Here is a 61,079-nt window from a genome sequence, read left to right on the forward strand (position 1 = left end):
GAAAAAAAAAGTAAAGGTATTTTAAAATAACTTTGAAATGTTGTACGCTTTCATATTACCAAATTCTTTGGGGGGATGGGGGTTATCGTTATCAAATGTCTTATACAATATGTCAGTACGTATAGAATATAGTAAAGAAGTGGGTCAGAGAGTAAAGGCACTGACTGAAACCAATGACAGTAGGGAGCCTGATCCATATCCCAGCATCTTTGGCACCAATGTGAAATGATGAACTCTATGAGGCTGGGACTCCTTATCATAATGACATTATTAAATTAAAAGTCCCAATAAGTTTTTTTTTATTTCAAGTTGGTAAAATAATAATGCCGTCATTAGTAAAAAAAATAAAGGGAAGAAAGAGATTAGAAGTGCACAGGGTAACGAAATTGTGGGTAGCCAGCGCATTAATAAAGGCAGTGTGCTCGGCTGGTTATCTCTATTTCGCATTGTGGATGAAGGGGTTAATTTTCCATGCACGGTACATGTATTATTTTTCCCTCTGTCCCTTGTTGTCCCCATTTTGCAGGATTATATGTGCCTGCAGTAGTGTATGCAATGGCAAACTGACATTCTTGGCTTTGGACACAAGATGCCGCTGTGAGCGCAAAACCACAAGTTAATTGGTTAAGCTTGGCGCGGTCGCTTTGATCCATTGCAAGGTATAGGTATCCATTACTGAGACTGGAATCCGTAACCGCAGAGTCAATTGAATCAAAGGGCTGCGGTTTCCAATCTCAAGTGGTACTCGGATACAATGTATTTCACTCCCGGTTAGTCTGCGTAACTTGAATGGCGACTGTTCAATTGGTGTGGTAACTCGGTCAATTGACGAGAGAACCCCGTAACCGCAAGTCAATTGACGTGAGAACCCCATAGCCTAGCATTGCCAGTTCAAGGAGAAGCTATAACTCGGGAAAGAAATGGGCCAGCAACCTTAAATGTGGTGTGCAGCTCCTGTGTAACATTCCAAGCACCCACATATCAAAATTATAAATGTGGGATAAGGGGAACACACATTTTTTTTTAATAAAGTGGATTTTTCTGGTAGATTTAAAAGGACAGGCAGGATGCCTTTTTTCTATCTGCCTTTGATAGTCAACTAGCCACCAAATGTTTTGACACTTATGAGCTGGGTCACTTTCCTATGCAAGCTTCATAGACCACCTGCTGGGTCAATGCCTGTGAGTCTAGGGAAGTGTTGCATATGAAATCCCTAGAGTCAGGATGTATGAAATAGCCAGGATGGTTGCTAAATAGGAAATCCTGTTAGCCATCTGGGCTAACTCACACCCTGAGTCCCCTCCCCAGCCAGGGAGACGCCAGGTAGAAAGGGGAGTACACATATGCTAAGCAGGCCAGGTAGCAATGTCACACAGGCTCTGTGTTTGCAGGAAATCCCTAGAGTGCCCACTCGGCAAATTGTGGGCAAGTTGGGGATTGGGGAATGAAAAAATTCCCACAAGGGGGATTGGGTGGGCATGTAGGAGATAGGCTCTCAAACCCCATATACATGCTGCCTATGCTATCCCCGTTGTCTTTCGTTTTCCATTTAACCATGTGAGCGGACTTCCATCACGCTTCTAATAGCGGATAAGAGCAGCACCAGCGAATTCAGAACGCAACGAAATCTTTCCATCGGAACCAAGTACAGAACTCTGCTTCAGGATTTCGTGAGTGCTGGGGGTTATCTAACGAACCCCAACGGACCAGAACGAATTTTGCCATTTTCACAGAGATATTGAATTTATAGCGTGCGCCCCTCACAACAGGACTGCATGTTAAAGAGACAATATTCTGGGGCTTTGTTTTATTTCTGGACATTCTATCCCGTTCTCTGTTCAGTAAGTGTTTTTATTACGTGTATTCTAAGGTTGTCGTATGTCTGTCTATCAAGGAAATAAATGACAATTTATTTTGCTCAACTTGTATGCTCAATCTAAACCCAAAATATAAATGTGTTGATAATAGTTGTGTCCATCGTGACACACAGGACCTGGAAAAAAAAAATATTTTTCGGTTGACTCAGCCACTTGTGCTGAAGCAGGGATATCCTTAAACCCGACTTGTTGGTGGCTCTTGAGGACTTTAGTTGGCCTCCCCTGGTATAGAGGCATGTTTCCACCCATAATTAAAATGTACTCTGTCCTATTGACATATAGATTGTACAATACAGAGGATCGTATCCCGTAGCAGGTACATCATTTAAATGCTAATTTTGTAGGAGCGGATCAGGATCCCCCACTGCATCGAAGCAGGACACTCCACTTCCGTTTGTCATCAAAGCAATCACATGGCCGCAAATCCCAGAAGCCCAGTGGCACTTGGGTGCTGCAGAGATAATACATAAATGGTAACGAGTATGTACTGAATCTAAGCAGGGATTCTGGGCTATGTTTACCAAGCAGTGCTATTCCATTCAACGTTTTGGCACTGAAAGACACCACCTGACCGATCTACTTAAATGGGCTGCAATGTGTCTTATGGAATAGGGTTGCTCTATGTGGTCTCATTGACCCAGCAGGATGGGTATTGCAAGGAGGGAGCTAGATGTTTTTAAGGGGGTTAATAGTAATAATATTTTACCTCCAAGGGCACAATACAATATGCACCAGCAAAAGGGAATTATTACATTGTCCATGTGTTGTTGCAGTTATTCGAAAACCATCAACTAATCAGTATAACACGGACCAGTTTTCATGTAAAGTTCAATGCTAGAAGGTTGCATTTCATAATTAATTTGGCTTGCCTTTAACACAGTGCTTAAAGAATGGTCTACTTATGCATCATTAAAAAGGACAAAAGAATCAAATTGTTATAACTGGCTGTTCTTAAAACATAAGTTATCTTCAGTTATTGAGGTTTTTAAAAAAATATCACATTAGTTTAAATTAAATTCCCTATCTTTATTTGCTACATTTTAAACGGAACCATGTGTCCAAGTTTGCAATGTCCTCAGAATATATGCGATTCCAATTCTCATTGGGTCATAAGTTAATGTGTTTTGTAACATGTCAATCTTTCAATTTCCTTTTTTTTTTTAAGAGATGGACATTAAAGCTTATTTTAATACACACAAAAAAATATTTAAACACAGAAGTCAGAATATATGAATATCTATTTAACAAACTTTCAAAGAGGCAATATGCTAAAAGTGAAAAATAAAAAGGAACAGCAAATCTGCTCTATTATAACTGGCAATTTATAATGATTATTTTTAAAAGTAACTATGCTTTTAGTGACATCTAGTGGTAAGTTAGTAGACAACTATCCAATAAGCTGCATAACGGTTTGTCCTGTGCTGGAGAATTTTTAGCCTTATTTGAAGAGCTGAACTTATTTTTAGTGCAGGGAAGCCGTTTCACAGCCTTGATAGGATTAAGTTAATATTGCACACCATTATTAAATTAAAATGGCAGAAATAAGAACTAGAAAAGTTGCTCTATAAATGGAAACCCATGTTTCAGCACCAGAGGCGTTTACAGGTGCTGTCCTTAAGGCAAGTCATTTAATCACTCTGCATCTCAGGCACCAAAATTAGATCGCAAAGATCTGCAGGACATGGATGAGTGGTCTTTAAACAATTCTGTGTACACACCGCTGTTCAGCGCCGACCAACGGTATATTGGCCATATTTACAAAGCGCTACAAACACCCATTCATTCATTATCAACCATACACTGTAGGAACACTTAACAATAGTTAAATGGAAATTTGTAATTCCTAATGATGCCCAGCGTGTCAAGCAGCCTACTGGCCATACAGGACAACCTGACCTGCAGGAACTAGCACCATGTAAAATAAAGGGGAAACCGTTCAAATCAAATTCCCGCTGCTCCCACAGTCCGCACCAGATGAAACTATTCCTTAACCATGTTTTACAGTGCAGGTGTTCAATGCCAAGTCACCTGAGCATCCTGGTATCCATCAATTCCAGGTCTTTCTGTTTTCACTTACCTTGTTGATTCTTGTACTGAGTTCGAAGAGTAACATCCCAAACACAATACAGGTACTGTACGGTATGGAGTTTTAGCACACATTTAAGGCGGAAGCTCCCTGAGTAATGTTGACTAAGAGAATAGCTACAAACAATCATATTTTGGGTTTAGTCTCTTGTTTAGGTTAAGTTCCTTATATTGCCATATATTATACATTTATAGTTCATGTGTTTCATTGGCCGCCTTTGGAAATCTGAACAATTATTGTATTTTCAATTAAATAACAAAATACGAGATGATGCTGTAGCAGATATATTTTAAGTAGACCTGTGTTGTACACTACACATGGAGGTAGTATTTGTTTACTCAATGCCATAACTCAATGTTTTCCAATAGGGGTTCCTAGCAACCCTTGGGTTCCCTGGACATCTCTAAAGCGTTCCATGAAATGTTCGGGTCATTTGAAAATCATACCAAATAAAGAAGAATATTTACAATGCATCTTATCTCAGACACGTCATGAGGGTTGGGGTTCCTTACAATGCATCTGATCTGAGACGCACTATTAGAGGGGGTTGGGGTTCCACAATTTATAGGGTACATTAACCAAAACAAATGTTGGAAACCACTACCATACCTTAATTCAAATCCTATTAGAGATGATATGCTGCAACTTTGATAGTTTAATAAACTATTATGGTAATAATATTATGGTAATAAACCTAACTGGCAGAATGTGTTTTCTTGTTATTGGTCAGATAAGTGAATGTTACCATAGCTGGTATGATGTTGGAAGTGACATACTATACTTTGCCTGCATTCTTGCCTGCAACTGAATCAGTTCAGAGTTGAGATTAGCAAGTGGCACACTAAGGAATACTATGCTTCATATGTTACTCACTATCAATTTTGAATCGACCATTCTTACTGCTAGTGTTTGTTGAATTCTTCTGAGACATTAAAAAGCAGCAATACCACATTTTCCTTTTTTTTGTTTTACTATATGCAGCAAGTAGCTTTAATGAGAAATAATTACCCAAGTTGCTGATCGATCAGCTAATATCTTGCTTTCAAAATGGTCACCTGACTCTGAAATGCTGCAGCAACAATGTAACATTATATTACCAAGTGTGTGTACATTGTTGCAGATTTCAGCTCAGCAATACAGTTTACTGCTAGAAAAACTGCAACAGGTTTGTTTGTGATACTTTGTTGCCAAAGAGCAGAGCTAAAAAAAAAAAAGTGTGTGAGCCAGTTTGAGAAGAGGATATTGGTCTAACTTTCTAAATAAGTGCTCTAGCAACCAAAAGAATATCAGTCAAATAAAAAAAAAAAAATCATTAAAAATGGCATTAGGAGTGGACATTTTTTTTTACCTAGTATCTAATATAATAGAACTGAGATATATTACAAATGTTGTAATGTACAGGTATGGAATGTGATAAAAGAATCACTAAAGGACTGACAAAGCTAAGAGTGCGAATTTGCCGATATAGTCTTCCTCCACCTATGCATCTATACACGGGATAGATCATGCAAAGTCAGAAATCACTGCCCCAAATCTTGGAAGCGAAACACATTCATAAGAAGGAGAAAACCAGACTGACAAGTAGTTGGTAGTTTAATAAACTGCATTTTCGGGAAAACAAAAGCAAAATAAAATATTAAAGTATAAGCTTAATGCTACAAATCTGTCGAACATATTGTTCCATGTTTAAGTTCTATTTGCACAAACTGTTATGGAGCAGTCTATATTATTTTGCAATATACTGAACAGCAGAGAAAGCATCTCTAGGAGTTGGAGGATAAGGGACACAGTTGAATTGTTTTGCTGAACTTCCATGTTAGTATTTTGAAATGGTGGAAATGGTCTTTTACATGTCAGAAAGGCAATAAGAAAAAAATAAACCAGTCGATTACATTGAATGCAGCATGTACCAGAAACGTGACTGCACAGGAACCAAATTATTATACAGTAGACCGACAACACTAACTTGCTAAAAGTTGTTTATTTACAAATAAGTGTAGCCAGATTAAAATAAAATCACTTATGAAGCTTGTGTAACAAAAAAATAATAGCAATGATTTATTGGTAATTTTACTGAATGAAACATTAACTTCCTAGATTAAAGCACTTGCCCAGCAGATTACAGGTCCAATCTATTTGCAATGAGCCCTTCCAGTGTCTTTTTGCACATTTTCAGTGGCTTTCTCCTTTTTTGCCTACAACCTAAAACAGAAAACAATATCAGTTTATAAACATCCATAGTAGCCAGTATCGGTTTTTATAACGGAGCCCATTGAAGTGGATGGGCTTAATAATTATAGTACCAATATTCCCATTAAATAACCCATTAAAAGGTACTGTATAGCTATTCTAAACAGCAAATACAAATATCACTTGTGAGCACATACACATATCTCAGACAGGTCGGCAACCCTGCTTTCCCCAGTTCTCTCTTAGCATACAGTACTTCCACTGCAGCCAGGGATTCTGGGAAATGACATGCAAATGAGCACACCGAGTCACCATTATCTATTCTGAACAAACTTCCATCTGATTCTCCCAAGGAAACGAATACCTATGGCCCGGACATTCTAATACTGTACTTACTCTTTTGAAGTCACTCATATTTGTGGCTTGTACTGGGGTTCCAATGAACGTAAAATATGTGATTTTTGTTGTCTCCTCATCACCCTGATTGGACTGGACAAATAGCTGAAAGAAAAGTGATTAAATGCTAGTTAAGAAGACACCGGGGAATAGATATGATAAATCTGGTGTGAACATGCTTTTGAGGGATCAGGTGGCCAAGCAATAAAAAACATAATTTAATTAATTCAAATATAAATTAGCCTAACAAATGTCACAGATTTCACAAATTGAAACTGTCCTACCAATGTCATTTCGGACCTGCCACCTGTGTGCTACTAACCAGTGTGGATTACTTAAAGATATTAAATAGCAGAAGAATAAATAAGAATTTAAAAACACATTTTTTTACATGCAAATTTGGGAAACTGAAGATGCTAATCAAAGCAGCAGCTCATCAGCAAAAAACAGAAGTGGGTTTAGAAAACAGATGCCAAGACTTCTTAATATGGAAGCTGCCGAATGGGGAAAAGTTAAGGCAAGGACCTATCTACAAAATAGCTTCTTCAAGTTGGCCAGCAAGACTTTTAAAAATGCTCTCTATGTTCTTTTAAAAACTGCATTTTGTGGAATTTTATAGCACAATACTTAAACCCCTCAAGGTTATTAATAATGAGCTTCAACCAGGTCGATTATTTTAGAATTGGTACTTACCGTGACACTATTGACATTCTGAAACTTGACGTAGCGTAGTTGAACAATGCTGTCTTCTTTAACATCGTCGGGTGATAATTCAAGCGCTTGAGTGGGTTCACTTCCCATTGCTTCATCAAAATCCATTGATCGGGGAAGGTTTATAAAAATTTTGACATACTTGGGACCCTGACCTGTATAAAGAAATTAAAAACATTTATATCTCCTGTAACCCTACCTTCCTCATCTACTGTAGATAACAAAACAACGTATGACCAAATTTTTAAAAAAAAAAACACATTAATTTATAAATAGCCAGTTACTATAAAAAGATTTTTAGGAAGTTTACATTAACAGATGCGGTCCTGTTTAAGGAGTGTCAACTAAATGGAACCTCTTCAAACACAACATTTGCACGGTAACCAAATGTTTTGAAAGTCTTTTTTACAATCCTTACCTAATCTGTTTCCAAACCTAGACATTTTTTCCTTTTGTAGTTCGTAAAACGGATACGCCATCATTCGTCAAATGGAAAAATGCAATTATGTGATGAGCACTAATTTCAGGGGACAATTAGGTGAGAAAATAAGTGATTGAAAAAGTCTAAAAGGGAGCCAATTTAAATAAGTATCAAGTATTTTGTGCATGCTAAGTAGGACTACATCTGAGAAGTACGTTTTCCTAGTATACTATTGTTTACATTAGTGACAGCATTGACCGGGCGTTTCAAGTTGCATACAAAATCATTGCAGCACTCGTGCCATGTCGGTTAACAGGTACCATAAAATGTGAACATAATAGAGATTCATATACCCATTCATCACCATCAAAGTCTGCCATCAAAAAAGATACAGGGCTTGGGTAAAACATGGTCATACATTTGTCACTATTTCTCACTCTGGAAGTGGCATTAATGAAAAATAAAGTCTCCTGACAGGTGTTAATTGAAAGTCAACAATCACTGAAGAAAATCCAGAAATATCCTGTCTTGCTGGGGCAGCAATGTAATGTGCTGAATGAGGTTATACCTTGTTAGGCTATGTCCCCAGTACGTTCTGCAGCGCATGGCTCGGCGTGCGCTGCACGAACAGGTACCGCCCCTCAAATCAGGCCGGGCCCACTACATAACTTGGCGCGCAAATTGCCCCTGCGGTGCACGACAGATTTTCAAGCAGACAAGGGAATTGTGTTTAGCCCTACCAATCATATTGCAGCTTTCCCTAGCCAATCAGACCGCAGGAACAAGCAGCTTTTTTTAACCACTCCCCCCCCGACACTTTCAGTCGCAAGTCTTCCTTCATAGGTGAGACCGCAGATCGCGGTTTCAACACGTGCATGCGCCCCCCCCCTGCAGGGCGCGCGTGCTACAGTGCAGACTGGGACCGCGGCCTTAGGCGGCAACTTGCAAATAGAATTATGCTGTAGAAAATGGTTGCACAGCAATAAGAGCAATCATAGAAATAAATGGCACATCACTGTTGATAAAGACATGCAGGTATAATTCTGCTTCTGGTGCTTTCCTCCCAATGGTCCCAGCGTCTCAAGGCTGGACCTGATAATGGCACAAAAATGAAGGAAAGGAGGAGCACACAGGAGACTTGATTTGAGCACTGGGTCTGAGGAAGGGACACATTAGTCCTGAAACATTATCTGTACTAAAGCTTTGATGCTGTGAACACCTTATTGAAGTTTTTCAAAACTCAAAATCAAGTCTCTCCTGTGTGCTCCTCCTTTCCTTCATTTTTGTTGCACAGCAATACACATCTGAATGTATTAGTGAATAGTGACTGATGCTATTGATAACTTGAGCGCACACACACACACACACACACACACACACACACACACACACACACACACGTGATTTTACCTGCAGAAATTAAATAGAAGTCAGACAATGAGTTCACCGCTCCTCCGTACTTTTTATTTCTCTGTCAGGGTGTTAAGAAAGTGGAATTTTAAAAATGTTTTAAACTTTTAACATTTGCAAGTACACATTGCTTACCATTATCAGGACCCTGAAGCTTCATGGAGTACAACTTAACTGGTTGATTAAAAGCTATAGTCATGAGGAGCTGTGGAGGAAAAAAAAACCATTCTTAATTCTACCATTTAAAGATATTTGCATGAATAAAAACATGATACATATATGCTGCATATCTGTTGCATTTGTTTTACACATGTAAAACTTTAATGAGGTCTACTAAAAACGAACAATTTAGATGTTAAGTAATTATAATTGCGCAGTCCAGATTGAGTCTCGAGTATTACAACCCTGATCTCAGCTTTGGGAGAACCCCCCATTTTGTCTGCATGAGACCAGAGGATAATAATATGTTTCTGATGATGCATTGAATGAGGAGAATGTTGCTACGATGTAGAACATTGTGCTTATTCACCGTTTCTGCCAGAATCCATGGAAGCAAACCATGTTATAGCAAGGAGAAAGGTGAGATGCTTGAATGAACAAACTATTCCTTCATATGTAAAAATGTTCATATTATACCGACCTGAATCATTCCTACTTTTTTCATGCAGATTGTGATGGCAGGGGCAGTCCCAAATAAAGGTTAAATCTGCTTGCTGCCTCTGCCGTTCAAGATGGCGACCCTCTGAAACGGTTAAGGGGCCATCTCAGGGTTGGGAAAGGGCCTCCAACCCAATATCTATATTGATATTATGCATCTCTGACTGTGTGTTTATACAGTTTTACATAGATCTGTGTGGCTCATTCTATGCCTGGGCCAGTAACAATGGCCAAGTGTCCAGCACACAAGGAGTAAGAAAGCTAGCCTTTGTGTGGGGCCTGGTGTAGTGTTAATAGACAACGGGAGGGTGGGAAAGGACGCGCTCACCTGCTGGGAGAGTACACACTCCAAGGCCGGAGCATTGTTCTCTCCCCAGCAGCGAGTCGTCCAATCCTGCGAGAGGTATACGACAGAATTCGGGGACTGGGGTCTAGATCCAGGCTGCGTGGCCCGGTTCCCACGCCCTGCACCTCGGGTCGTTCTAAGGCACTGGCTCCACCCCTTCTCCTGATTCCTCGGCACCCAGTTCTCCATGTTTCCAAATGGAAGCAGGGAAAGTATAGAAGCCAACACTGATAAGAGCTCCACAGTTGATCTTGGATGGTCTCAAGAAACCAACTGTATAGAGAACTGTGCGCCATGGGGCAGTCATCTCAAGTTACTGAGAACCAGGAATGAACTATTGAGGCCGTTTCCAGGTTAGCTAGCTTCAGCAGCACCTGTAATAGGAGCCCCCCGTATTCCCCATTCTGCTTATTGCTGCGTTTTGCTTGTGTTGCTCCCTGTTAGCTCCAACCAAAATAAACCTTTATTTAACCTCTGCGTTCTGCCTGGTGTTTGTGATTCCAAGTAAGGTGCGGTCGACCCCAATCGTGACAGATCTTGGAGGTAACCACAGAACTGGGGTTCGGAGTAATTTTTGCTCTCTAAATCCTTTTGAAGCTGCTTCCCTGTGGTGGAGAAGATTCTAGTCCCCTACCCATCCATTTGAACGGAACTGAACTCCAAGACTGAATCAGTGTCCCAGTATATTAAATAAGGCCCTAAGTCTGCATAGGAGTCCTTGAATGTTAGGCAATGTCAAGATTTTCCGACATGTTAATCAATAATCCTGGCATTTGCCATGGAACACTGCCCTGTCTCCTATTTAAATACACATTTTTAAGAGCAAATGTCTTTATACCTTACAGTATTTATGGCTACAAAAAGTAACAATTGTCACACATTCACGGTGTGCCGCTTACCTGTTCATCACAGTCGGATTCGAGGTATGTAGGGTCTTTCCGTAAACAATTTTCAAACCCATGGTCGTCGCTTTCATTAAGACATTCACAGCCAGATTTGTTTACAAATGGCATCAAATCCATCTATAAAAGCAAAAACATTGTAAAACAAGGAAATTCCACAAACCCATGGAAACCAGAACCAAAAAACAAAGGTGTCTCCATAAATTACTCATCTAAACAGGTATTTAGATTTAGAAACTTTGTTAAGACCGACAATTAAAACGGTTTATTGTGTCAACACAAGCAGCTTGGGTTCACAATCAGCTGAATGTCTGGGCCTACACAAGTGCACCCTTCTGTGTTAGGCACGCACAGCGCAGTGACGCGTTCGTGGCGACCCGTGATCACGTGGTCAGCGAGCAGCCAATGGAAGGGCACATAGGGCCCAGCACATCCCATCGCTCCCCTACAGACCGCGGCTTTTATCTGCGCGTGCGCCGCCAGGCACGCGTGAAGCAGTAAATACTGGGGCCGCAGCCTGACACTGCTGCAGAAGCTTCATCTGCAATAGTTTCAACTGGAAAACATTAGTGCAGGGGGCGCTCCACTCCAGTCCTCAAGCCCCTTCAACACGTCAGGTTTTCAGGATCTCAGCTTCTTGTGCTGAAGCAGGGACTGATTGAGCCACTTGTGTTGAAGCAGGGATATCCTGAAAACCTGACCTGTTGGGGGGGGGGGGGGGGGGGGGAGATGGGAGGCTTGACGGCTGGAGTGAAGCACCCCTGCATTAGAGGAAACAGCTCAGCTGACGGCACTTAAGGTAACCGCGTCTGAAATGTAGAGTTGTACAGTACAATGCTTTCAGGTACGTTTGGCAGCTTTTCAAATTACGGTGTCAATGACACCAATGAGAGTTGAGCCACATGTAAATAAATGAGTTACCGTAACATTCTCAATATCCTGTAAATATTACAGTATTTTTACAGTATCCTCACAAAGAAATGCGACCAGTGTTTGAAAACACTCTATTTTGAGTTTGTGACGGCAAATCTAATGCAGAGATCTTCTTAGTTACTGAAAATCATTGTATGTTTCTAACAGCAGCCTGTCTATTTACTAGTTTGTTTCAGTTTGGTAATAAATGTCACTACAGCCAAGATATATCACTTAAAGCTGCAGTTCAGGCAATATCCTGCATGTGTGTTTTTTTAAATAAATCAGTTCTCTAGTAAGAAAAAATACTTTTAGCATTTTCTGTTTTAAAAACAACAACTTTGAAAGACCAATTTTCTTGTATTCTATTTTAACAAGCATGCTTGTTCCTATAGCAACGATTTACATTCCCCATATTTAAAGATGTCACCAAACTTTGCCGATCAATAGACGGAGAACAAATTGACCGGCAGCTATGCAGTTCTTTAGGTAATTAGAGATTGCCCACATGAAACTATTGAAGTAAAAAAAAAAAAAAAAAAAAAAAAGGACTGAACTGCAGCTTTAAGAACAATTCTTACCAACTTCTTAAGCAGCATTACTCGCTGCAGCAACTGATTACCTAAGCTACTGATCAATCAGCGAATATCCTGCTATTGGGGCTACATAAATGGCTGCCATTGAACCAATCCTGTCAGTGAAATGCTACAGCTACAATGTAACCTTATATTACTATGGGTAACATTGTCTATTGTTACAGCTTTCAACTCAGATATACAGTCTCCTGCAGGGAACACTGCAACACTTTCCTGTTTGTGATAATTGGTTGGAAATGCTATTTCACCGGGGAGAGGGCAGAGGCTACTTATAGCAAACCACAGGATTCTCAGCACATTAGAAAATAAGAGTTGGAAAACAACAACACGCAGTACTATCTCATACTACAGAACTGATTAAAAATAACATAGGATTTTGAATGTTTTGCGACACAGCAATTGTGTTAGTTCGCCCAGCCTCTGACTCACTTACCTATATGGAAGGCATTAGTCTTTCAGACAACCAAGGCTGCGTCCTCTGTGCCGCTGACCGTGCTCATGCTTGAGAGCAGTGACGTCACCAACTCTCCAAGCATGAGCGCTCGGCTGTCCGGCATATTTTTTTTTTACACGCGAGTGGGGGGGCCTTGGTTGGAAGTGTGGCCGAGCAGTGACTGGCGCTGATTGGTTGAGGTCATGTGACCCTTCAGCGCACCTGAAACACAAATTAATCTGTTTCGGCACGCGCCCGGCGCCCACGAGCATACGGGCAGCGTGCACCGCGTGAGCGTGGCCGAACATTTAATTTATTGTTTTGACCACACTAAGAGGCACAGTGGACTCAGCCTAAGCATCTGACATCCAGAACAGATAAAATGTTTACACAGTGACAATAATATTGGTTATTTCCATAGCAAATGTGATGCAGAATACAAAAGCTACATTATTAAGGCAAGATTTTTACTGTAACAATGTCTGCAACGTGGCACCTTGGGATGGCAGCCCGTACTGGTCAGTTTTATTTTTTTAAAAGGCAATTTAGTAGTTCGCAATCCAAAGCGGAAAACCGCCCAAAATACTATATCTTTTTACTCGAGTTATTTTCAACGTTTGAAAAGTTACAACATTGCAGAATATTTTTTATTTTAACATAGTGCCACAAATTGCCGTGGAAGCTTTTTGGTTAAGTGTGGCCATCAGGAAATAATGTTTTACAAAAACTGCACCAGCCAACAACTGATACAGTTGCAGTGGCTGTTTTTAGGAGTCAAAATGTTTTACTGTTCTAATGTAAAGGAAGAACAGTTCTTCCATACAATTTGCAAAACTCTTGTGTACTGTGTAGATCGTCTGACACACCACTTCCGACAACCAGGCATTGATTTTGAAAGTCTAAGGCTGCGGCAGGTAGCGGGCGCGCGCTGGCACTCGTTCGCTGTTCCCTGCACGGCTGGGCGATTTGTGGCCGGCTAGGTGCTCGCTTGCCTGGGGGTGCGGCCACGACGTCACAACATTGGTTCGCCCTCATTGAGCGAACCGCTCACGTGACGCACTTGCGAGCGGCAAATTCAAATTTGCTTGCTCTGCAAGCAGCTAAGCTTGCTCACGTTGGCCACACACATTGCCTCAATGTGTTTCATCGCGGCCCGCGTGGGCGCGCCCACTCAGCACCACCCTGGCCGAGGCCAAAGGCTAAGCTTTGTACCCTTCACCTAACAAATAATGATATATTCTGGGGCCAGTGCTGCAACTAGGCTAAAATAATGACACTGATTGTGTGGCATGAATCTTCAATTATGCTTTTTTCTTTGGTAAATATTTTCCTTTGCAGAGGGAAACATGAGGAGGGAAAATCATTCCTTGTTTTATAACCCAATTTAGTCTCACCTCTATGGGAGAGAACAAGCTAGAAAACTTAATGCGCAGAAAGAAACAAAAAGTAGAATGTAAGAGTACTAAAACAATAATTACATGTGTAACACATTTTTAAAAGCCATCACCCAGAATTAATCCACTAGTTGGTTCTAGGCACATCTTTAATATAGTTTACCATGAGTGTCAATCAGTCCTATAACGGACAGGCTTTGATCGGAATTGCTTTCTATAGTGTATTTGTAGTGGAAAACAATACATACGTAGCCTTTTGGAATATCTGCGTCTTCATTATTCCCCGGATCATTTTCTAAGTGCTGTTTAATTTTTTCTTCTAAACCAGCAGCGTCAGCGCCTTGGTACTGATCGATTTTTACTTTATTTCGGAAGAATAAAAATGTGGGTGTCGCAGATATATTGTTGGCGGCCGCTGTTGCCTAGAATTGAAATAAGAGGTTATATGGAAGTGCAGAAAAAATACACAAACAAACAAAGTATGCGGTTTATAGGCTTGTGTCAAATGACCTTGCATGATAGGTGAGGCTGCGCAAAAATTTTGTGTGATGTCACTTATGAGAAAATAAAAAAAATACAAAGAGACTAAATTACAGCTCCCATTGACTGGTAATTATAGTTCAGTAACTCCTACGGTGTTGCTCCCTACCAGAATAACTATCTTCTCAACTTGGTCTCAACACAAATAGTATTTTTTACTGTAACAGCAAGTTGAAAAGTAAGAGGAATCATAGAATTAAGAAACGCTCAAGTCTTAGTTACTGAATATAACCAATCATCACAATTCTTCTAAATCGTAAAATTGTAACACTTGAATATACCATAAAAATAGTTGAATATAGTTTCTCATGTAAATATAACATATGATATGCAAGTCCAACAACAACGTAAGAGAATTTAGCAGCGAGATTCACCCAAAGCAGAACGCCATGAAAGTACCGCTAAACGCAGAACGCCATGAAAGTACCGCTAAACGCAGAACGCCATGAAAGTACCGCTAAACGCAGAACGCCATGAAAGTACCGCTAAACGCAGAACTCCATGAAAGTACCGCTAAACGCAGAACGCCATGAAAGTACCGCTAAATGTTACTGTCTCAGTAAAAGACCAAACACCATGTTTTGAAAACACAGGCGACTTTATAGGGTATGGGCACTGTTTGAGCCTGCATGCGCTGATAAATCTCCAGCACCAGCTTGCCAAAAGCAAAGCTATAGCTACACAAATCTCTAAGTTACAGTAGCTTCTGGTCTGGCAATATTGACGAGGTTTATGCATCCCACCTTAAAAATAGATCCTATAAAATGAGCAGTGTTTATTGTACATACCAGTACGTACACTTTAAGAGTAAGATATCCAGTTGTACAACTTAGGGCTCGTTCAGGGTGCCTGCTTTGGCATATGGAGTGCGCGCGTCCGCGAGTGCGCGCGTTGCTGATGTAGGAGACATCCGATCATCCCCTGCCGACAGCCTGGGCGTTCTGTCGTTCAGTGGGCGTGTCTTTGACGTCACATCCTAATCCTCCCGGCCACAGACAGAGAGCAGGGATGAGGTGTTGCAGCCTTGAAATCATTCTGAAGAATGATTTCATTGGCTGCCTTGGTCCCTGTGACGCTGCTTCAGCTGCAGTAAACGAAATTTTCGTTTACTGAAGCTGTCGTCAGCGGCAACTCCTGGCTTTGGAGGCAGGGCAGTAGCTACCCTGACAACAAGTATTCAATTTGAATACTTTGTTGCTCACGGCAGCACGCACGTCAGCACGCCCACCCGCCGAAGCCAGCACCTTGAACGAGGCCTTAGTCATTACCATAACAAATCAATGTTGTTACACTTATATATTTATCCAAGAGAAAGTAGAACTTCCACGTAGACACGCATTAACCAATAATTACACACACAAAGACAATGGCTCATATGCACTAAAGGGTGCCAAGCTTTAACACGTCTCAACTCCCATTCATTTGACAGTGGAGTTTGGGCGGGCCAACGTCTAGCACCCTTTGGGGCATGTGGGCCAGTCTCATTATGATTCAGTTTCATTGTTAAGGTGGCAATGCAGTTAACTATATTGCAACAAAGAAGTCAATTTATCATAATTTCCCTCTTTGTTGGCAATTTTGTGGAATATAACTTCTTTATTAAAAAAAAAAAAAAAAAACCACAACACTCCTTAGTTGTGTCATTCATTGAGCTATGACATTTTAATAGGTGTAAAAGAATAGATGTAGATCTTTATTTCTGCAAAACACAGAAATCCTGTATTAGGAATAGTTTCATGGGATAAACATAACATTCTGTGAGTGAACAACAAATCATTAACCAAGACAGCAGCAAGTTTATTACAGGAAAGCACTACTAAGCAGCTCAGTAAATTGACTGAAAGCCTCTGTAAATAATAAAAACCATGTGCACAAAGCCAAATTGCTGTTTAAATCAAATGTATTGTTTTACCTAAATGGCTACAAATGTTTAAACTATAACAACTATTTAATATTTTAAGGGATTCAATGTCAGTCATGTACTTTATTTACTGTTCCATAATCTACTCACTTGGCACAGATGTACATCAACTTCCAAAAAGACTGCTTGAGGATATTTATTACTCAGGGTTGTGAATAGTGGAGCTATCCTCAAACACGGAGCACACCTGGAAAACAGAAATCAAATATGAAGACATGCAAACCCTATACACCTTGGCGTTTTCCCAAGGCTCAATACTAGAGATCATTCAACCAGTAGCTCTCAAGGTCATATTACTACTACTTGGACACCATCGTTTTTCACACAATGTTACTTTCTTTACAATTTATATTAAGGCAGGGGTTCTCAACTCCAGTCCTCAAAGGCCACAGATAGGTCAGGGTTTAAGGATATCCCTGCTTCAGCACAAGTGGCTCAATCACTGGCTCAGTCAAGAACTGAGCCACCTGTACTGAAGCAGGCCCTTGAGTACTGGAGTTGGCTACCCCCCGAGATATTCAATACCCTGCCTGCACTTGGTAGGACTACCAATAATTGGGTCTGCAATTAATCCAGTGGGCAGCCCCGCTCCAGGATTGGAACAAGGGGCCCATCATCCGGAGCTGATATGCATTATTTTCAACTCTAAGTATTCCTCGTTCCCGAAAGTTATTACTAGTCAAGTTATTTGTATTATTATTTTTTTTTTTAAAAAGTAGATCGAAATAGCTGTCCAATAGAACAATGCAACCAATGATTTTTCTATGTGTCTCAGATCTGGCAGCCATTTTGTTTCCCCTGTAGGGAGATTTAAACTTGTTAACTTCATTGGTAAGTAATTCCAAAAAACTGAAAATGGTTGGGGGGGGGGGGGGGGGGGGAAATAAAATAAATACGTGGGATTGCTGCTTTAATCACGGTAAGAGGAAGCAAGAAATACAAGTTTCAAAGTCTCGGGTAAGCATGACGGTTCTGGCTCAGAACTAAGAGGAACTGTGTGTTCTTCTTCTGCACAGCATGCTATATTAAAATAATATCGTTGCCATCTCTTTGTGATGGTAATTACAGCTACAGCCCTGCACTTTCATGCAACAATGTTGTTTTTCTCATGTTGGAGGAGGAAAACGCAGGCATTTCAGTTTTCAATCCCTCCCTTTGACTCTAGCTCTACAGTAAGTATAGCCAACCATCCAAGGGGCATAACCTGCCAAAATTGGAAGTGCTTCATTCGCCTAAAACCCCAAATTGCACATACATCTGGCATTGCACCTAACTGTAAGGCACTCTCCAGCATCTAGGTTTTCTGAACAAGTATAGACGCATATTATAAGACTAATAACGCCAACAATAGGAGATCCCCTCACAGGGGGGGGGGGGGGGAGAATTAGTAATACAAAAAAACAGACATTATGGAAATGACACGGTAGGGAAATAAATTACTGTTTCAGTGAACTTGTAATCTGAGATATATAGATATCACACTTTAATGTTTACTTGGACATTCAACTTGCAAGCAAGTTATTTTTCCAGGTAAAATACGAACAGTTAATATTGTGCTGTGTGGCGTTCTATAGTTAAAGCTCCTTTGGACTATTAAAAAATAAATAAAAAGGACAGGGCATTATTTTTGTAAGTCAGGTAATCATATTTTATGTGTAGTGTCATTTATCAGCGAGGTCAAACTAAATAGAGATTCACAAATGCTCGCCACAATGCTCTACTTCAGTGGTTTCCAACCTTTTTTTGGTTAAGGAACTCTCAAGTGAAATTCTGAGGCACCCCCAACCTTCTCTAACAGCGACTGTGATCAGATGCAATGTAAGGAACCCCAACCCTCTCTAATAGCGCGTCTGAGATCAGATGCAATGTAAGGAACCCCAACCCTCTCTAATAGCGGGTCTGAGATCAGATGCAATGTAAGGAACCCCAACCCTCTGTAATGGCGTGTCCGAGATCAGATGCAATGTAAGGAACCCCAACCCTCTAATAGCGCGTCTGAGATCAGATGCATTGTAAGGTACCCCAACCCTCTCTAATAGCAACTCTGTGATCATTGTAAATTCTTCTGTATTTGATGCAATTTTCAAAATGACCAGGAAAATTGCAGGGAACCATTTAGGCTAAGATTATAGTTGGGGCGAGCGTGGGCGTGAAACATGCACTGAGGCTGGAGGCAATAGGGAGGCGTGGCTGCGACATCACGTGAGCGGTTCAATCTCATTGGCTGAACCGCTCACAAGACGTGGCCGTCACATGAAAAAATATATATATTCAATTGTATTTTGAAAAATTGCACGCACGACTGCATACGGCCTCAGGGTTGCCCAGGGGAACCCATGGGTTCCTATGAACCCTGGTTGCAAAACACTGCTCTACATACACATTCTGCACTGTGACTTTTCTACCGTGCAGCTTAGTGGGACCTTTTGTACTGTGGCTTTGAGACATACTGGCCAATGGATAAATAGCTCTTTGCTGGGAATGATATAGGGGAGAGCTTTTCAACATCCATTAGGTTAAATTGGAATGAAGGAAAGTAGAAAGAATTGAAAAATCGGCGCGTAAATGTAGATTTAACCCCTGATTTGCCCGAGGACAGTTTTGCATAATGTAGTTGGCTCCTCTGGCAGCAAAAAAAAAAATGTTCATTTGCATCTTTCAAGTCTTCAACCAAGAGAGTAGGTGGAAGTGTTGGCAAGAACTATTCAACCTCTTTGCTGCTAGCTGAATACGCAACTATTTCTTGGGAATATTTGTAATAATGTGGCTAAGAAGCTAAAAGTGACACGCTCACTGGGTGCTTATTTACGCGCCACTACCCGAAATTCTTTTCTACAGTTTATGTATTGTGTAACGTGACAACAGGTGTGAATGAAGCAAGTTGAGTGATCTGAGGAAAAAATGCAGCAAATACTTCTGTCAGATTTATATATCAAATAAATATGAAGCACTTGCACAGGTAGAATAAAAGGAGGTTATTATGCAATAAATTCATTATAGGTGGACATGTTAAAGCAGTAGTCCCACCTACACCTTTTTTGGATTAAATGCAGCATGCGAGTAGCTGTAATGAGAATTACCTAAACTGCCGATTGATCAGCGAATATCCTCCTCCCAGGGCTATTGAAATGGCTGACTATGCTACAGTCTGAAATGCTGCAGCTATGTAAAATTCTATTACGAAGTGTAACATATTATTGTTACAGCTTTCAGTGCAACAAGAGATAGTCTGGGAACACTGCAACAGATCTGTTTGTGATACTTTGTTGCCAAATGGCATAGCTCACAAAAGGTGTTGAGTTGGTTTTAAAAGAGGACATGAATTTGACGTTCTAAATGGTTGTTAAGCAGCCAAAGGATGCTCCCTGCATTTTAAAAAGGCAGTAAATAAAAATACCACTTGTGATAACATTCATGTCTCAGACAGGTCTGCAACCCTATTTTTCACCCTTATCTCCTATCATACAATGCATCTGCTACAGCCAAGGATTCTGGGATATGACATGCAAATGAGCAGACAGTGGGAAAAAAAGCATTAAGAGTTGGAAAAATATTTTTAAAATGCAGTATTATCTAATATTACACAACTGATATATAGATATATATATAAAAAAACACAGCAAAAGTCTTTCTGCTTTAAAGGATAAGAGAAGAGATGGAAGACAGGCTGCGTCCTCTGTGCCGCTGACCGCACTCATGCTTGACAACGGTGACCGGGGGCGTGGCCGAGCAGTGACTGGCGCTGATTGGTTGAGGTCATGTGACCCTTCAGCACGCCTGAAACACAAATTAATCTGTCTCGCTAAGCGGCACAGTGGACTCAGCCTTAAGCTGGGGCCATGGTACCACAGACCATGCGGACGCTGAGCGAACAGACTGCCTTAAGGCAGTGTTTGCATCCATGCGGCGTGCGAGCACGTGCGCAAGAAATGAGTTCAAACTGATTTCTTGGCGCAACAGGCCGGTCACGTGAGCGGTTCGCCAGCTCCGTGACATCCCTGGCACGCCCACGGATGGAGCACGTACCATGGTCAAAAAACGCACCCGCTTCAAATGGGTGATGTCAAAGCCGCGCACGTCTCCGCACGGGCGAAGGCACTATGGATCTGGCCTCAGAGAAACAGTACGAGTAGGTGTAGTGACTGGACAGAGAGCGTTAATGCGACTGAGGTTTCAATGCACTGCGGGACTCATTCCGTTTCGAATGGGTCAGCCACCTGGATTAATGGAGCACATTTTTTTAGCCGCGACACCTAAATGTAAAAGTCCAATATGCGAGCCCCCCTCATCTCAAAAAGATTGCATTTATTTACTCTGCGGGGGGTCCCTGCTTCTAAGTGGGATCCCTGCAGTGTTAATCTTCTGAAAAACGACAGAAACTAACTTGCACTAGAGCAGCAGCAGCCCGTGTCTCCCTCCCTCCGTGTCTCCCTGGATGCGTTCAGTCAGTCTGGATGACGTAGGTGCCCGAACATGGATATGCCCATATTCGGGCATCTACAACGTCATCATCCAGGCTGACTGCTTCTACTGGGGAGACGCGCACAGAGGGGGGAGACGCGCACAGAGGGGGGAGACGCGCTGCTGCAGTGCAAGTTAGTTTCTGTAGTTTCAGTCAGAAGACTAACGCTGTGTGGGTCCTTTGGCGACCCCCAGACATTTGCCAACGACCCTCAAGGGGAGCGTGACCAACGGGTTGCGCACCACTGCCTTAGAACACTAGCACTTGCCCATGACTTACCTGGTACATCATAAGGGCTCCTAGCATGCCAGAGTCAATTATATACAAGGTACGTCCTAAAGGGCACTGAAAAGGTAAATAGGGGCTTTAATATCAATAACCTTTGTCTATTAATACCCATTCCTAAACTACGTCATATTAATACACCCTCCCTCCACTATAAAGATACCAAATGGCCTGGTTACCTAGAACAGTTCCAGTTTGCACAGGTCTGTATAGTAACACAAGCATGTCAGAAGTACAGACATACATGTAAAACACATGTGGCCAGGTCTCCCTCTGGGATCCCCTTGTCCCCTACCTTCACTGCGGGAGGAGGACGGCAGCCTATGGAATGGCAGACAGACCCACCCGGGAGTGCAGCTGTGGGGGGTTGCGCCCGAACGATGGGGCGATTGGGTCCGGCGGAGGAAGGGACCGGCGGCGTAGGCGCGACCCAGATCCTGCGCAGCACGAATAGTTGCGGTGGCCATTACACAGCGTCCCACAGAAGAGAGATAGGGACTACAAGTCCCAGAAGCCCTCTGGGCTGCAGCAGCACATAAGCAAGCAGAGCCAACAGGGCACCAGGATTCCCCTGTCAGGGAATAGATAAATTTGGCGGGCTTGGGAAGCCACGCCAGTCGGACCTGGGACAAGGAGAGGGTAAGGTGAGTGTGCAGGGTGTCTGTGGCCCTTTTATTTATTTATTTATTTATAAAATATTTTACCAGGAAGTAATACATTGAGAGTTACCTCTCGTTTTCAAGTATGTCCTGGGCACAGAGTAAAACAAAATAATACATGGTTACAAATACAGTTACATAAATGAACAAGGTATACATTATATACAAGACATTGCATGCACAGTTAAAGAAAATATATATTATGAGCGTATGAAACAGTTACAGACCAGATTAAAGTGTGAGACAGCCTTAGATTTGAAAGAACTTAAGCTGGTGGTGGATATGAGAGTCTCTGGTAGGTTGTTCCAGTTTTGGGGTGCACGGAAGGAGAAGGAGGAACGTCCGGATACTTTGTTGAGTCTTGGGACCATGAATAGTCTTTTGGAGTCTAGTTTGCACTAGGCCAGAGACCCCCTTAGGCCCCAACTCCCCCTTTGAGCTTGTAGTTTCTGCAGGGACGGGCCCGGTAGATAGGGGAACTGCCCCTGTAGTACCAAGCGTGAGGGACACAGCGGCGATCTGGCATCTGGTGGTCTGGGACCAGATCACCACACATAAAGAAACTATTACGGTGGGACCCTCTTGCTGGATACCACCCCACGTGGAGGCGGACTCGTTGCTGACGACAACGCGTGGGACCGGACAGCTCCCTTGTCTTCAGTCGGCGCTACCGGGTGCTGGAGCACTCGGCAGGTATCTTCAAGTGCACCAACAGAACACACTTTAGTTGTGGGCAGCGCTGTCGAACACATTGGGTGGGTTGACTCTTGTGGACACCAGGGTGGTTGGGTGCCATGGGGCACCTCAGTAGTTAGGGGGGAGTATCCCATCCGAGTGTGGACATTGTGTTGGAGTGCACTGTGGGGTTATGGCCGTGCGTGGCCTATTTGGTGTGTGTGTTACATGGTTATTCCTTTTTCATATGCATGCAGTAAACTTATCTATATCAGTGTGTGTACAGGCGGTCCTCGGTTATCCAACGGAATCCGTTCTGGAAGTAGCGTTGGATAGTGAAACCGTTGTAAAGTGAGTCCCATGTTAATCAGTGCCGGTGAGCGTTGGATAATGCATTCTGGCGTCGGATAACGGCCCATAGGGTTGCATTGTAAAGCGTTGGATATAAGAGATGGGTGATCTGGCACACAATCAATAGAACAATGATGATGTAACTTGCCGGTACCCACGGGCAAAGGGGGATAGTCCTGCAAAATCCCCAAGAATTCACATAGCTAGGAAGAAAGGTCCAGGCACTCGGTCTTTGCAAATAAAGAAATATTTAATCCAGCAAAAAGTCCAGCGTTTCGACTGCGTATAACCAGTCTTTGTCGAAACTGACTTTTTGCTGGATTAAATATTGCTTTATTTGCAAAGACCGAGTTCCTGGATCTTTCTTCCTACCAAAGCGTTGGATATGCCATTCATTGTAAAGTGAAACGTTGGATAACGAGGACTACCTGTATATTGCATTGGGTCCTGTGACGGGGTTATCCAACATACTAGAATCCCGCACAGGTGGAGGCACTGTCAGACGGATCAGGTACACCCCAGGCCCCTAGCAGCGGAGGTTCAGGCACCACACACTCTCTGTAGCCGCCATATCTACCATAGGGTGGGGGAAACTGCGCTACACACGAAAAGTTTGTAAAACCCTACTGCAACTATGTTTTCTCTTCAATAAAATAGAACATGACATTAACACAATCCCCCCCCTCTCTATTTTCACTGAGTCATATCTCCTCCATACAATAACACTCCTGCCTCGCTAATCTCATCTTATACCCTTCATGTGTCCCTATTTAGCAGGGACACTGTTTTTGGCTCCATTTTATTTTTTTCAGTTGTAACTATTAGAGTCTGTGAGTGGGGGATCCACAACGATTTTTCTTGGACGCACCTCTGTCCAGCACAGGGAGGAGGAACAGTGGTAGCAGTTTTATACCCACACAATGTCTGACATCACAGGACGCACATAAAAAAATGTGACGTAAACGAGTCAGCGAAGTAATGCTGAAGAACCCTAATGACCACATCACGTGTTTCAGGCCCCCACACATCACTCAGAATAGTGTGTCATCTGCAGCCAAGGATTCTGGGTAATTGCTGCAACGGAGCCCTCTCAGCTCACAGTGACACCCTCTCCCTCTCAGCTCACAGTGACACCCTCTCCCTCTCAGCTCACAGTGACCCCCCCTCAGCTCACAGTGACCCCCCCCTCTCAGCTCACAGTGACACTCTCTCCCCCCCAGCCTCCCCCCCAGCTCAGTGACATCCTTCCCTCTCAGCTCAGTGACACCATTCCCTCTAAACTCAGTGACACCCTCTCCTCTCCCCGACACCATTCCCTCTAAACTCAGTGACACCCTCTCCTCTCCCCGACACCATTCCCTCTAAACTCAGTGACACCCTTCCCTCTCCCCTCACAGTGACACCCTTCCCTCTCCCCTCACAGTGACACCCTTCCCTCTCCCCTCACAGTGACACCCTCTCCCTCTTCTCACCCCCTCATGGTGAACTTCACCACACTCAGCCTGGACCCGGCGCCGCTCAGCTCCGGCTGGAACTCCGCGTCGCCCCCGATCACCTTCACGCCCACCATGATGATGTATCCGCCTGTGTAAGGGGACCTCGGTACCGGCTCCGCTTTCTGTCACGTCACGCCGGCCCGGAGGAGAGACTGCAACTCCCGCCCACAATGCACCGGCCTGGACCCGTGCACGAGACCACGGCGGACGTCTGCCAATAGGATGCCCGCAAAGGCGAGGGCGGCGCGTGACGTCCCCACCACGCACTCGATACGCCAGTAACGCGATGGGACTCTAGGCGGCCATCATTGATTAGGGCAAAAAAAAGGAATAAGAAAAAAAAAAATCTGTTTGTTTCGTGAGCCTAAAATCAGATGAAAAGTGCACAAATCACAATCGCGTTTCATTATACACAGAAAATGCCGTTAATAGAAAGCGACGCGCTGTGAATACGGGACAGTCTATGTTGCCAGAAATTAAGATGGTGGCGAAGGCGTCATCTGAGATCACGTGCTCTTTCAGACGTCACTGGCCCTGGCTCCCGGAAACACTCTCATTCTGTTTGATACTAAAACTTTATTGATACAGACACGTGACAAAGATAGTGGTCCCGGGCAGCTGGTGATGGGAGTAGACGCCTGATACTTCCTCCCCACAGCAGCTGGCGCAATGCAAGCCGTAAAGCACTGCCTGGTTGCCATGGTGACAGTCAGCTGATGCGAACGGTGGGAAGTGGTCGGCGAGAAGCAGCATCTTTATCCATCAGGCAGGAGGAGGGAGCCGAGGTGAGCAGCGCGGCACGGTGCGAGGGGCTGCGGGCTCGCAGGGACAGGGATATAGTGTCATCATGTTAGGTGACACCCCCTGCATGTGAGCGGGGGGGACGGGAATCTCTCATACATATGTGTTATTTATCCTAGTGTGTAAATGTGTGTGCCTATTTATCTCTACACTCTTAAGTGTAGAGTAGTGTGTGTAGTATATAGGTATCTGTACCGTGTTAGCCGAGCTTAATAATCAAAAATGAATAGACGATACCGTTCTGTGGCTAACGAAATGCTTTTATTTGTGCGAGTTTTCGAGATACACTGATCTCTTACGGCGGCGGTGTTACAAGGGATAAAGCAAGCAAGTATTTACTCAAAAACAGTGCATCTTGGAATGTGACTAGAGCTCATCCCTTCCCCTGGGTAGTAAGCGATTTATGAATTGAGGTGCTACTGTTACCTGTGAGGCTCACAGGAGGCCAAAGCCTCCGCTTCTGGGGAGCATTGGGTTGATATCTCAAGGTGCAGCGCCTCCACCTATGAGGATTTATTTATAAAATGTTTTACCAGGAAGTAATGCATTGAGTTACCTCTCATTTTCAAGTATGTCCTGGCCATAGAGTTAAGATGACAAATACATGGTTACATAAGTGAGCAGGGTATACATTATATACAAGACATTGCATGCACAGTTAAAGATAATATATATTATAGGTGTATGTAACGGTACAGAACAGATTAAAATGTGAGACCGCTTTAGTTTTGAAAGAACTTAGACTGGTGGTCGCTGAGAGGAGGAGCGGCGGATACTTTGTTGATCCTTGGGACAATGAACAGTCTTTTGGAGTCAGATCTCAGATGAGTGCTGCATGTTGTAGGGGTGAGGAGCTTGTTCAGATAGGTGGGTAGCTTGCCCATGAAGTATTTGAAGGCAAGACAGGAAAGATGAACTTTTACATCTAGACTCTAGTGATGACCAATCTAGTTCTTTGAGCATTTCACAGTGATGTGTGTTGTTGCATTGGATAACAAAACGGCATATTGAATTGTAGAGGGTGTCAAGTTTTCTAAGGTGGGTTTGGGGTGCCGAGTCATGTACTATGTCCCCATAGTCTATAATTGGCATTAGCATCTGCTGTGCGATAAGCTTTCTGACCGGCAGACTTGGGCTGCGGCCCGCTGCTTGCGCGTCTGCCAGGGTGGCGGCAAGTGCAGCCGAGTCCCCCGGTCTGCAGTGAGCTGCAGGGGGAAAGACACGGGGGCGTGGCCGTGATGTCACCTGGCAGGTTCACCCTCATTGGCGGAACTGCCGGGGGTGTGTCCTAGCGCTCTGTCGCGAGTCCTGATCTCAATTTTTGAGACCAGGAGAAACTGTCGGCGCAGCGCGGCGGCCACCCCTCGCAGCGGGCCCGGGCACATTGTGGGGCGGCTTTGTCCCTGCATCGTCCGCCACACCGGGCCCTGCAGTAGCCAGCGGTGACCTGGTCTTAGGGAGGATTTGTTTCTGTAAAGTACACCTAGTTTGGCATAGGTTTTGGATGTCGGGGTATCAATGTGCATTCCGAATGTTAAATGGGAGTCAAACCATATGCCCAGGTATTTAAAACTAGTAACAGGAGTTAGGGTGGTTTTAGTGTTGGTTCTGATCTGGAGCTCAGTCACTGGAAGCTTTAAAAATTTGTCTTTGTCGCAGGGTAGTTACCGTGGAGTGTTTGCGGCGAAAGCCAGATTGGAATTGGCGAGGGAAATTTTGTCTTGGTATAGTAATCGCTTAATTGGGAGTGAACACTTTTTTTCCCATGACTTTGGATAGGATTGGGAGAAGTGAGATTGGCCTGTAGTTTGAGACAGGTTTTTTTTTTTTGTGTCCCCACTTTTGAAGATTGGGACAACTCTGGCAGTTTTTCAGGTCTTAGGGATATGGCCTGCAGACAGGATAGAGTTGACTATGGAAGCAATTGGTTTGGCAATGTCTGGGGAACAAAGTCTTAGGAACTTAGATTGCAGTAAGTCAGGTCCACATTGGCTGCTTAGTTTTAATTTTGAGGAGCACTTGTGAAATCTCCTTCGGATACTGGGACCATTTGAAAATTGTGAGCAGTGTTGGGAGAGGGTGGGGTTATAGGGGTACTCAGAGTGAGGTTCATGTTTGTGGTTTGGGTTGCATTTTCGCTAATAGTTAGTAGCCCAAAACCCTACAAAGTAAACATTGAATGCATTTGCAATGTCAGTGGGGTTTGTCAGAATAATATCCTCCTTAGTGATATTACTTGGTTGTTGATGGCTGGAATATATTGTTGTTAACCGTCCAGAAGTTAACTGTGTTTGATGGATCCCAGCGTAAGTGGGATTACTCTGCATAGGAAACAATATACTCAGCAATATACAATATCACACCAGATATGATGTAACTTGTCTTTACTGTGGTCCCACAGTATGGCAAAGAATACAGTACCACAGTACCCCCAAAGTACAGAGGGTACCCCTGGCACCTAGAACGCCGGTGTCCGCAGAACAATTCCCACCCCAAAGTGTGTGCTACCCTCCCTGTTGTGTGGTGGTGCACGGTGGTACCTTCCTGGCTACGACCTGGGAATTAGGGGGATCCTCTGTTAGCAGAGCCGCATCCGTGGTCCTACAATGCGGGGTCTGCAAAATTCCCCTCACGCCTTACAGGTGGTGGTCTCGTCTGAAGGCCGTCGCGTGGATGTCCGACAGTGCGGGTTGTGGATCTCCTTAAGAGGGAAGAGTCCCTGTCTAGGACCTTCCCCACAATACTGCACTAAAACAGGATCGGGGCCTAGGGGCAAGGTTCTGGCCTAGTCCACGGGCTTACTGGCTCCCTGGACACGTCCGTCCGTCCGTCCTTGCTGGCTCCTAGTCCTGCGGAGGAGATCTGGGTCCACAAACTGGCCACTCGCTCCTAATTGGTTGGATGGCCCATGTGGCCTATCCTCACTCGAGGCTTCTGGGAGTTGTAGTTCACTTGGATACTTGTGGAGCCATTCCAAGATGGCCGCCGCAACTTTCCCACGATCCGACGGAGGCCTCGAGGATCACTCGGGGCACCAGTGTGCCGATGCAGGCCAGCTCCCCCTCCTCTGGGCAGGTTAGGTGGACCCCGCTGCATATATATCTAATTATTTAATGTGTATTATATTGTGTTTACTAAAGGTATATGTTTCTATTGGTTTATTAATCTGTATAATCCACATGTATATTTATCTGTGTGCATGTACCTCTATTTGTGTATGTATATGTGTGGGCTTGGAACAGATGGCTCCAGATGGTCATGTTTTGGAGCCTCCAGCTTTTCTCATTTACTGTGGAGTTCAGCCCACTTGTGCAGGGAAATATTTGGTATCTAAAAAGATTAATTCTGCTGCAACGCGCGCCCGCGAGATTGGCGGCGCGTGCAGCCAATTCCCTGGTCTGCAGCTCACTGCAGGAAGAGAGACCGGGGAGGGCGTCGCGGGGGAGTGGTGGGGGCGCGGCCATGACGTCACCCGGCAGGTTCGCCCTCATTGGCTGAACCGCCGGGGGGCGTGCCATATCGCTCGTCGCGAGTCCTGCTCTCAATTCTATTGAGAGCAGGATCAACTCTCGCCCCAGCGCTGTGGCCCCCCCTCGCAGCGGGCCCGGCGCCATTGAGGGGAGGGCTCTCGTCCGTGTGGCGGACGCTGTAGTAGGCAGCGGTGTCAAGGCCTTATTGGGGCAGGGGAAACTGACATTTTGGATTCAATGAATACTATTACAGGCTTTGAAGGAATGCACATTGTTTGTAGAATGATCACAAACCTGCCAAACTTAAAGCAGCAATCCTCCTTATTTCCCACATATATATTTTTTTAATTAGATTTTTTTTGCAGAAAGTGAACGAGGGTCTTCTTGAGCTGAACTCTGTGTCTCTCCCGAGATACTTACCCTTTTAGCTGTTGGTTTGCATCCTAGGTTTTCAAAGAGGGCACTCGCTATCATCCAATAGAAAGCTACGATGTCAGCCGTTGCGGCTTCATATTGAACCACACAACCAGTGGAATTTGTTTTCCATTTTGAATTCCCGCTTGGGAGCTGAAACGCTGGCGATTTTTAAAACGTGGGGGATCACTGAAGCTAAAAATAGCTTGGACTTGCCGGTTTGAACTTTGTAAAAATAAAATAACATTAAATTAGTAGGTGGGATTGCTGCGTTAATTAAGATTCTTATTTTTATGTAATATACTTAGAAATCTGTTTACCACTAGAGTCTCCCAGCTGCAAAACTAACGTAGCACCAGATTTTTCAAAGCAAAGTTCAAAGAAATTAGCTTTTTTTTTTTCCTTTGTTAAATCTGCAGCTCTTTTGCTCACGATTTGCAGTCAGGAGACTTTGATACGTAACCCCATCATGATTACCTCATGTGCATCAAGTTATTTGGGGTGCTGTCAAGATGAAGAATTAGAGGGAATCTAAGCGATGAACATAAAATATTTCAGATTATTATGGTAGTTTTATTAGTAAAGCACCAACATATATTCTCATCCACAAGGTTTGAGGGGGAGTGAAACACCCTCACTAATGCAGTGTATGACATGTAAAACAACTGGCTTATCAAGTTCATTATATTTTTGATAATGCTGTAAAAGGGAATTGTATAATGAAATTTGCCTCATGGAAGCAATCTGTTTAATAGTTGGATACATTTTGTTTGCCGATGTTGCGCATGCGTAAAATGGCGCATTGCCGGTCTGCGCATGCGCACATACCGAAAATCGTCGGTTCCGCTTTGCGGCAGTGCCCTTAGAAAGGAACCCGCCGCATGCCCGGGGCCCTCCTATATGTCAATGATCTGAAACATGACTGCAACGCATTATTGTCAGATATCAGAATCTATGTTCTCCTTGTTGCATGAAATTCCATACTTCAGAATATCTCATTCACTTTATTTTATTAGCTTGCGTTTTGATTCAGGGTCACAGACCATTCATTTTCCTGTCTAATCCCTCTGTTCTAGTCCTCCACTCAGATTCCATTGTTTTGTGTGCTTTGTATTTTAGGATATAGCTTCAAATAAAATGTACACACCATGTGGCTGTCCTGGGAAAAATATTCTTTGAAATACATATTAACTAATGCAGGTGTTTGGTTAGATTAGCATGTTTCCAAAGTGTTCCTGTACTAGCAACCGACCAATTAGTTCAAACAACTGGAATATAAACTCCAAGTTAATAAGAGGTTCTCCACCGCTCATTCAGTAACACAGAAAAGTGATTTTATATTTAAAGAACTCTTGTAAATTATTTATTTATTTTTCCCTGTGGCACCTTCTCTTGTGTTACTTTTTTTTTTTTTTAAGGTTGTGTTGAAGGCAGAGGGATTGCATCACAGTAAGGCTGAGTCCATAGGGACTTCAGCTGTCCGGAGGCTGAGGGAAAGCGGGTGCTTTCCCTGGCTTTAGTCCAGGGGCGGGCCAGTGACGTCACGGAGCTGGTTCGCCCTCATTGGGCGAACCGCTCACGTGACCGGCCCTCCGCTCCCCTCAGCGCGCAAATTTAAATCTGACGGTCTCCTCCGCCTCCACACGCCTGCGGAAGCGTGCGAAAGCCCCTGCTAAAGCCGCTCTCATTGCGGCTGCAGGGGCTCACTGGTAAGCGTGAGCGCGGGTAAGCGCTGACCATGCCCTCGGCTTTACTGTGTATAGCATCAAACTGGCTAGCAGTTCTGATGTTACATGTCATCGTAGTATGTGTATGTATGTGTATTTTTACTTGTATCGGTACTAAAGTACTTGGCACTTTTAGCAAGATGGCACAGGGAGATAAATGATTACGTTCATGATTTCATTAACTCTAGGTTCCCTGTAAAGAAAGCAGCCAATGCTTTTCCCCGTCTCCTTTTGGTGTGTTTACAAAACTGCATAAAATTCCAGTACTATGCATCTCCCAAGATCGCACAAAATCTGTTATTGTTGGAAACAATGCACTCTTTGTAGGATTCACTGTACCACATTTGAGATTTCCTGATGAAGCCTCTTTAAGCTTGAAATTTCAGCCAAAGTGCTGTGTTTGCGACAGTTGTCCTGAATTACTACGGGTTTTTGTGCAGTATTGATGATCACAGACTTGGATTGTGACAACCCAAACTTGAACCCCAGTACTGCTAATTGTAATATATAAATTGGACAGTCTCTTTAACATTTAGAACATGCTGTGGTGGCTTTACATACTGTATAAATAAGCTACAGCTTAGGGCCTTGCAATTTGAGCGGCCTCCAAATACTATTTTTTTTTTCAAATACCTATAATATATTTAAGGGGCCTCGTAAATCCAAAGGGCCTATTCACGCTAAAAATAAACTAGAATAAAATAGACAGTGGTTTGAATCTTTAGTAACAAAAGTTGAATGTACGTTAAAAGCAACCTATGTTATGTAAAAGAAAGATGGACAACGACTCAATTTAGCAGAAGAACATAATAGTTTAGTTGCAATTAAAGAATGACAGCCAGCACCACCATTAACTGAAATTAAATATGTTATATACTGACACGGTGCAGGTAACAAGGAGGATCCCTGTAAATCCTCAATACAAATACAGTATATCATATCAGTCACCTGCACTCATGTAAGAAAAATATGACAAGTCATGATAATATATCAATATATTCTACTGCTCATAAGTAGAAAAATGCATATAAGTAAAAAAAACTACAAACAATATTCAAGTACTGTACATAAGAGACAAAAAAGACATGGAAAACGGGTATCTCCCAGGTGTTTCTCTCCGAACAACATTGTGACATAGGCAAAAATCCATACACTGGAAAGAAACGAATAAAAGGAGAATGATACGTACGATGAGGAATAAATGCAACATACCTAGTACACCTCAGTATCCTTTCTTCTGGCCCATTCCCACTGATGGAAAAGATGCAGTATTTCCTCTGCGGTGTGTCCGTGGGCAGTTTTAGAACCGGAACAGTTGGAAGCAGCCACTCTCTGCCAGAAGCAAGGATACTAATTCCTGAAACGTTGCCCCCCATTTTTTGACTGTCATGTTGTGCCCTTGTATGATGCTATTTTTTCATATAAAGAGTCGTGTTTTTTTTAAATTATATCTCTATATCTCTATTTCTCATCTTTATCATGACTTAAGGCTGCGCTTATAGCTACAGCGACGCAACGTCGCGTCAAAACGAATGCATTGCCACCGTCGCGTGCGCTTATAGTAAGCGCTGAGCGACGGCTTGGTGGCGTTCGCCGGAAGTCATCACAATTTAGATTTTTCCAGCAACCGCAGCCTGACGTCCCCGGCCCTATAAGCGCAGGCAAAGGCCTCGCAAAGTCTTAATCCGGCAATGAGAACAGCACATGCTCAGTTCTTGCTCCTTTTTTAACTTGGTATATTGATGCCAAAACAGAGTACGGCAGGTGTTCTCAACTCCAGTTTTGGAGGAACCCTTGAAGTATTTCGAAAAATCTCGGGAAACCCCTGTCTGGCTGACACATATTAGGTCGCGCTTATAGTGCTGGCGATGTTGCGTCAAAACAAATGTATTGACGCCGTCGCGTGCGCTTATAGTAGGAGCGTCAGGGTGGCATAACTGCTTGGTCGCAATCGCTGGAAGTCACTTCAATTTGAATTTTCCAGCGACCGCAGCGTGACGCACTATAAGCGCGGCCTTATGTTAATTTCACACCTCCCTAGCCCTCTCTACCCATGTATTTCTCTCACCTCCATCTCACTCACTCCCCCCCTCCTGCCTCGCATGTATTTATCTCCCCTGTGTCTTGCTCCCTCTTTTCCTCACTCACTCTTTTCCTCACTCACTCCGCCCCCTCTCCTCTCCCTCTCCTCTCCCTCGCCTCTACCTTCCGTGAATTACCCCACTCGCTCAATCCCCCCACAAAATACATACCAAAAAACCCCACCCCGCAATACATAATAAAAATGCCCCCGCCAATACATATTAAAAATGCCCCTGCCAATAGATATTAAAAAGACCCCCGCTGCCCCAATACATTTTAAAAAGACCCCCACCACCTCAATACATTTTTAAAAGACGTCCCCACACCCCCCCCACCCCCCATACATATTTAAAAAAAATTCGGCCGCACGGGTAAAATCCGTCGTCATATTTCCCGCAGCACCCATCCTCCTCCTATCTCCTCCTCCTCATATCACCTCCCTGCATCTCCCATCTCCCATCATATGCCTACTTCAGGTGGCAGAGGCGGCATTCAGGAGACGGCTGCGGGCAGGAGGCGACGGGTGTTCGCTAGCAGAAGGCACCGGAAGCCCCAAGGTTCCGTGGAACCCTGGTTGAGAATCACTGGCTTACGGCAACATTGTGCAATAACGTATACGAAGTGTAGTAACCTGAAGATATCTATGAGGTGGTAACTCTCACTTTTTCCAAATAAAATCAGCCTTTTCCAAATCTTTGTTTGGTGGGACAGTTGATGTGTAGCCTGGAAACTCTCTGTGGTAGTGTTCTATTAGTTCAGCGTCGTGTTGGTCTCAAACAATAACGAAACAGACCATAGCATGAACTATACCTTATTTGGTTTATATAGAATAAAGGGAAACCCTTGCATAGTGTCATAAGCGCAGGTATATAGAACTATACATGCCACGGTATTAGTTAGTATTGCGCTAGCACAAGCTGTTATGTCCTCGAATTACCTCGAATTTCCTTCCTCCTGTGACCGAGGTGCTGAATGTTATTGTAAAGTTCTGTCTATCCTTTGCTTACTAGAGGGGTTGTGGCCCCCGGCACAGTGTGCGGTCACGTGGCTGCGGTGGCTATTTTGGTGAAAACGTAAGGGGAATCCTCCTCCGTTTCCTGACTGGGAGCGCAGGACGCGATCGAACCCGGAGACAACCAGCCCTTTGAGCGTGACGTGGTCACTAGGTTTTAGGGTCCCTGGAGTGCCAGTCCTCATGGTGTAGTGATTATGTCCTGGGACACTCAAAGGGTTAAATGAATATTGAATTCTAATATATAGGGCACCATGTGTAATAAGGTTCCACAACAACATTTCTGTGCATCGCAAAATCTATAAAATCAATATTTCTTGATGGAACATCACCGTAACACCCATGTATTATTTGTAATAATTCCCCAGAAATCAGGAATTGCTCTCCATGCAACAAATCTTCCTCATTTCCCTCTGTTACACAAGCAATATGTACTAGGTGTTTAACTTCCAGTAATGCACGTTACTGACCCGTCATTCTGTGTCCTGTCTGTTTTTGCTAAAATAGTCAATAAGGTTTAGTTTAAATGTTTTGCTTTGTGTTCAGCACAGACCTCCAACAGTCTCGTAGTTGTTTTTGCTTCTGTTCCATGCTGGAGGGAAGATTTCCAGTTTAGATAGGGGAGAATTGATATACACACACTTTATTTAGAAAAAAAAAAAAAAACCTGAGCAGAGCTCAGAATATATTGTACGTAAACAAGGCAGTAGGTCAATGATAATGACACTAAACAATTTTACATTTATGTTAAGGCCTGGGACATAGTAGGATCAGCCGGGTTGAGCCGCGCTGAGCAGATGCACTTAGCCCCTGCATCTGTCATCAGCGCGGCTTTAGCAGCCGCTTCCGCATGCGTGCGGAGGCTGAGAACATTTGAGCAGACAGACAAGTTTGAAATTTGCCGCTCGGGGAAGTGGAGGAGCGGTCACGTGACCGCTCACAGCCAATGGGAGCAAGGGACTAGCCCCGCCTCCAGACACGCCTCTGCTCCGACCCCGCCCCCAGAGCGCGCTCACTGCCTCGCCTGCAAGGACAGAAAAAAGCACCATTTTCAGCAGGCGAGGCAGAGCAGGAGCGCTGATCAGCGCGGCCCGAGGCACCATGCCCAAGGCCTTAGTTTTGGATGCTCTTGGTGGGAAAGAGCTGTACTGAACAACATGAATTGTTCCTTTTTGGTATATAATGTATTTTGGTTTCATAACTTATCTCTTAAATAATAATTTAAAAAAAACTGAAATGCATGCTTGCTAATGCAAGAAGCGTGACAGATAAAATGGAGGAGCTTGAATTAATAGCTGCAAGGGAGCAGTATGAAATCATAGGCATTACTGAAACATGGTGGGATGAAACTCATGACTGGACAGTTAATTTAGAGGGTTATTCTCTTTTTCGGAAGGATCGAAAAAATAAAGGGGAGGTGGAGTATGTTTATATGTTAAACTGGATCTAAAACCTATTATAAGGGATGATGTCTATGAAGGGAATGATGAGAATGTAGAGACTTTGTTGATAGAAATTAGCAGTGTAGGTAAAAGTATAAAGAAAATGTTTGTGGGAATATGCTATAAACCACCAAATATCTGTGAGATTGAGGAAGCTAAAATACTTTTGCAAATGGAGAAGGCATCAAAACTGGGTCATGTTTGCATAATGGGGGATTTTAATTATCCAGACATAGACTGGGGCAATGAGATTAGCGTTGCAACAAATGGGAACAGGTTTTTGGGGGTGCTTAAAGACAATTATATGATCCAAATTATTGAGGAACCAACCAGGAGAGGGACAGTTCTGGATTTGGTCATATCAAACAATGTAGAAGTAATAACAAATATTCAAGTCCTGGAACATTTGGGTAACAGTGATCATAACATGGTCTCATTTGAAATAAATTATCAAAAAACAGATTACTTGGGTTCAACAAAGACCTTCAACTTTGGAAATGCAGATTTTAATAAACTGAGGTCTAATCTAGTAGTAATACAATGGGATGATGTTTTTGCAGGGAAACATGTAGAAGATAAATGGGCAGTCTTTAAAACATTGTTAGAAAAGCACACTTATCAGTGTATACCCTTGGGTAATAAGTATAAAAGAAATAAGTCAAAACCAATGTGGCTAAATAAACAGGTAGGGGAGGAAATGGACAAGAAGAGGAAGGCGTTTAGATTCTTTAAGTCAGAAGGGATAGAGACATCGTATCAGGAATATAACAAATTGCAAAAGGGCAATCAAATTAGCAAAAATGGATAATGAAAAAAGGATTGCAATAGAAAGTAAGGTCAACCCTAAAAAATTCTTTACCTTAATAACAAAAAAATGAGAAAAGAAAATATAGGACCCTTTCAGTGTGAGATGGGTAGGCAGATTATTGGAAATAAGGATAAAGCTGAGGTATTAAACAAATTATTTGCCTCTGTGTTTACCAGGGAAGAATCAAGTTCAATAGTGCCGCAGGAGGAAGCCACAACCTCTTAACTGGTTAACTGAGGAAGAAGTTCATAAGCGACTTGAAAAAATTAAAGTTAATAAGGCACCTGGCCCCGATGGCATACATCCAAGAGTTCTCAAGGAGTTAAGCTTAGTAATAGCAAAACCATTATATTTAATATTCAAGGACTCCATTTCCAAAGGCTCAGTACCACAAGATTGGCGTAAAGCAGATGTGGTGCCTATATTTAAAAAGGAGCTAGATCACAACTGGGAAATTACAGACCTGTAAGCCTGACTTCAATAGTAGGGAAACTACTTGAAGGTTTAATACGGGATAATATTCAGGAATACGTAATGGAAAATAAAATTATTACTAATAGTCAGCATGGATTTATGAAGGATAGATCTTGCCAAACTAACCTTATTTGTTTCTTTGAGGAGGTAAGTAGGAATCTAGACCAGGGTAATGCCGTTGATGTGGTCTACTTAGATTTTGCAAAGGCTTTTGATACGGTTTCACACAAGAGGTTGGTGTACAAAATAAAGAAAGTTGGACTCAGTAATAATATATGCACCTGGATTGAAAACTGGTTAAAGAACAGACAACAGAGGGTTGTCATAAATGGAACTTTTTCAGGTTGGGCTAAAGTCGTGAGTGGAGTACCTCAGGGATCGGTACTGGGACCCCTGCTTTTTAACTTGTTTATTAATGACCTTGAGGTTGGGATCGAGAGCAAAGTCTCCATCTTTGCTGATGATACTAAATTGTGTAAGGTAATAGAATCAGAGCAGGATGTAATTTCTCTTCAGAAGGACTTGGAGAGACTGGAAACATGGGCAGGTAAATGGCAGATGAGATTTAATACAGATATATGTAAGGTTATGCATTTGGGATACAAGAATAAAAAGGCGACTTACAAATTAAATGGAGATATATTGGGGGAATCCTTGATGGAGAAGGATTTAGGAGTGCTTGTAGACAGCAGGCTTAGCAATAGTGCCCAATGTCATGCAGTAGCTGCAAAGGCAAACAAGATCTTATCATCAATGGATGGAAGGGAAGTAAATATAATTATGCCCCTTTACAAAGCATTAGTAAGACCACACCTTGAATATGGAGTACAATTTTGGGCACCAATCCTAAGAAAAGACATTATGGAACTAGAGAGAGTGCAGAGAAGAGCCACCAAATTAATAAAGGGGATGGACATTCTAACTTATGAGGAGAGGCTAGCTAAATTAGATTTATTTACATTAGAAAAGAGGCGTCTAAGAGGGGATATGATAACTATATACAAATATATTCAGGGACAATACAAGGAGCTTTCAAAAGAACTATTCATCCCACGGGCAGTACAAAAGACACAGGGCCATCCCTTAAGGTTGGAGGAAAGGAAATTTCACCAGCAACAAAGGAAAGGGTTCTTTACAGTAAGGGCAGTTAAAATGTGGAATTCATTACCCATGGAGACTGTGATGGCAGATACAATAGATTTGTTCAAAAAAAGGTTGGACATCTTTTTAGATGGGAAAGGTATACAGGGATATACCAAATAAGTATACATGGGAAGGATGTTGATCCAGGGATTCATCCGATTGCCAATTCTTGGAGTCAGGAAGGAATTAATTTTTCCCCTTAATGGGGTTTTTTGTTTGCCTTCCTCTGGATCAATAAGTATAGATATAGGATAAAGTATCTGTCTAAATTTATCATAGGTTGAACTTGATGGACGGAAGTCTTTTTTCAACCTCATCTACTATGTAACTATGTAATTTTCTCAGACTGATGAGACCTAAAAGGTCGACAGCTGTCTGTGAGTAGGTTTTACTGGCTATTCACTGATTTTTTTTTTTTTTTTTTTTTAAATGTGAGCTGCATAAAGTTGCTCGAGTTCATCATTATACTGTAAATCAGCAATATCCGTATTTATTTCGCATTGTACAAGCAGCAAGAAGAAGAGTGTAGATGTGTAGCACTGCCGCAATCTCCAGCTCCCAGTGAAACCGGAAAAAATGATGAGGTAAGCTTTCAATTGAACAACAGGTCAGGTTTTATTGCAGGGTGGTGCAGCAAGGGGACAACGGAACAACACTAACGCACCTACGCGTTTCGTGCACTAAGCACTTTATCAAGTGCACCACCCTGCAATAAAACCTGACCTGTTGTTCAATTGAAAGCTTACCTCATCATTTTTTCCGGTTTCACTGGGAGCTGGAGATTGGGGCAGTGCTACACATCTACACTCTTCTTCTTGCTGCATACTTAACTGGATGAACAGCACGCCCTGGATATCGAGGAGTCCTGCTAGCACCAAGGTAAAGGGCCATAGTGCCCCCACATATATGTATATGGTTACCGGTGCCTGTTATTACGTCCTATTTGGTTACTAGGAGGGGCCGTTATGGGGTTTCTTTCTGTGATGGTCAAGTGGACCTCACTAGACTCCTAGCCCTTACCTGACAAATTACCACATCATTTATGGACTTTCTCATGTTATCCAGTATTATCTACATATGTCATGGAGGAATTCTGACCGATTTTGACGCATCACAAACACACTTTTTGTTCTATACGCATTGTACAAGCATGACATTCTTTTATTTGTTTGAAAGTGTACTGAATTCAAACGGCTTGTTTACATTTTGGCCTTAAACTTCAAGATTGTTCTTGTAATGTATTTTAAATCTTTATTGATCCCACGGATAAAACACCCTTTTAATCTTTTTTTTTCTTTAGGTGTGAAAAATGGCTGGAAACAGTCTTGTTCTTCCCATAGTCCTCTGGGGCCGTAAAGCTCCAACTCACTGTATTTCTACAGTGCTGGTTATAGACGATTTAAGAACCGTTGTAACAGGATGCCATGATGGACAGATTTGCCTCTGGGACCTTTCACCAGAACTAGAAGTGAGTAATAATCCACGGTCATTAGGAACTCCCTCCTGAATTCTGCAGTGGGCTTTCTATATGTTGCACAGCAGATTCAGCTGTGTGTGTAATGTATATAAGCACATGTACCAGAAATGACCATTTTGCATCAAACTGTATTGCATTCGTCTATTTACATGGTTAATTCATAAGATTGAATAAATTCAATGCAGTTACCTTTTAGTTGTATCTCTTAGTAAATATGGCCAATCTTCTTTTGGCTGCCTGTGTACATACCACAGTACGTAGGATTTTGCAGGCTCATTGAGTTGCTGACCCGAAAAGCTTACAATCTAATTTTTGTGCTTGCGGCACAGAGCCATAAAGTGACTAACCCAATGTCACAGAGCGCTGAATCTGGGATTTGAACTGGGGTTACCCACTTCAAAGGCAGTATTCTTACCGCTTTATCTTTCATGAAGCCTTGTGTGTTTCCTGTTTCAGCCCCTCACCGATATGGCTCCTGAAATTGTCCTTTTACCTTTACTTACTCCAATGGGAACCAGTGGACAAGTGCCAAATGTACCATATATCATTATATTCATATACCCTGATAACAATGAATAATAATGGGCTACCTTTATTTCATGCCTTTTTTTTTGCTATGCATGGAGTTAGTTTTCTGATGGTGTTTGATATTTGTGTCTCCTAGATCAATCCTCGGGCCTTGCTCTTTGGTCACACAGCTTCTATCACCTGCTTATCTAAAGCCTGTGCATCCAGTGACAAGCAATACATAGTGAGCGCATCTGAAAGTGGGTAGGTGTTTTGCTCACCCAGCTCCATTTCTGTGTGACGATTGCCGCTTTGATAGATCTTTCTTCGACGACCTGTCATGCGTTACTGGTTGGATTTTATACATGTTTCCTTAGCTCCCAGCTGTAGCACTAAAGCAGGGGGTGGCCTGGCACCTTCTCTCAATTTACAGATGTATCCAACATTGTTGCACCCTTCACCGTGCGGTAAGGCGCAAGATCGCGCAAACGCTGGGATTTTGCAAACTCGCACCAGCGGAAACACATTATTGTGCAGGAGCGTTGGTTACATTTGCGGGTTTATAAACTGCAGAGCTCTGCTTGAAGACAAGTTTTGAGAGAGTATCATTTGAATACCTCTGCTTTAAATGTTTATGCAGCAACGGTGACCAAACTAACAACGTTCCCGCTTCCTCTAACTTTAGCGGGGTGTTGGGGATGCACTAGTACACCTGTTCCCCCTACTATTAAGGGGCCCTTTTTCAGCCAGCACAGGGCAGTTGGGAAGGAAAGACAGACGGACGAAAGTCTTTAATGTGCAACCGTGACTTATGTATTTTGAAACTATCTCAAAGCTTCTTTTTAATATACATCATTGCTATATATACTCTTTTTTTTTTTTTTCAATCTGCATTGCTTTCCAGACTCTGTTTATAATCTCTTTAATTGTAGATGGTTCCACACGACCCCTATAGAACAGGAAGTAGTTGTAAAAATAAGGGATCATCTTGTCCTCCTTGGATACATAATTTCAGGATTTATGAAATACTCCTGATGAATATAAAATAATTGTAAGGGAATATTGAATAGAGAACTATTATTATTTGTAACATATTTGTCTCCAAAACCTTTCAATATTGAAGTGTGTCCATCAAATATGGGCTAGACCACCTCGAAAAGCCACCGAGAGAACGTCTACTGGATATTGCATGGAATTAAATTGGACAGACACCATCTAAATAGAACTTGTATACTTTCTATTTAATACAAATACAACTTTTAGCTAGTACAGACCAAAATATCATGTCTATCCTCCACTGATTATTTAAAGGCCAGATCACTTTCCCAGAGCTGCATACGTCTGTTTGGATTCACTGTTAAGAGCTTATATAAAAGCGAAGCTCCTTTCGGCCTTTATCCCGATAGACATGTTTGTGAAAAGCTTTGGGGTAGTGGCAGTACACCCTTCACTTTTAATTTAAACTTTGCAACATATAGATTGTCCCTTTGTATATGCAGCTACGAGCCTGAGTTATAGAATAATAGTACTGACCTGTAGCACAGGTTTGCTTTTAATTTTCAATTGACTTTTAAGCATTTTTAGAGCTTTTTGTAATTTGATTAGACTAGCAGTACAGATATGCAACTGATCTATTTGTTAAATATTAATGCCGTGTTTCCTTTTTGTTTTCCGCAGAGAGATGTGCCTTTGGGATGTGAATGATGGGAGATGTGTAGAATTTACCAAATTAGCTTGTACACACACTGGTATACAGGTTAGTATTAGACATGTTTTCTGCTGGAAATGTTGTGTTAAACTTCTTCATTGTTTTTAAATCTGCAATTCCAGCCAGCTTATTTAAAAATAAAGAATATTAATAATAAATGAGAGCATGAGAACATGGGATTTCTGAGCTGAATTGCACATTTTTCAGCTCTGGCAACGCTCAGGCTTTACTTTCCGGTGAAGTTACCGTTTTTAAATCTCTCTCCAGGTGAAACCATATGGCCACCGAATCTCGTGAGTCCCTCCTATCAATAGGAAGCGACAACGTTGCGGCTTCCTACTGGACAGCCATTTAAATCCCCTGTAAAAATCAAGTATTACCAGTAACTTCATCACCAAGTATCGTGGGTACCACAGAGATGAAAATATCACAGGCCAGCTCAGGAAGGCCCCTCTTCTAGGTGTGTGTGTGTGTGTGTGTGTGTGTGTGTGTGTGTGTGTGTGTGTGTGTGTGTGTCCCAAACCCATGGCTCAGAGTAAAGCTAGAGGCAGCACATCGTAGGTAAGTGGAAATAAAGGCTATATTGGTACAAAAAGATTGAACGTTTCGATCCTTAATACAGGACCTTCATAAGGATGGGTCCAATAGAGGAGGTCCTCGCTATCCTTCGGTGTGTTGTCTGTCGAATGGATTATCCGACGCAGAATAATGCATTCCGAAGAATAGCGTTTTGCTATCAGACGGTGGTTTGTGTGACGGATTCCGGCGGACAACCGAGGACCGCCTGTACATGGAACACAAGACACACTACATCCAAAACCGGACGTGAAAGCCCACGGAAATCCTGGGCCACGTAGCTCAATCATGGCCGCCAGGCAACAACTAAACACCACAACGATGTGCAATTGCATTAGTATGAACTAGTGGGACCGCGAAGTAACCCCTTGGAGCAGGGGTGTGCAAACTTTTAAAGTTGCGCCCCCTCTGCCTCTCCGGCATCTCATCTCTGCGCCGCCGCGTTGTCATGGCAACATGTCGCTATCAGGAGAAGCCTGAGAGAAGGTAAGAGACACGTACAGATGCCCAGCGTTCTTCCCTTGCAATCCATTTAAATGTTGTGGGGAAGTGCGCAGAAGCACGGGGCTCGGTGTCCCCCAGTTTGCACACCCATGCCTTGGAGCACAAGTGCTATGTGAAAGCAAAGTATGAATGCAATAAGCATGACACTTTGGTACTAAACTAAATATCTGACTTATATTGGACACCAAGCTATCTACTAAACAATGTTAAATATCAATATAAAAACTACTTGGGTAACTGACTGACAAAAGCAACTAGTGGTACATACACATAATCATGTAGGTAAATATCTATTAGAGAAATCCCCATAACCCATGCTATTCAATATAATATAGTTAATCTAGAGGTGCTCCCTGTGCCTAGGTAATGTATAAAGTAAGGTACAATCCTGGTGCTGGCTAGCCCCTGAGAAAGCGCTATGCTCCAAATAGAACTGAATACATATATCAAAATAAAAGTAAGATAGAGGCTCGCAGGATTACTATACATCTCAGGTGCACTGACTTTGGCCCCTTGCAGACACATTTACCAGAACAGCCTCCTTCTGTCTCTGTAAGTTCTCCCCACTTTCCACTTAGATTGTTAGCTCTTCGGGGCAGGGCCTCCTTTTCCTATTCTTTTATGTCTGAAGCGCTTATTCCCATTAGGTGCTATAATATTATGTCACATGTATTGTGAAGCGCTATGTACCTGGAGGGCACTATATAAATAAAGGTATGTATGTATGTATGTATGTATGTACATACAGTGCAAAATGTTACTCCATGAAAAGGCATCACGTTTTCAGACAATGCCACCCGTTACGTGAGGAAGGTGCTGCGTCCCCGAAACTTGTTTTTGTACCAATATAGTGTGTGTGTTGCTTTATTGACGTTATTGCTGCTATTAGAGCCTGGGATGAATTGCAGAATAAAGCAATGCATGTTCACCTTGCAGAGGAGAAGTTGACGTGTCCTAAAGTGATTTTTCCTCTGATTATTCTCAGTTTTATCAGTTCTCTGTTGGCAGTCAGCGAGAGGGAAGGCTGCTATGTCATGGGCATTACCCTGAAGTCCTTGTCGTGGATGCCAGCAGCCTGGAAGTCCTTTACACATTAGTGTCAAAGATCTCTCCAGACTGGATCAGCTCAATGAGTATCATACGATCTCGCAGGACACAAGGTAAGTGTTGTTTTTTTTTTTTTTTTTTTTTTAATAATATTGTAACTGGTGGAATGACATGTATTGTATCACACTGGTGCAGCATTTAAAGAGTCAAAATTATTTTCTTTAATATCCATTAGATCAGCATTTCCAAATGTGTGACAGGATCCTACTCTAGTATAGATTGTTTTCCAAAATCATTATGATCGAGGGGCCGTTTTTAAATGATCCAGTCACTTAAATGTTAAAAAGATTCACAACGCCCATTCTACTTTTAATATTCATTTTATATGATATTTACAGAGACCCTTAAGTACCTAACATTTGAAAAGCGTACATTTATTTCTATTGTACAATTTTTTAAGCAATGCATCGTTTTATAGTTCACTGCAATTTTTTGAATGATGGAAATCACAGAAGAATAAAACGCTACGTTGCTGAACTCCAGAATAGAACATTTGTTTCCAGGAATCTGTTTTTCTTGCTTTTCATTTAATGTTTCTAGTTTTGTTCCGTAACTGGTTGGAATGAAAAAGAAAAGTGTATAGCTACCAGTGGGGTTTTTTTTTTTTTTTCCCCCATTACAATACACAGTGAAAAACATTTGCCTGCATTCTATTTTTTATTTAACATAGATCTCTCATTCTGTGTGAGTGGCAGATTCCAGAACAATATAGGTTGGGGAAGAACAAATCTCAGCAGAGATCCGCAGACAATGGGCTGTGTCTGATGGTAATTGGTGCCAATTAGTACACACGGCTTATAATGCGAAACCCAAATCGCCCTGTACTCGCGTCTCCTGTCGGAGAATTTCATCGTGTTGTAACGATGTGCTCTGCCTTAAAAACTTGTCATAGAATATCACTAGACGATCGCTTCTAATCATGTTGATAATGTTATAAGAACAAAGCATTACATAAAAGGTAAACAGGGACATCTCCTGTTATATCCCCTGGGTAATTAATTGGCAAATGGGGGGGAAAAAAAATATGATATCCTCCCATTTGAGATCTCTCAAGTAGGCATGGGGCTTAGGCTAAGGCCCCGCTCCCAGAGTCAGTGCGCCCGCACTGCAGACAGGCGGGGCGCTGACATACACAGACCGCGATATGCGGTCTGTAGGGAGCGGGAGCCGGGGCGGGAGTGGGAGGTTTGAGCGGGAGGGGGGGCGTGGCTTGAGCGGAGGGACCCGCTACTCTTTCCCCCCCCTCCCTCCACGGCTCGGGTAAGTAAAGCAACACACACACACACACACACACACACACACACACACACACACATACACATACACATACACACACACATACATACACACACACATACACACATACACACACACATACACACTCACGCACATACACACATACACGCACTCACGCACATACACGCACTCACGCACATACACACACACAGACACACACACAGACAGAGACAGGCACTCACGCACTCACTCAGACACACACACAGACAGGCACTTACGCTGCTTTCCCCCCACACTCCTCCCCGCTCCCGAAGCCTCTCCTCCTCCCGAAGCCTCCCCTCCGGCTCACAGCCACACCACGTGACGTGTCAACGCTAGGGAACACCATTCTCTTGTATCCCGTAGCGGCTGACGCGCCACAGCATGTAGTAAGCTGTGCAGCCAGGGGGGACCGGGGCCGGCTCCGCAGGATTCCCCTGCTGGTGGGGAACTCGCGTGTGGCCGCCCGCGCCACCGAGCGCAGCGGGACCGAGGCCTTAGGCTGAGTCCATACATCTTTCGCCCGCACGGAGGCGTGCGTGTCCGTGATGTCACTCGCGTGAAGTGGGTGCGTTTTTCCGACATGCTAGATGCGCCGTCGCAGGGCATGTCAGTGATGTCACAGCTAACGTGACCAGCCCGTTGCGGCCCCTCCTGCTGTCGCATGCGGTCTATAGGCGCGATCAATGCCTTAACGCAGGGGAGCATAATCTTGTTTTCCCCTGCCGACTCCCTCCCTTACCGTGGTTCCCGGCGTCTGGGCGTCATGATGTCACGTTGCCATGGGGACGCGTCTCCAGATGCCGGCTTAACCACGGTAAATAAGGTTTACAGAGGCCTTCGCCACATCCCCGGCACTTGATTTAAGTGCCTTAGGGAAGCGCGCGGGGCCTTTGTATACCCTGTGCCCCCCACAGTGATCACGCCACGCGCGGATGCCTCCGCGATGTCTGCGGCAGCATGGACTCAGCCATAAACTTTCTGGTTCCCAAACTTAAGAAGGACCCAAGTGGGCGATGGCTGCTTTGAATCTGATTGCTCAGTACATCGGTTGGTTTTAGATCCTATAATACATACTGTATAATTATGCTGAATTATTGTCTCTTTGGGTGTTGTAGAAAGTCAACTTTCAATAAAAGTTTATGACCGGATTACAACACAGGCTATCATTACATTTTGACAACCACATTTATTCAATAATATTTGGTTAAAAAAATAGTTTAAACCAATAAAAGCATATACATATTCTATCTATCCCATGTTTTAAACTTTTTTTTGCCTTATGCCATTATTTAATTCTAGGTAGTGGACTTATTAAAGATTTTAATAAATGACCTCAACGCTTTAATGCACTGCAATTTGATTCTTGATGCAATAAAACATTTCAAAGAATTGATGCTTGGCGAGAAGCTTTCTGAAACCTGTTTTTTTTTTTTTTTTTTTAAATATACATTTTTAAACACTGTTCATGTAATTGGCTTCCTTTTTTAAAACTCCAGTTTAAACTAAATATTTAACTGTTTTCTGTGTCGGTATTAAAAAAAAAAATATATAATATATATTTTTTATTTTTTCCCCCATCGCTTTCCACAAGACCCCTTCCAGCACAGACCTAAATCCTGGGAAAGGCAGTTTGCTGGCTTAAAACATTGCTCGCATTCACTAGGCTTTAATATTATCCGTCATTGTAAATCCAAACTTCCCCCCAGATAATAACACCGGTTGTGGAGTCTTTTCGGTCAATATTTAAAGAACATGCTATTTTTATTTATTTTTTAATTTTATGGGCTGTCATTTTACCAGCACGTAAGTGTACTGACTGATTTAGTGATGCCCTAATGACCTTCAGAACTATATAAAGGTTTGCAGACTTAAAATACATGCTTATTGTGATGATGATTCTTACAGAAGATACCGTTGTAGCTGTTTCAGTGACGGGAATCCTTAAAGTTTGGATTGTTACAGCAGAGGTTCACCGAATGCAGGTAAGAGCAGCACTACCTCCCTCACGCCGGCACTTGCCTCTCTCACGGCTGCACTTGCCTCCCACACGGCAGCACTACCTCCCTCACGGCTGCACTTGCCTCCCACACGGCAGCACTACCTCCCTCACGGCTGCACTTGCCTCCCACACGGCAGCACTACCTCCCTCACGCCGGCACTTGCCTCCCACACGGCTGCAATTGCCTCCCTCACGGCAGCACTACCTCCCTCACGGCTGCACTTGCCTCCCACACGGCAGCACTACCTCCCTCACGGCTGCACTTGCCTCCCACACGGCAGCACTACCTCCCTCACGGCTGCACTACCTCCCTCACGGCAGCACTACCTCCCTCACGGCTGCACTACCTCCCTCACGGCTGCACTACCTCCCTCACGGCTGCACTACCTCCCTCACGGCTGCACTACCTCCCTCACGGCTGCACTACCTCCCTCACGGCTGCACTACCTCCCTCACGGCTGCACTACCTCCCTCACGGCTGCACTACCTCCCTCACGGCTGCACTACCTCCCTCACGGCTGCACTACCTCCCTCACGGCTGCACTACCTCCCTCACGGCTGCACTTGCCTCCCACACGGCAGCACTACCTCCCACACGGCTGCACTTGCCTCCCTCACGGCTGCACTTGCCTCCCACACGGCAGCACTACCTCCCTCACGGCTGCACTTGCCTCCCACACGGCAGCACTACCTCCCTCACGGCTGCACTTGCCTCCCTCACGGCTGCACTACCTCCCTCACGGCTGCACTACCTCCCACACAGCAGCACTACCTCCCTCACGGCAGCACTACCTCCCTCACGGCTGCACTTGCCTCCTACACGGCAGCACTACCTCCCTCACGCCTGCACTTGCCTCCCACACGCCTGCACTTGCCTCCCACACAGCAGCACTACCTCCCTCACGCCTGCACTTGCCTCCCACACAGCAGCACTACCTCCCTCACGGCTGCACTTGCCTCCTACATGGCGACACTACCTCCCTCACGCCGGCACTTGCCTCTCTCACGGCTGCACTTGCCTCCCACACGGCTGCACTACCTCCCTCACGGCAGCACTACCTCCCTCACGGCAGCACTACCTCCCACACGGCTGCACTTGCCTCCCACACGGCAGCACTACCTCCCTCACGGCTGCACTTGCCTCCTACATGGCAGCACTACCTCCCTCACGGCTGCACTTGCCTCCTACATGGCAGCACTACCTCCCTCACGGCGGCGCTACCTCCCTCACGGCAGCACTACCTCCCACACGGCTGCACTTGCCTCCCACACGGCAGCACTACCTCCCTCTCGGCTGCACTTGCCTCCTACACGGCAGCACTACCTCCCACACGGCAGCACTTGCCTCCCACACGGCAGCACTACCTCCCTCACGGCTGCACTTGCCTCCTACACGGCGACGCTGCCTCCAACAAACTATTATGCTCCTTATTTATTCTGAAACATTGATATTAGTATCCCTAATAAAACCTTCACTGCTATAGGGTCTGTAACACCATTGCAGAGGCGTACGTTGCAACACATCTGGCCGCAAAAGGGATTAAAATGCCACTAGTGTGAGCCCGAGAACCTCGCGGTTGTGCGCTATCCATATTATCCTAACCAACTCAAACACACTGATATACCCACTTTCCATGTGAATATTCAGCTTCGGCAAAGGGCGAGCTAAAAAAAAAAGCTGTTTCTGAAACAAGTGGGGGAGGGGATTGGCATGGAAAGGCTCTCCATATTATTTTTGCACTATGCCATTTTTGTAATACAGCAATTGCTATACTGGCTGTGCTATTGGTCAACAAAGAATATATTGGGGGTGTATTGTCATCCATCATTCAACGGTTTCTTCAGGGAAAAAATGGCAGAAAAATGGATTCTTTGGTTATCGTATTATTAATATTATTATTATTATTGGTTTTGTTATTAGTATAGTATTTTTGTCGTCTATTTGTAAAGTGCCAACATATTCTTCAGCGCAATACAGAATCTCACATTTCATGTAAGACGCCTGACACGGGATTTTTAGGAATAACTTGTTGGTTAAGGTTTGGCTCTCCCTAAAAATGGACCCCCCACCCCTCCCCCAAAGATGGGTATAGCCTATAATATAATGTTCACAAGAGGATAGTTCAGGCTATAATATCTGTATCTGCACCAGTCTATTCCTGTGGCTTACGCTTGCTATGTATCTGGTACAGAATGAGCCTTCCTTTTTTTTTGTCTATGTATTGACAATTGATTTGCCTATATCTTTTAGGACACAGAACCAGTGTTTGAAGAGGAATCTAAACCAATTTATTGCCAGAACTGCCAAAGCATTTCTTTCTGTGCGTTTACACAAAGGTCGCTCTTGGTGGTGTGCGCGAAATATTGGAGGGTAAGAAAACCTCGTAAATTAAACAAATAAATTTGTGGTGGCATAAGATAAAAGGCTCTGTTCTTCTTCTGTTATTCAACTGGTGCAAGGGTGTCAACAATTGTTAGAATATGCCTATCTAATCCTGAAATGTAGTCGATAATATACTTCTCCTTTTTTTTTTTTTTTTAAATATATAAACCTCATGAACATATTCAATAGCCCAACAGTCATAACTGTGCATGTGTAACAGATCTGATCACTATTTCTCTAGCCGCAGTGTGTTTGATTTCCCTCCGTCCTACATTGCAGGCCCCTTGTGCAGCAACGGGGCCTAAATATTGTGCTTACAAAATGCCTTGCAGTGATATTGGCCATCTGTAACATCTTTGCAGCATAAACGTTGACCAGTAGCATTTTTCGCTTAGGTATTTGATGCTGGAGACTATTCCTTATTATGCTCTGTCCCAAGTGACGATGGGAAGACCTGGACCGGAGGTGACTTTATATCGGCGGATCAAGTTATCATTTGGACTGAAGATGGGGAGAGTTTTATTTACAAACTTCCAGCCAGGTACAGTAGGGAGATGTAAAGCAAGCAGAAAAGAAATGGTAATGCACACTTTTCGGTGTGTTAGACATGAGGATAGTGAGTGGAAACAGAGATTTATATGTACACCAACCACCAACCAAAATACCCACCCAAAAACCCCACAAACTCCCACCACCTAGGGCCCCAGAGTGACGACTTGTCTGTGATCCCACCCCCGGGGACCGCCCTTCCACAGGTGATTTACTTTTTAGTAAAACAAATGGGGCACACTGTTTAGATTGCTCTATGTATATCATAAATGGTTTTGGCATTTCTGGGAGACATGGAGAACGACTGCTTCTCTCTGCTCTCTCTGCGCAGCTCTTAGAGGCTGGTGGCTGGCCCAGCAGGATTAACTTTGCGGTGGTCCCATTCAGGAGCAGTGACACACGCGCAGTCTCGATCCTCCCCAGCTTTCTGTTATTGTGGCAGTGATCGCACACGGCTGCACTGCTGTCTGGCACATGGACCACTGCATCGAAAATAGGAAGTCTGGAACATTTATACTAAGATATCTGGAAAGAAAAGGGTCCTCTAATGCGATTGAATACTACTGCAGAGGCTCCTCTAATGTAATAAGAAAATGATGTACATGGATAGCAAAACCGCTATCAAGTGTGATATTGCTAACCATATGAAAAATGACAACATAATTTCCACAGTTGGGCAACAAAAAAATATGGCTGAATTCCTTTTCTGTGGTTGTTCACTTAATCTTAACATCTTTACACCATAAGTAGAAAGCAAACCAATTGCCTTGCCCCTATGTTTAGCAGAGGATCCAATATCTGAGGCCTCAGAAACCACCTGCCATTGTATAACAGGGGGAGGAAAAAAAGGAACGTCTAAGAATGACATTTGTCTATGGAGAAGGAGTGGCTCAGTGAGTAAAGACACTGACTGACACTGAGATTGCTGCAGGGTTCAATTCCCGGTGTCGGCTCCTTGTGACCTTGGGCAAGTCACTTTATCTCCCTGTGCCTCAGGCACCAAAAAACATATATTGTAAGCTCTACGGGGCAGGGACCTGTGCCTGCAAAATGTCTCTGTAAAGCGCTGCGTACAATTAGCAGCGCTATACAAGAACATGCTAAAAAAAAAAAAAAGGCAGGCTACAAAGTAAGAGTAGAACAAGGAGCTGCTATGTTGCCACTGTGGTGACGCCATTTGTGGTACAGGAAGTTGTCAAGCATCATAGACATGTCATTTTACATAACTTTCAGCTCTCCATAAATTGACAGAGGTAGTGTACACTACAACGGAATTATCAAACCACATAGATTTCTGGTTATATAGAACTGCTGAAGAAACTCTCAAATAAAATCAGTCTTATTAAACACTACCACCGTCACCAAATGGTCCCAAGTTAGGTGGCAGAGAGATGCAGAACATTGAATATGGCAGAAAAAATTAGGTGCATTACTTGTTATCATTTAGCATGACATATATATATATATATATATATATATATATATATATATATATATATATATATATATATATATATACATACAGTATATATATATTCTATTATATTATATTCCACCATTATTGCCTTACATGGAAATATTTAGGCTAGTCTGCTTTTAAGAAGATTAGTTGTTATGTACGTATGTTATGATCTGTAAGATTTCCATAGCAGGAATATTAGTGTAGAAATATGGAAGGGATTGATGCTATTGCAGGGAAGATTTTTCAACTAGGTATGTTCAGTTGGAGATAAAGGCATCTGCACGAGGATAGGATTGCCATCTAGAAATATATTTTCGTGTGTGCAAAGATCTTCTGATTGCGTATTTTATTCTCCGGGCAATAACATTCACATGGGGTCACCCATTAAAATTAGAGGACCAAAGTGGCTAAATAAATGTGCCTGACATGCAAGTTTTACTTGTCTTTCACTTTTCTCCAGCTGTCTTTCAGCCAGTGATTCCTTCCGCGTTGATGTTGGGAAGGCAGTTGAAAATGCAATCCCTCCATTGATTTACAGTGTCATGCCCAAAGAAGACAAACAGGTAACTTTTAATACTTGAATCACAACATTGAAATTCTAACGCAAAAGATAGGGCAGTTAATATTTGCCCTTGCTTGACAGAATAAGAGGGTTTATTCTGTATTCAAAACATCATTCTTTCTGCATCTCTAAGGTAAAAAAAAATCATCAACAAGCATTGGTCTTCTAATCCGTTCTCTCTGTGGTATGTAGTTGTGTGATATTACAATGAGTACCTATACTGGACTCTTGCAGCCCTTGCTATTCCCGTATCGACGGTGATGGAATATGAAATATTGTGCTTAACACACTAGGGAAAAGCTTACTCCCTACTGAAGCAGCAGAACACGCACTGCTTAATTGTACTGAAACTTTCCCAGCTGGTGGGGTTGTCTGAGATGCAGCCAGACCCAACGTTGGGAGAGCTGTGAGATTATTTCTTTTTTTTTTATCTCACTCAGTCTTTGACTGTATCACCTGTGCTGAAGCAGGGATATCTTGAAAACCTGACCTGTTGGGGACTGGAGTTGCCTACCCCTTGTTTAGCTGGAACAGTCCTTTTGTTATTTCAGATTCAGGACTAATAGTGATGTAATGTTGCCCCATTGAGTGTTTGTGTTTGTAGATCAAAGCATTGGCTCACTATGTATTACTGTCCATACCGATACATTGCTTTTTGTCTGTTTGCAAATTCTTTAATCTACAGAAAGGCCTTGTCCTACCAAAGCTTATTCATGATTCTTTTTTCTTTAGCGATAGACAACTGTAAGTAATATTATTGTTTTGTTATGTGCTGCTTGGTAAACCCATAATCGGAAGCCTGGGAGAGGTTTGCTCTGGATTTTATGTTCTCCCTGACGCAGCATATTTTATGTTAAATTAGGCTTTTTAACTTAAATTGTTTTAGTGAAATTTGTTTGACAATTCTTAGAAACAGACAGTAGTCGTATTAAGACAAATTATACAGGATCTATTCTATAAAGACAAAGCAACATTTGAATAGAAATGTCCACCGGTTTTTATAGATAGATCGATCTATGGGAGTATGCAGCCCTGTACAAATAATTTTGCAGACACACTCTAATTTTGATGCTCAAGGTCAGAAGAAGCGCTGACACTGGTATTTGAACCAGGTTCAGCCGCTAAAGTCAGTGACTTTACCCCTGAGCTTCTCCTGCAACCCAAATACAGAGGGGAAGGCCAGCGAGATGCATTATTTTGTGTTATGCCTATTTAAACTACCCCCAAGTGCGAGGGTGTGTGACGTATCTAAATGGAAGAGAAGAGGCACATACATGGTTTTAAAGAACTATATTTAGCATGGAAACTGACCAAAAATAAGGACTATTGTTTTGGGACCATCTTCTGAAATTAAGGGGACCGGAATGTTGGTCCTTTTTTTTTCCCCCATGCTAAATATGGTTATTTAAAACTAATTCTGTGCATATTCTTTCATTTAGATATAAGGGAAGGCCACGAAAAAAATACTCTTCACTTGAAGCCACACACAATTATATTTTAGATAAAATATCTACTTTCTTCATTCAGCAAATCCAGTACAGTAATCTCCTCTCGTATGGATATTATGAGGTGGCTTATGACTTTTAGTAGCTTGGTAACTAAGGAATCTATTCACTTTAGAGCAATATGTTCTGTTTGTGAATTTAGTTTTTCCTTTTTTTTTTCCTACTAATATCACGATCATACTTTCTGTTCTAAATTCTGTTCTAATCTCCGTTTGTTTCGCATCGTTTTGTGTTCATGGTTTTCTGTTTGCCACGGTTTGTTTATTATTTTCTTTCTTTGGACACGTGTGACAGGCACAGGGAAGTTATGACGTGGAAGCTCTTGTCCAGGTTCCAGTTTGTGAGCATCTGTCAGACCAAACAAACACCCTGGAATTGTACACCCCTCGGATTTTATTTCACATCCAACCTCTTGAGGCAATAGTAAGACAGTCCAACCTACCTCTTGGTGTGCGCCGTACTAATGCTTGTGTGATGTGGATTTCTTTTGTTACGGCCACTTTCCTCGTGGCATTATGATGGTTAGGCTGCTGCTATGGCTGCATTTGTCATGCAAATGTCGCATTTTTCTAGGAGTCTTCAAAAAATAACTCTTTTTTTTTTTTTTAAAGTCACTGGAGAATTAAGGGTCTGTATAGACCGGGTATGAAGGGATTTAATAAAAGGGGAGAAGGAAAAAAAAAGCACATCTTGGAACTTCACTTTTATCAGGACTGGATATAATCCTACTTTAAGTGTCATTTAAATTTTGTTATAAAAGGTTGGACCTGGTGGCTGAACCTGGTATAAAATATCTCTGGTTGTGCTGCTCTCGTTTCTGATTCTCTTTTGAGCATCGTCTTCTGTGGACCTTAGTGAAAATAAAGTCCATGTTCCTGAATGTGACAGAGAAGGCATTACAGTAACAACTCATTATCCGCAATGCAGCAGAGCACACTTTTCTTTCTCTTACTAGTTGTTATAACATTAGTGGTTGTTTGCATGGTTTGATTTTGCATGCGGATTGTGTTTACTTCCTTGTCTTTTTTATTTTTTTATTTTGTTCTATAACCTTAAAATTAGAGACGCAAATTTGCTATACAACAACAAGGTCGATACATTGAAGTATTTGTTTATTATTGAATATGGGAATTGACGTTGCCGGCCCCGTTGTTTTTGCACCAGATGGCTTGTTGTAAATTCGGTGTCCCAAATACTTAGCTAGATTGGAAGAAATAGCTCGTCTGTTTTCTCCTTGTAAGTCATTAAGTGACATCGAGTGATAACTTGACTGATTTTTTTAAATATTTTTTTTATAGTTACCAGTAGGAAGTTACCCAGTGGCCACTTTTGATTAGGACATATTTGCACTTATGTCATTTATAGTTGCGTTTCTCTGGAACTAGGATGCCTCCTACAGTGGAATTGCTGCTATGTCCATGCAAAATGTTTAATTGTTTGCCAGATATGTTTATCATTCACAGGTTTTCATTACCGGAGGCAATACTTTGCTTCGGAGACCCCTGTAGACCCACAAAAACACACACACCAACAAAACACAATCTGCAGCCTTTCTCCACCCACTACACACACACACACACACACACACACACACACACACACACACACACACACACACACACACACACACACACACACACACACACACTCCAAGCCCCCTCTACACCCACAACATACACTGCAGATAGATACACACACCAACAAACAGACTGCTGCCCCCCTCTACAACCACAAACACACTGCAGCCCACCTATAAACCCACACACAGACACACACACACCAACAAAACACTCTGCAGCCCTCCTCCACCTTCTACACCCACAAAACACACTGCAGCTCTCATCCACCCTCTTCACTTACAAAACACAGTTCAGACATGCACACAACAACAAAACAGACTCTGCTGCCCCCTCTAATCACACACTAATAAATCACTCCGCTGCCCCCTTTACACCCACAAAACACACCTTTCCACTCACTCTCCTGTGCGGAGCTCTCTGCAGGCAGGATGGGGGAGTAGTCAGTGCCTGGCTGCAGGCAGGGTGGGGGAGGAGTCAGTCTTGCTGCTGCCTCCTGTCCAATCACATCCCCTGTATGAGAGCTGCTCTCACTCTTTGTGAATGAGAACTGAAAGCCGGTTTGCTGCAAAACTTGACAAGGCGCCAAAAACTCTGGCCCATTACTGAATGGGCAATGGCTGGAATTTTAACCATTCAGAGAGCAGGGATTTCAATAATGCCTGGAATTTACCAGCTTTAGCCTGTAATTGTACTTTGATCCAGAAGAAGGCAAACACAAACCCCAGTGGAATATCATGTAATGATATCTATATAATGAAAAATAAATTCCTTCCTGACTCCAAATATTGGCAAAAAGATTATTTCCTGAATCCACACCCTTCCCCTGTTTACTTATTTGGCTATTAATTCAATTCCTAAACACAATTACAGTCTAGTTGCATAAAGTAATACCCCAAATGTGAGCAATTGTCAAGTGATTTTTTTTTTTACATTAACAAAGTAATGGGGGTGGGGGGGCGGTGAAGAAACACAGTTTTGCTATATCTGTATACTGATAGATTTACAGAGAGAGCCTAAGGTTGTCTGAGTGAATCACTGGAGAAAGTTCTCCGTGATCGACGTAGGGAGCACCTGAAGCCAGTAAAATTGAACATGGCCACATACAGAATATTGTAAGCCAAAGTAGAGGACCCTTGTACACTAATATCTTGCTGGCCCCTCTGACCTTCAAGGGTTTTGATTTAGAAGAATGAATTCATGTCTAGATTTATACAGGATGTAACCCCAACACTATGTATAGGACCAGGGCTCGACAAATGCACTTGCCCGCACGCCGCTGTCGAGTGCTTACCTTCGGTGGGGTCCGGCGGTGTGGTGCAGCGATCTCCGTCTTCTCCCCTGCAAATTGTAATGTTGTTCTGCAGGTCCTGAAAAAAATGGGTGCCATGGCAACAGGGCGCTACGTGGCACCACGTTGCGTGACGTCACTGCACACCGTTGCCATGGAAACGCAGCATCTTTTGATGCCGCACAGCCATTTTTTCAGGTCCAGCAGGGGAAACATTACTATTTGCAGGGGAGAAGATGGAGATCGCCGGACCCCCCCCCGCAGGTAAGAGTCATGAAGGGGGGGGGGAGGGGTTACTTTTTGGGGGGGAGTGGATTTTGCCTTCGTTTGTCGAGCCCTGTATATGACGGTCACCCGCAATTCTAGACGTATTGTGAGAGGTCTGCATAGGGGGAGCAAACCATTTTACTGATCGAGTAAAGATGACTTGACACTTACATTTTAAAGTAGCATTATCCCCTCTTCTCCCATCCCCCAAATACACATTCTCTCTTCTCCCACACCCCCCCTTCACACTTTTTTTTATTTGAATTAGGTGGGTTCTGCAGAGCTGAACGGCAGCAGTGAATGCTCTCACAATTGCTGAGATTTTTGTTTCATTTTCCTTTTTGCCAGTACTTGCAGGGAAAAACAAAGATGGCTGCAGGGTCATCCAACCTGAAGCTGTAATGTCCTCACATCAATGACTTGCTAATGGTTGCCAGAGTGAGGCTGACCCCGGGGGCCATATTGTTTCTCCAAAACAAGAATACTTGTAAGGGAATTTCAAAATTAAATATCTTTATAGCTTGGAGTACTGCGGTTCAATTCAGGGCCCCTCTTGTTTCAAATAAGAAAAAAAATACATAATGTGGAACAAATGAATATGTCGGCTTGCTGCTTTGCATCAGCAGTGTAACTGGCTTGTCCAGGTTGACATAAGTGACTGAGGAAGTACTGTAGCACTTTGTGGTCCTACAAATTGCGGTGATGTGAACCCTAGTACTTACCTGCTTTGGTCCACCTTGGTTTATCGCGGTAACATGTCTATCTGGGAACCAAAGCTTCTTTTGATGGGTGATTAAAACTCTTGCAAACTTTCAAAAACCTTACTTAGTGTCTGTAATTTTCTCAGTTACCGATTTTGAGTTCAATTGAACTGTAGCCAAAACCTTCCTGATGCGTGGTCTATTTGATTTGTATATTTGAGACCATTATATATCAGATGACGTCAATTAATTAATATATTTTATTGTTTATTTCGCTTCATATAGCAATACATATTAATAAGTATATGGTGCCATTGCTAAAGAAGTATCATCATTGTTGCTCTTTACCACACATTGATGAACAGAATAAGTGTTCGTTGAAGGCACAACTGTGCAATTTGAAATACTGTATGTACGTGTGAGAGGATATGCTTTGCATTTACTTAAAAATAGAAAGCCACAATGGGTTAATGTCTGACTACAATGGACTGTTTCTGTTATTATTTAGCCTCTCTAGCATATGATAAACCTGAAGATAAATATTTGATTTCGGAATAAGCACAATCGCAGAAGATGTTGAACACACAGTTATGCCCACGTGTAATAATTCTGATGCACGTTTATCCTGCAGCTACTAATCTGCCCTCCGGTTACCAAGTTCTTTTATGGACGCCGAGATTCTTTCCATAAACTTCTAATCCAGGGGGATTCTTCAGGGAAACTCTGTATCTGGAGCGTGCCAGGTGCACTTGAACAGCAGGAGAACAAAGAAGGTAAATAAGCACTTGAAGATCAAGGCTGCGTTTGATGTTCTTTGGCATTCACTCTTCCCGAAGTGTGTAACTTTTTTTTTTTACTGCTTTTTTAAAATGTGTTGGCAATAAAAGGATGTTCAGTATTTGAAGTTGATCTCTGCCACATGCGCGTGCTTTTGTTTATATACTTTGTATAGATGGACAGATATGAAGTCGTCAATGTCTCAGTTTTTTGCAGTTCTTTTATTTTATATTGTTTTTTCTTTTCTTCATGTTGTTGTTGTTTTATTAGTCGCAGAAAATATGATCTATGGACATTCTGGCAAATATGAAGGAGTATTCTACTATAGGAGAAAAGAAGAAATTAGTATATGGAAATAATGCTCATTTGGAAATTAAATAAGTCTTATGAGGACACGTCTAGTCGGCTCAAATTTGTATTTATTTTTTAGATCACCATCCAATAGTAAATTTATATTTAATGATGTGTTTACTAAAAGTAATCTCGTCATGGCCCAGGTTGCACTATAGCTAAAATGTGTTCACTGCACACTCAGAATATCTGAGACTAGTGCCAGATATGAGGCTCGCATACCATTGATCATTGGACTATTGAAAGAAAGATACCCCTCTTTTAACATGTATGATACAATTAGACACTTATACACTTATGACCTTGCTCATCTCAGGAGACAACACATATTTTGTCTATTATAAAAAAATAAATTAAAGCAGGACTACGATGTGTGTGTGATGTAGAACTAATGCAGCTAGACTACACAATCGCCATTCATCATGATGGTGAGGTCTTACAATGCCCTGGAACAGGGGTAGAATACAGACTGTGTTTTCTTTGAAGACTGCTGTTGACGTCTTGTCCTTTTTGATGCTTCCACCGAAGTGGAAAAAGTAGGCAGAGTTGGGATTTATCTGGCTCAACTTTTCAAAACACAGGACACCTGCAGTATGCAAACCTGTAGTGATCTTCTAAATCTGAATGGTTTCTTTTGCAACAGAGATTTTTACCCTTGGTGAATTTTAGGATTTTGTTTGCCCGCACATAAGCCAGATGGCTACCAGCAGGTAATTCTATTCGCCCCTTTCAGTTTTTAGTCCTTAAACCTAAAATATTGCAAATGTTGCCATTTCACATAAAGGAATTTTGATATTGTATCTCTTCATTCAACCCGTTCATTTAAATGTACTAAAAGCCTCTCAGTGGAAGTGTCTCATGGTATGTTATAAGAATATTCTCACCGAAGCTGTGTATCTTGCAGGACTCGCAATAACGACATCAACCTCGTTGCAAGAGGCTTTTGACACGCTCACCCCTTGTCCTGCTGGGATTATTGACCAGTTGAGTCTAATGCCAAACAGCAGTGAGCCACTTAAAGTGACTGCTAGCGTGTATATCCCATCCCATGGACGACTGGTTTGTGGCCGTGAAGATGGCAGCATCATTATCGTTCCAGCCACGCAGACGGCAATAGTGCAGCTTCTTCAAGGGGAACATATGTTAAGAAGAGGTGCGAGAACCACTTTTTTTATTTTTATTATTGTTTAAGAAAAAAAAATAAAAAACATTTATTGTGATGTATTTTTTTTTTTTCTCTTTTAAACTGTTTTTATTTGGTATATTTTCAAAATAAGATCTATCAGATGGAAAGGGATACAGAAAATTAAAGGGATGGGGGAAGGGAACATGGTGCAATTAATTTATTTATAATATTCAATTAATTTACTAAAAAACATCTTGCTGGGGGTAGAAAGAGTGAATGAAGTATAGACTGATGGTACACTTATATGCAATACAATATAATACAGCATAATGTCATAGAATACAAGGGCCAACTGGAGATACAGGACCACGTTCATTACAGAGAACCGGGAAGAGCCTCAGTAGCCAAATTACATTTGGTTTCAGATCTTGACATATTGTGAGGATTCCCAGGGAAACTGTACCCTACAAAACGTTTCAAAAGATCCATTCAGGTAGGAAGAAAGATAAAGAAATGGCAAAAGCGCTCAAATGCCAGGCCAATAATAATATTTATTTATTTATAAAATATTTTACCAGGAAGTAATGCATTGAGAGTTACCTCTCGTTTTCAAGTATGTCCTGGGCACAGAGTTAAGATAAATAATACATGGTTACAAATACAGTTACATAAATGAACAGGGTATACATTATATACAAGGCATTGCATGCACAGCTAAAGAAAATATATGTTATGGGCGAATGAAACAGTTACAGACCAGGTTAAAATGTGAGACATACAGTAAAGGTGATTTGGTGCTCAAGCATGGAATCCCATTATTCTGAGTATATGAGGGGGACACTTCTGGGACATGAGATATAAAACCTTTAAGGAGCTCCAGTTGCCCTGAAGGCAGGGGTAAATGCACAAAGACACCCCCCCTAACCTCATTGGGCTGGCCCCAGGTAAGTACTCACGATTGTGTCACCAGTAGTCCTTCTCAATCTGCGTGCAGTTGCCAGTAGGGAGAAGTCCAGTGCAATATGGGTTGGTGCAACGCACAGCAAAAAAAAGGGGGGTGATGGCAGGTCTGGCAAAAAAAAAGAAGTCTTGATAAAGTGCAATTTGTCTGCACGAAACGCGTAGAAGGTTGCAGCCTTCTGTTTTTATGTCCACATAATAAAGAAACATTTTTGCCAGACCTGCCATCACCCCCCTTTTTTTGCTGTGCGTTGCACCAACCCATATTGCACTAAAATGTGAGACAGCCTTAGATTTGAAAGAACTTAAACTGATGGTG

General features: G+C 42.8%; 2 protein-coding genes across 3 annotated transcripts; one reads left to right on the forward strand and one right to left on the reverse strand.

Annotated features, from left to right (window-relative positions):
- Positions 1-5,538: 5,538 nt before the first annotated feature.
- Positions 5,539-24,943, reverse strand: TXNL1 (thioredoxin like 1). The gene is made up of 8 exons (XM_075586897.1): positions 24,697-24,943; positions 16,883-16,979; positions 14,580-14,753; positions 10,994-11,116; positions 9,227-9,296; positions 7,243-7,415; positions 6,550-6,654; positions 5,539-6,165 (listed from the first exon to the last, which is right to left on the reverse strand). Exons 1-8 carry the CDS (start codon positions 24,792-24,794, stop codon positions 6,136-6,138), a joined length of 870 nt encoding a protein of 289 aa, XP_075443012.1. The 5' UTR covers positions 24,795-24,943; the 3' UTR covers positions 5,539-6,135.
- A 348-nt stretch (positions 24,944-25,291) lies between these two features.
- Positions 25,292-59,872, forward strand: LOC142487471 (WD repeat-containing protein 7-like). 2 transcript variants are annotated; one of them, XM_075586874.1, is made up of 12 exons: positions 25,292-25,505; positions 39,394-39,561; positions 40,235-40,341; positions 41,755-41,833; positions 43,851-44,025; positions 47,156-47,232; positions 49,501-49,620; positions 50,028-50,173; positions 52,104-52,206; positions 54,005-54,133; positions 58,178-58,319; positions 59,579-59,872. In XM_075586874.1, the coding sequence occupies exons 2-12, from the start codon at positions 39,403-39,405 to the stop codon at positions 59,863-59,865; spliced, it is 1,524 nt and encodes a 507-aa protein (XP_075442989.1). In that variant the 5' UTR covers positions 25,292-25,505; positions 39,394-39,402; the 3' UTR covers positions 59,866-59,872. The 2 variants fall into 2 exon arrangements, with proteins under 2 accessions (XP_075442989.1, XP_075442998.1); XM_075586883.1 differs by lacking the exon at positions 54,005-54,133 and having other exon boundaries at positions 25,293-25,505.
- Positions 59,873-61,079: the final 1,207 nt, after the last annotated feature.

Source organism: Ascaphus truei, chromosome 1, assembly GCF_040206685.1.
Source record: "Ascaphus truei isolate aAscTru1 chromosome 1, aAscTru1.hap1, whole genome shotgun sequence".
In the NCBI taxonomy this organism is placed as follows: domain Eukaryota; kingdom Metazoa; phylum Chordata; class Amphibia; order Anura; family Ascaphidae; genus Ascaphus; species Ascaphus truei.

Bases quoted from the DNA above. Each gene is read 5' to 3' on its own strand.
- TXNL1 (XM_075586897.1), bottom strand. From the start codon at position 24,794: ATGGTGGGCGTGAAGGTGATCGGGGGCGACGCGGAGTTCCAGCCGGAG. The intron at 11,117-14,579 runs GTATGTATTGTT...TTGCTTTTATAG, and splicing joins CAGATATTCCAAAAGGCTAC to ATGGATTTGATGCCATTTGT. The intron at 9,297-10,993 runs GTAAGCGGCACA...TTTCCTCCACAG, and splicing joins AATCCGACTGTGATGAACAG to CTCCTCATGACTATAGCTTT.
- LOC142487471 (XM_075586874.1), top strand. From the start codon at position 39,403: ATGGCTGGAAACAGTCTTGTTCTTCCCATAGTCCTCTGGGGCCGTAAA. The intron at 47,233-49,500 runs GTAAGAGCAGCA...TATATCTTTTAG, and splicing joins CAGAGGTTCACCGAATGCAG to GACACAGAACCAGTGTTTGA. The intron at 50,174-52,103 runs GTACAGTAGGGA...ACTTTTCTCCAG, and splicing joins ATTTACAAACTTCCAGCCAG to CTGTCTTTCAGCCAGTGATT.